Raw genomic sequence first — 72,089 nt, 5'->3', positions numbered from 1 at the left:
GAAGGGTGGCAGGGCGCTCCCTTAGAGATAGGGTGAGGAGCTCAGTCACCAGGGAGGAGCTTGGAGTAGAGCCGCTACTCTTCCACATTGAGAGGAGCTAGCTGAGGTTGCTCGGGCACCATTTTAGGATGCCTCATGGACGCCTCCCTGGGGAGGTGTTCTGGGCATGTCCCACCGGGAGGAGACCCCGGGGAAGACCTCGGACACACTGGAGAGACTATGTTGCTTGGCTGGCCTGGGAACGCCTTCGGATCCTCCCGGAAGAGCTGGAGGAAGTGTCTGGGGACAGGGAAGTCTGGGCATCTCTGCTGAGACTGCTGCCCGGTCCCGGACAAGCGGTGGAAAACAGATGGATGCTTCATTCTCATCTGTCATGGGCCTCATCTGTTCACCGCCTATTCCTCCTCACCTTTTCTTTCTCAGTAGGAATTGCAGTTTTATTTTTTTTTTTAGGTAGTAGGTGAGGAGACGTACGATCTTCACCATGTTCTTGTAAAAGTCAGCTTCACTTGAGTGAACTGTTCAAGAGTAAAAATATTAATTGAGAGTGGTTTAGATGGAGTTATTTTCATCACTTTGATTTTGAGAAAGTGAAAAAAAATGTGTTTTGGATCTAACGTTGAGTCTCAATGTTTGGTTCAAGATGAGCATCTGTTAAATTCACCTTGCAATGTAATGAAACTATTTTTGTTTGTGACGATCTGTAAGAGAATCAGCATTTCACTGGGTGTCTCTCCTGCAGCTCAACAGTTTTCCCCTCTTGTGAAGGAAAAGCAGAGGTAACACCAGACTGCTGAACAGACCCAACAAGACCTGAAGTGCTGCCACCTTACAATCAACACGTCCGTCAGACAGAAATATTCCAATCCAGAGCAGATTCCCTGCAAGCCTCAGCACCAGCACTCCCAGTATGCTCACGATGGTGTAGAAAGCCCTCTTCTTTGATTGGTCAACAAGCTCCCTGTTCCCTCCCTGCTCCCCTGGACCTGGACGAACCAGAACACAGAGAACCGAAATGCTGCAGAAGAAGATGATCATTAAAACTGAAGTCAGTATGACTGAATCCAAAATAACAATGATTTGGTCCAGCATCAGCAGACAAGTCCCTAAAACACACAACAGCCACACACAGCCGATGCTGACGTTCCTGATCCTGATCCCAGTCTCGTTCCTCAGCCTCAGGTAGGTGACGGGGTGAACCACCGCCAGGTAGCGCTCCACGCAGGTCAGCGCGTGGAACGACAGTTGTCCGAACCAGGTGAATACAAACATTAACATTCCAGACAACAATGCACTTAAATCACGTGTGAAGACGCTAAGAATGGAGCTGGCACAGCCGACCACACCCATCAGCTCCATGACGGCCATGTGGTAGGTGAAGCAGTCCGAGTGGCTCATGGCAGCTGAGGGGGAGGAGAAGCGCTTCTTCCAGTGCCGGACGCCATCGTGGAGGACGGTGGTGCAGAGTGGGAGGAGCACGATGATGTTGACTATCCCGAAGGCTATTGTCATGGTGTTCTGCGGCGAGGACATGAAGCAGCTGAAGATTGAATTGAAGGCGACATCAAAGGGGGTGGAGAAGTTTGACGCCATATCTGAAAGATTGATAAAGGCATTATACTGCAGATTAAAATTTTACTATGTTTAATGGCTAGCGTCCGTTCAAATCTGGGCAAAAGAGTCTTTATCCATGGGGTTTGCATGTAGCCTATTCTCTCTGCGTTTTCTCCCAAACAGCTACACAAAAAAAAAAAAAAAAAAATCTGCAATCTGCCCCGCCCTTCCCCAGTGATCCTACCTTTAAAAATTTGGGTATATTAGATTGATGGATGGATGGGATAGTCAATGTATCTGAGTCTCATTGTCATGAAAATTTGGGTTATGATAAACATCTAAAGATTTTTCCTGGATCCATCCATCCATCCATCTTCCACCGGTTATCTGAGACCGGGTCGCGGGGGCAGCAGTCTCAGCAGAGATGCCCAGGCTTCCCTGTCCCCAGGCACTTCCTTGTTCAGTTTCATGCCATTTTATTTTCATGACAAAATCTTGTCAGTTCCTGAATAATTTTATTGTAGAATATCATTGTTAGCAAAGATTCTATTTTTGTATTAAACGGTTTCAAATTCAAGACAGTTTTTTTGTAATGTCTTCCAGTCAAATTATTTTGGTTCCTATCTATGATTTTATGAATCATAGTTGTGCTCCTGAGCCCACATGAGTGTCATGCATAAGGACATTGTCACAAATATTTGAGTACATCAGCCTCCATTTGAGGGTATAAATGCATATATATAAGAACAATTAAACAGTCTTTTCTGGACAGTTTTATCTTTATAAAGAGATACTCTTCATAAAAACTGACTGACTCAACAAATCAGTCAAAACAAAAGATTCAATTCACACAAATGTATAGGTCTTAACTGAAATGTGGCTGTGATGTAGATTTGGCCGTACCACAAACTGATTTGCCTGGTTTTAGGTTTCAAGTTAACCATTTGTTCCATCACACAGGTGTAACTTTCAGATAAACCAGTTGACATCAACGTTTATTAGGCTACATGTCTGACATCTTGGTTGCTTTGATGTGTAAATCAAAATATCTACAAAAATGACAAACATTCAAGCATTTTTTTGAGACTGTCCTATAAAAATAAATTATTTAACATGACCTGATGATGGTTTGACCTTTCAAAATAAACAAGCGCACATGGATCTCGAGTGTTACTTCAGTATTAAAGAATGCTACAGCTGAGCACAGCAGTGTAAGTTAAGCATATACAATGGATTTTTTCTTTAACTGTGGATATTTGTGAAGCACAGTTGGACTTAGAGGACATGCTAACATCCCAAATTAAAATTGAACACATTTATTTGTTTTAGTGCATCCATGATATGTTTCATACAAACTAACACTGTAACAAAAGAAAAAATCAGAAAACAGGTGTGTATAAAACACTGGAAATGGAAGTGCTCAAAGCGGTAGGCTAAAGTTTTTAACATTGGCTGTTGTGGCAACAGTTTTGGTAGGTGGGGGTTAATCTGACTGACAGCTGTGTTCTCATTAAGACTTCGGCTGTCTGTACAGTCTGGCTGCCTCAGCAGCCTTATGACCTGCCTCTAGATTTAGTTTGTTCATGACCACAAGGCAGAGCTGGTGAAGATCTGGATCACAGACAAAGTCAGTTTTCCAAAGAACGAAGTCCTCTCTCAAGACAATGTTTCCTCTGTCCACTGGCTGGAGGTCGTCCTGTGCTCGGTAAAGTTCTGGTACATGATACAGAGGAAAGGTTTTCCATGGAAGGGATCGTATCTTTTATTGCCTGGCTGGATCCCGGTGTTCCACATTGTCGTCGCGACATCCAGCTCCTTCTGTGAAATAAAAAAGACACAAGACATCGGTCAGTAAAAGTGAATATGTGAGTAAATGAAAGTGAGTTAGTGAGCATGTGAGTGAGTTAATGAAAGGAGATGTTACAGCAGAACTGGACATGAGATTCAAACTACTACTATTTTCTTTCTTGCCATTATCAGTGTTCTGTGCATGCCACTTGGTTTTGTGTGTGTGTGTACATGTATGTGCATATATGAGTCATTTGGTACAGGTCTACCAGGTGTGAATGGGTGTGTTTGTGTTTTGAACTGTTCATATGCTATCTTTTGTTTATCTTTCACTATAAAACTTGAAAATCAATAAAAGTATTGGGGGGAAAAAATGAAACAAAGCAGAACTGAATGAGACCCTTGTCAACCACATCCCCACTTAAGTTTTACACTGATTAGAACTCCTGCAACAGGTTTCTCCAGCAGTCTGCTTGCTGTCTTTGATTTTGTCGCCATCCGCTTTTAATTCACTGCTCGACTATTTTTCTCACAAGTCACATGTCTGTCTGCATGAAGCAGCATGGAAAAGCTGACCTGGTGAATTTGTTGAGGTTGCTGCAGTTCTTTGAGCTGCTCCAGAACACAGACACAGTCTGGGTCAGACACTAGAAAACACACAGGTCCCTGCATTAGGAGGCTAAATATCGCAGTTCCACTGTGCAAATGCTGGACAGACAGTTTTTGATTTGCGTGCATCATATAAGTTATTCAGAAATGGGTAACAGTACAAAAAACTCTTGACCAGGCTGAACTCACCTTTGTCTGTGGTCCGTGGCAGCAGAGCGTCGCTGTCTGGTGAAAGACTGTGATTTCCGGTTCACCGTATTGTCGTTTTGTCGAGACAACGAGGAAAAATAAGTCGACTTCTCGATAAACTACTGAAATTAACTCGTCATCACGGCAAAGCGGAGGAAATTTAAAAAAAAGTATTTGATCATGTCCTTGTAGGGCTTCCGTACTTTTTTCTTCTTCTTCTTCTTGGAGCGACCTGGCGCACTTCCGTTGCGGATTGAATTTGCAGCATTTTTCTCTTGCAAGTGTTTTCTGTGTTTGCAGCGTTTTTTTCTCTTGCAGCGTTTTTTTTTTTTTCTTGCAAGTGGGGTGACAGTATCTCAGTTGGTAGAGCGGGTCATCTTATAACCGGAATGTTGGCATTTCGATCCCCGTTCCCGCAGGTGTAAAACTGTCGTTGTGTCCTTGGGCAAGACACTTCATCCACCTTGCCAAAGTATGAAAGTTGTGAGAGTGAATGGTTGGTGGTGGTCGGAGGGGCCGATGGTGCAGATTGGCAGCCTCGCTTCTGTCAGTCTGCCCCAGGGCAGTGTCCAGAAAAGTGCTATATAAAACCAATGCATTATTATTAAGTGTTTTTTTTCTTGCATGTGTTTTTTTTTTCTTGCATTTGTTTTATGTGATTGCAGCATTTGTCTCTTGCAGGTGTTTTCTGTGTTTTGCAGTGTTTTTTTCTCTTGCAGCATTTTTTTCTTGAAGCATTTCTTTCTTGCATGTGTTTCCTGTGTTTGCAGCGCGTTTGCACCTGTCGACCACCGTAGGTAAATAAAAGTAAGTGTAACCAAACTTGTTTGATCACAGTAAATAAATTGTACATAAGATTGGCTTTTTTTAAAGTGCATTAGTAGGATATTTTTATCAGTGCAGGCAGCTCCAGAGCTGCAGGATTTTTGCTTTTTATAACTATTCGACTGACTTCAAATTAAAGCAAATCAGCTGTCTGAGCACCAGAGAAATGAAGATGAAATTGCTTTTGGACTTCCAGAGCTCCATGCTGGCCCCTACCTGATGGTGAATGCTTTTGTATCTTGAAGAAACAAACCATCATTCAATAAAATAAATGTAGATATGAATCTCGCCACAAGTTTTAAATACTTTAAAAAGCCTGGTCCAGGTTGTTGTTCCAGCATACACACATCTTCATGACTTCTGACAATCATTTAAAGTCTGATTTGCCCCGAAATATCAATAAAAACCAACAATAGGTAAAAATATGAATACAGACCGTAAATTTTGTTGATGTTTGTTTCTAATCTTGTGTCTTTTTCCTCGGTGAAGACCTCTAACAACTGCTGCTCCAGTTAAACTGCAGTGTCTCCACCTTGGCCTGTCCAACGTCAATTCAAATCGTCCTCATTTGCATCAGACGGCACATCAATCACTGACTGACCAATGATTGATGGAACACTGACTCCGGCTACACAAACAAAGCCACTCTGACCACGGATGTTAATTTCTAATCATTCGGTCATTCAGAATACATCAAGTAGGATTACCTAAATTATCTGTCTTATTACTGATGGCAAATATGAAGTATTTACAAAATTTGAAATATATAAGAATAAAGTTCTACTTCGTGTGGTGCTTAGCCCACCTACGGGCTTCGCGATTGGTACCCTTCCTTGGCGTCAGCCAGACACTGAGAAGATCAAACGAGCTACTGTGCCAATCATGCCTACACCCTCCTCCAAGGGGATATAATCCGGCTGCTCTGTCCGCTCTCCCTTCTTTCTTCTCAGCCTGAGTTGAAGCAAAGACAAAGATAAGGACAAAGAAAAGAAAATACAAAAATGGACAAGCCGACCCGATCTCTGTTGCCTTCCGGCTCTCCTGCCGCGGCTGCGGCACTCCGCTGCTACAAGAAGACCGGCACAAGCGCTGCTTCACCTGCCTCGGCTGGCAGCATCAGAGTCAGCGCACTTCCTGCCCAGCCTGCCTCGCTCTCCTGCTCAAAGAAACCTAGCGCCGAGCTACCTTCATGGGCTACCGCAACTGACAAGACCGGCAATTACTTCGCCGCTACTCCTGCCGCCTTCACCGACTGGGTCGATACGGGCGGCGACCCGCAGAGCTGCCGTGATTCCTCCAGCTCCGAGAGGTCTAAGTGGCATGATGACTCTCTGTCGACTGTCTCCAGAGCCAGTCGTCACAGCACACGCTGTGAACCTGTGGAAAATCTCACAGCGTTATTCACAGCCGCTGCAGACCGCACCGAGCTGGCACTCCCACCGCAGCCTCTTGAGCGGGCGCCGCGTGACTTCACACTCGGGCTGTCGTCCCAGGCCAGGTCCCGGACTGTGGTGCTGTGTCCCACAGTGCCATCGTTCCAAAACAACATCCAGTGAGACTGGGGTATGCCCGTCACCGCCAAGGGGCCGGTGAAAGGCTACCGTGAGTACTGCTGTGTGGATGGCTGGCCCTGTGTCACCGGAGTCCGGGTCATCGAGGACCCCGTGAGGCTCTGCCTGTTACCCACTTCCACCCCCTGGCCCGGAGGTAGTAAGCCCATGCTGCCCTCTGAGAGAGACAGGCGCATGGCTTCCTTTCTGGATCGTAGTTATGCTAATGGAAATTAAGTGTTTGCGTTAGCTAACAATATGACATTTCTCCTGGGCTCCATTGATAAACTCTGTCACGAGCGGTCAGAGTTGTCACCAGAGGACATCGTGGAGGTCCAGAACACAGCTGAAGTCCTGATGAGGATGTGCCGGGCCATTCCGATGGAGGGCCATGGCCAGTGCCCAGCTCAGTATGAGACACCTGTGGCTTGGCCTCTCCTCCCTCGCAGAACGGGACCAGAAGGGTATTTTGGGCCTGCCCCTCTCTACTGCTTCCCTCTTCGGTCCTGATATCCAGGTCATCATCAACTGCCTGGAGGCGGCTTCCAGAGGCTAGCAGCAGCTCGCCCCTCATCTCCAGCCCCGCCGCAGTCAGACTCAAGGCCACCTGCCTGCTAGCACAGCTGGACCGCTTCTCTGTTCTCCTGGGCTGATCCCGGGCATGATTGGCATGGTAGCTCGTTTGATCTTCTCAGTGTCTGGCTGGCATCAAGGAAGGGTACCAATAGCGAAGGCCGTAGGCGGGCACACACACAGTCGTAGAACTGTAGTTACGTCTAGTAACTATAACCTCATCCAGAGGTGTTAAATTCTGAAAACAGTGATGTGATTAATATAGAGTCATATTATTGATGACAGGTACAGAAAATAAGTTGATTTAAAGGTACATTAATGAGTTTGCACATTTTATGTGAAACAACGGCCCCTGCAGGCCTTGCACGTAACTGCAGTTTAGTGAAACACTTGTGCCTGTGCTCGTGCACGGAACAGGGGAACTCCTTCCTCGCTCTTTTAGTAACCCTCGAGTAAAATTTAAGTTTCTTTTCCCTGGTGGAGTCTGTGCTGGAGTTGTGGCAGTGCCAGAAGCCAGTCTTTTCTTACTTTCTGGAAGATCCATCCTCAATACTGCTTAGTTGTTGCTTGCTAAGCATCTGACGGAGTAATGATGGACAAAACGAAACCTAGGGAAATCAGGTCAGCGGGAACACGCATTACATCACATCATCTCAAATTCTCCCCAAAAAAATTCTGGTGCCAGACCGGCACTGTAACTTTCAAGTGACAATTCAGTGCTGTTAGCGATACTTACAATAAATATGTCAGGGCACATTGTACACATCATTGAATATTTGTAACATATTTATGGTGGAAAATAAGTATTTCTAAAGTTGAAAAACTCCTTAATGCACCTTTTGTCATGGGTGTGAGGTGGAAGGACCCAGGCGCAGGCAGCCGGCAGAGTTGAAAAGGGTCTTTTATTTCCAAAAACTTAGGAGGTCAGGAAACCAGGAACTCAAAAACACAGCAGGTGCAGGCCAGGACAAGCGAACACACGGACAGACCCACAAGGAGCCGACAAGACACACCAGGACAGCAGGGCTTATAAAAGGGGCAGGACAGGTGCAGCACATTAGGGAGTTAACGAGACAGAGACCAGACAAGAGAACAAGAGGAGCAGGCAGGTGACCAGGCAGGAGAACATGAGGGCAGACAAACACAAAACAGGACCCGAGCACCCCCACATGGGTGCAGGAGCACAGGGTGTGACACCTTTAAGCTTCACTACATGATTTTTCACTGTTAAAAACACTGAAACAATTTGTGTCGGACAGAAATTACATCAATATTTACTTCTTTATGTTCTTCATACATTTTTTGATGATGGCCTCAAAGCAACCAACATTTTCTCTTGAAATCACTTCTGATAATTTCTTTGTACATCTGTTGTGAAAACAAGCAGCTTTACTTTGGTGATGATTCCCCTGGAGTTGGTTTGCATGTTAAGTGACATCTGCTTGAGATTTGTATGACATTGAAATGATAAACATGCAAATGAAAAACATCTTAATATGGTACCGGTATCAGAGGCCATAAAAGAAGAACAGCAACTGCTGATTGAAAGTAGACTGATATGCTCCATTCTTATATTTGACTAAATTCCAGAATTTTTAGAAAAAGAAACTGAGAATGATTCTCGAGTCATTTGAGACATCAGCTGCAAATACGAGACTATTTAATGTGGAAAAAAGTCATCCAAATTCTTTCGTTTTGTTGAAAAGGGTTAGGGTTAACCAGCTCCATGACTTTCAAGAGGAAAAACCTCTGCAGGCCTTTTAAGATCTTTTGGTAACTGAAGCCGTTCACAGTGTGACATGGCTCAGTGAGATGAGCTCTGGTGTCACAAAACACGGCAGACATGAGCAGAAGTTCAGTAAGACACTCCACTGTTCAAGCAGCCATAATGTTAACTGGTAACTGGGTTGAATGTGATGTTGAACTTAAGCAGATTTACCTATTTTTTTATTGTTGTTTTCATTACATCAGTACTGATTTTATTTTAGAAAATCTGTCACTGAAAATCTTTCTTACCTGCAGCACACAAATTTTCCTTCCTTCTGCAGAAAAAGCAGCAGCAGCACGAGGCTGCTGGGCATATTGAACCAGATTTCATATGTCACTGAATCACAGGAGGTATTGCTTCCCGACATATGCTGTACACTCCAAACCACATTCCAGGAAAACCTCACGACCAGAATGCCGAGTATGGCTACAATGTGGCAGAAAGCCCCAGAGAGAACCGAGAGGCTGCACAAGGAGATGACGGAAAGACTCGAAACTGACAGGAACAAATCCAATATGTAGAAATTTTTCATCAACACCAAGGCCACCCCCACCAGGCTGAGAAGCCATGCACAACCAAAGGTGGCGTTCCTCATCAGGCCCATCTTGCCCCTCAGGCCCAAGTAGGTGATTGGGATGAGCCACGGCAAGGTGGTGCTCCACACAGGTTAGGAGGTAAGGTAAGGTACTTTATTTGTCATTATACAGTGAATGTACAATGAAACTCTTCCTCTGCATTTAACCCATCCTTCGATGCCGCTGAAGCATTCCGTAAGGAGCAGTGGGCAGCTGCGGGGATCACCCAGGGACCTATCTCCAGATGTAGAGTCAGGCTAATGGTCAGAATCACCTGACTGGAGGATTGACCTATCATACATGTTATCGGTTGATGGGGAAAACCGGAGATCCCGGAGGAAACTCATCCAGAAAAGTGGAAGAACATGTAAACTCCACACAGTAAGGCCCGCACGGTCCGGGGATCAAACCTGTGACATTCTTGCTGTGAGGCAAGAGCGCTAACCACTCACCCACCGTGCTGATGGAAGTACATCTCTCCAAACCAGGGGACACAAACTAGATGGAATCCTACTAAGAACACGGCTTCATCGTTGGTATAAACTGCAAACAGGAAGACGACGAACCCCGAGATCCCCAACAGCTCCATCGAGGCCATGGGGCAGAGGAAACATTCCGAGTGGCTCATGCTCGCCGCTGCCGACGACGAGGGAGACCACTTCATCCATTGACACACACCTCAATGGAGGATGTAGATGCAGAGTGGGAGGAGGAAGACGTCAGCGATGACGCAACTGGTAAAGATGTGAGAGTATGGCTCAGTCAAGTTGCAAAGGAACTGTGAGTGAACGGATGGGTTGGAAGAAAGGGAGCCATTGGAGGAGGAGCAGTTCGCCCACATCTGTGGAAGAAAGAATGGCTTCCAGTGAGACAAAATGACACTTAAAAGTGTTAATTATGCTGTCCAAAGTGGGACTTTCTGTCAATTCTAATACATTTTGGTGCTATTTTCAGTGTTACTCAGTGGATTGAATCTAAAACGAGTAGTTTGAAGAACACCCGTCCCGGGTTCCTCGAGTGTTGCCGTTGGCCTCTCTACACAAAGTTCCAGTCATACCCAGTGGACAAATCTCACACACCTTTTTATTGACCTATGTCTGTCTTGGTGGCTTGATTTATTTGATTCTGTATCATAGGTGGTGCTCAAGCTGGTGTGGTGTGAGGGAGGTTTGATATTTCAGCAACAGGGTTGGTGTCTGTCCCAAGAGAATCCCAATCTCTTTCTGCAGCAAGAGAGAAAAATACTGTTCTAACCATAAAAGGTTCTCAATTGTATCATATTGGACACCTTATCAGTCAAACAGGACGAGAGGTGGAGCAGAAACAACAGTTTTTGGCTTAACATTAGCTCCTCCTAGTATACGGACATGGAAATGGAAGCATTACTGACTCGACCATGATCATGAGCTCCAGACACAGCACATAAATTTTAGACATCATGGTTTTCTGATAAAATAGTTTTATTTTTCCTCAAAAACTAAATTTGATTGTGCGAATTCCGAAAGAACCGAATCCTTTCATGTTGATGTTTAATGTCAACAGTTGCTTTCCTCGGTCAGATATTGAAAGAGAATCAGATTTCTTATTCCGACATGATGCTGTTGCACGCCGTAATGGAAACACTGACCTCCCGATGAGTGTGCATCTCCGATCTCCCTCCGTCTGTGCATCCCGTGTCGACTCCTTGCTTCCAGTGCTGTGTTCAGCCTGTATATTTCACACCGCTCCACCTCTCCGTGTGTCTCAAAGTTCAATTCAAATGCCGTTGTTGATTTGCATCGAATAAAACAATTTGACAATGACAAACTACCAAAAAAAAAACAAAAAAAAAAAAAACGTCAGAATGAATCAAATCTGTCGAATTAATCCTGCGAGGTTATTTGTGAATCACAAGGACAAAGTAGAAAGAGAGAAACAGCCTTACAGAACAATCCATTCTGATTTCAGCCGATTTGATTCAATTCAGTAACCACAAAGATATTTGAAAAAATTCCAAAGAAATCAAACCGAAAAAAAGTAAATCTAATTTTTTTTTTCAATGATATATGTAAAATTGCTTGTTTGTGTGATTTATTTCACCAGAGTTGTGGGTGCAAATTTTTTCGTCACAAGCTGGAAACTGGTTTGAATCAGTTATGATTGAAGTTGCACTTATTGGGACGAGCTCAAATAGTCCAGTTATCTGGTTTTGTTTTGTCTTCGCTGCTTGATTAAGGAATAGACGAACAACAAGAGTATACTAGTCTGGATCATTTATAACTTTAATACAGATTAGTTGTACAAGTGTATCTGGATTTCTTTTAACCAGGGCTGAGAGAGTTAATCACATTAATCATGATGAATGAATGCAAGTCTTTTTTTTTTTTTTTTTTTTACATCACTGTTGGAGCCCAGGACTTCCGTCTGGCCGACTCCACCCGGTTCATTGATTCTATGCTTGGTATAAAGAATGCCAAAATGAATGACTTCATATTATTACCATTTATTTAAGTCTAGCCAAATGTAATGCTCAGCGCTGGACCTTTACAGAGAAAGATACGCAGTATTTCGCCCTGAAAGGATCCTGATTGTTGATGAAACAGAGCTTTCATTCCATGTTCTTCTGGACTGGGCCCCGACAGATAGGTTGGATTTTGTTCACAATCGGACAATTTGGTATTGATGTCAGCTGCCAACCAAGAGCTGACATCCTTATCGAGTATGTTTGAAAAACTAGTGTGTGTGTGTGTGTGTGTGTGTGTGTGTGTTAGTGTCTCCGGAACATGTGGGTATGTTTACACTTTAGCAGAACATCTTATAACCTTGGTGTACTTGTCTCAGGAATGGCCTAATATGCAGTTAATACAATTGTTCCAGGGTAGTAGTGCTAATTAAAGTATATACCTAACATCACAATTAATTACATAATTACAGTTTGGGCTTTTTTTTTCAGTATGAAAACCTTATTTTTTTCATGGACCTTGTGTTAAGTTGTCTATATGGCACTTTTGTTTTGAAAGAAAATCCAATACGGTCAAACAGGAAATTCTTTCTCTGCATTCGATCCCCAAACAAGACACTTTAGAAATTATTGTCGCTCCAAGCTGCAATGCTGAGGTTTCAACAATTAATTCAAATTCAACTGATGAATGCTTAACACTATGGGCTGAAAACTGCCTTGAAAAGCAAAACAATAGCCTGAACTGCAGGCTGCCATATTGAAAAAACAGCAACTGTGAAGAGCTCTACTCTTCTAAATCTCCTCACTGGATACTGCTCCTGTGACACTCTAATTTCCCAGCCCTTTGCAGAAACAGCAGTGGGAGCACCAGGTTGCTTGGCAGATAAAACCAGGCTGTACAAGATGTCATCACACAGTTGGTGATTTCTGTGGGCAGAGAAAAGACATTCCAGATCACTTCTCCTGTAAACCTCAACAAAAGCACTCCCAGTATGGCCACGATGGTGTAGAACGCCCTCCGCTTTGATTGGTTCTGCCTCTCCTTGTTCCCACCCCTTTCCCCTGGACCCGTACGAATCAGAACACAGAGAACTGACAGGCTGCAGAAGGCCACGATGGTTGCTGAGAAAAGTGCAAAACACAAGTCCACCATTTTGGGGTAATCTACGTTATCTAGAGCCACCTCAATGCAGCAACACAGCCACACACAAGCAATGGTGGCGTTCCTGATCAGGATCCCCTTCTCGTTTTTCAGGCTCAGGTAGGTGACGGGATGAACCACAGCCAGGTATCGCTCCACACAGGTGAGGATGTGGAAAAACACCTGTCCCAGCCAGGAAATAGAGAGAACATCGGCCGCTGTCAAGATCTGCAGATCCTCACTGAAAATAGCCCAAAAGGTGAGGATGCTCCCCAACATGTTGATGATCTCCATGGCGACCATGTGGTAGGTGAAGCAGTCGGTGTGGCTCATCTTTGCTGGTGAGGAGGTGGAGTGCTTTCGCTTCCACTGCTGGAGGCCATGATGGAGGATGACGATGCAGAGAGGGAGGAGGAGGAGGATGTTGATGATGATGTACGCTGCAAAGATGAAGGCACTCGGTCTGGTGAAGAAGCAATTGATGAGTGATATGTGGTTGGAAAGTTGAGGATGGGGGTTGGTAATTGAAGAGGAGTTGTTGGTGGCCATTTCTGAAAGGTGCAAAAACATGGGATCTTTAAATGTATGAATACATGTAGATGCGTCACTTTGTCCTAAATAAAAATGAATTGCTGAAGCATTCCTGAGCTGTGGAAAACTGCTTATGTCCTCCCTTTGTTAGAAGGAGGTGGTCCCTCAGTATTGAGTAATTACAGACCTATCTCAAAGGTCTTTATCTTGGCCAAAGTCCTCGAAAAACTCCTGAATGAGTAGGTCAAGGCTTACCTGAACCAAAATATTTTATTCCCCCTGCAATCTGGTTTCAGGAAACACTATAGTACCATAACTGCGACAGCTAAGGTGTTTAACAACATTATGGAAGCCTCAGATGCAAAAAAATACTGTGCTGCACTTTTTATCGACCTTTCTAAGGCTTTCGACACAGTGAAACACAGCAATTTTTGTCAGCGACTGTCTAACATTAGGATGTCAGACCATGCTGTTGGAGACACCTTCTCTTATACATAGAAATAAAGATGGTTATCCCGAGGGAAATCAATAACCAGAGTGTTTGAATTCTGAGAGCCGCTGCAAACATATGTCTCAGAAAAGAAATCACCACTGGCAGCACATTTCAGTGACGAAGAATGGGTCACAAAACTGGCTTACCTGTGCGACAAATTAAACCTGCTCAATGAACTCAATCTGTCACTTCATGGAAAAATGACAACTGTCTTCAAGTTAGATAAAGTAGCTGCATTTAAAGCCAAACTGGATTTGTGGGGACGGCAAGTGAACAGTGCATTTTGGGCAGGTTTAAAACATTAGCGGGGATTGTGGGTGAGACTGAGCCTTCATTCTCCCAACTGGTGCACAACTGGTTCATCTGTGTTTGCTTTTAAAGGGGTTCGAGTGCTAATTTGCAACCACAAAGGACCCACGAACTAGCAAGGAATGGATCCACAACCCATTTGTCAACAAACCAGGTGAATCTAGCATGTCTGTGCAAGAAGATCAACTGCTGGAGATCACAAATGACGGCAGCCTTTGAAGTATGTTCCAGACAATGTTGCAGACAAACAAGCTCAGGGCTCCCATTGATTTGGTGTTATGGTGAGTTCAAATTTTTGCACTTTAAATTCATTTTGTGTTGTATCTGCATCTCATTTTGAAGGCATGTTTAAACATTACCTTAGCGACTAGAGTCAAAGGGCATTAGGGCAGTGGTCAAAGGGAAATAAGAGGAGGAGAGCTTGTGAGCCTTAGCGGGCACACGAACATCCAGAAGCCTTATCGGATGGTTCAAACTGGCAACTTTTTACCCTTTTCCAGATTGTCCAGATCCTCAAGGCTCCTCTATACACTCCTGTTGGTCTTAGACAAGCTTCTTCTGACTCAAAATTAGTAAGCAGGAGAAATCACTGTGACACACAAAGTTATATCAGTCTTTAACTGGCGGGACTCTGACTGTACTTTGATTAAAACTGTTTAAGTGTAATTTATATCAAGCATATGTGGAACTGATTGCTAATATCCACAAAATAGAAAGTTTCTAAATGTTTAAGCATTGTTTGTTCATTAAGAAAATGCATTCTAATGTCTGAGAACATTTTAAGGATTGAACAATAACTCAATGACCAAACATTTTCAATGTTAATGTTCAGAGCAGGTGAATTCAAACTTCTCTCGTATTTACGTTCATATTCACATGACATATTTGCATACAGCTTTTGAACAGGCGTCTTTCGCCATCTAAAATGAGGAATTCATCAATGGCATGGTAATCATTATTCAGGAAGATCCCAAACTTCATTCAAACTTCATTCACTTTATACATCATTATGTGTGTAAAATATAACTTTGTCCTACAAATAAGGGTCATTTTTCCTCACACCGGTCAATACTCACATGAAAAATCAGGAAAATCACTGACCGTATCTCTTTTGTTTTCTTCCCTTTGAGCCTCTTTTGTTCAGTGCTTCCTTCAATCACAGTCCGCCTCCATCTCTCTGTCACTCGATAAATCATATTTGCATTTAATAAAAACAAACTCTGACACACAAACAGCTGAGGTGAAAATCACTGAAGGCAGCATCAGAAACATGAGATGACCTCCAGCCTCATGAAATTCAAACCCATGACCTGAAACACAGGTTCATGTTGAGTCTGAGCCATTCTGGTTGTTTGATCTGCTCCAGACAGTATTTTTTGATAACACTTGTTTTTTTTTTGTTTTTTTTTTGTTTTTCAAAAAACAGGAGCATATTCATAAACAATTATCAAATATAAAGTGTCCACTTCCCTCCAGAATAACCTCCAAATGGATGCCCCCACGGTGAGGAAGGGGACAGGGATGGCAGGTGGGGTCCAATGGGAGCCATCCTTGTCTGTCATCCTTCTTTGCTTAAGTCTGATTTGGGGGATAAAATTAATTAATAGCATGCAACATATGGAGGATAAAGACAAATACTAACATATAGACCATATTGTAAAAGATGTAGGAGGGAGGGAGCTGGCAGGAGAAATGATTAAGACAAGCTATGTGTGTTCTACAGGGCAAAAGGTCAACATGAGGCCAATGTAAGAACTCGGGCTTGCAAGGGAAAGTGAACATAGCAGACTGAGGCAGAGATTAGCGTTGGAAAATCATGTAACCTCATCAGGTTACGTTAAAACTTGATTGTATGCAAGAGATATAATTAAACCATTATATCAATGGTCGGCAACTGGGGGCCCGCGGGCCACGAACAATATCTGGCCCGCCAGATGATTTCGAAAAGCTGAGACACCTGCTTCACAGAGGCAGTAACAATGTCCACAAACTTGTCAGTATCCATCTCCTCCTAAACCGCCTTCATTAACTGTGGAAAACCTTGGAACCCTCTGCATCAGCGAACAACCTGTACCATGCAGCTCCTGCTGCTTTCAGGGACACTTCGTAAAAAGCCTGTTGTTAAACGCCCCCTGTGTCCCAGTCAGATGATAGCTTAGCTGTTAGCCACGGACGAACTAGCTAGCTTTGAACAATTCCTTCATACTCCAACATCAGTCGGCGGGCCGTGATCTCAACTTCTGAGAAGTTGGAAAGAAGATTTACACGCTGAGCATCTTGGACCAAACGGGAAAGGATGTTATTGACAGATGGTTCCGTTTTGAGAGGAAGTATCTATAAGAGGTGTAGCGGCGGCTTGGAGAGAACGAGGGAATCTTTGTTCTGGTAGGTCTAATTTCTGGGTTTAGCGTAGCTGGTTACTGTTCTGTTTGTTGTTTTATCTTCATCGTGTTGCTCTCAGGAGTGAAGGATGCTGCAGCTGATGGTCGCTCAGCTGTGAGGCGTTCAGGTTCCAAAGTCACAATCAGGCCCTTTTCAGATCAGAGGTCTTGTCAAACATTTGTAAATATTCACAGTCAGCACTTCTATATGTTCGTTTCTAAGGGAAAGCGATCATTCACAAAATTGAGATGGTCTTAAATTGTTGGCAATACAAAATTATAATAATTTATTATATTGTACTTTCCACATTTCACACACATTCCTGTCTTAAAAGACAGATTGTGTAACAAGTTGGTGATTGGAGACAGCGCCACAGTAAGTCCAGGCTGCTGTTGTCAGGTATTTCATAATTCAGCTTTTTAATTTTTTTTTTTTGACTCTACAGAGTGAAGCAGTAGACCATGAAGTCATTAACAACAGTCCGTGATAAATACAAGTTACTTTTTCAAACCAAAAACCTTCTGACATCATTGTTTTTTCTTCTAGATGATTTTAATTGTGTCACAATAGGCTAAAATGTTGGTAATTAGGAACAGAAAAAACAACCTTTAGAAATGGAGACACTACCTGAAGAGACCACAGGGAAAACCCCCATCAGATATTTAAAACAATGAAACAAGGAATAATTGTGGGAGGGGATTCGACGATATGTCACTTGGTAGTTTTAGAGTTGACAGTCACCATAATAACAACCTAAATCGGTGGTCTGTCCATAAGAATATCTGGTTCTTCCATTTTTAATGTAGATTTCTCTGCAGGAATCAACAAGGAAATAGTCGCTGGTTCTTCTTTTGTTTTAGGAACTCTGCTTCCCTGAGTCATTAGTCTATCACCCATTGCCTTCTCCCTCACCTCATCTTCCCACCTTGTCCCGTCTCATTCCTCTGCCTCAGTGTGTTCAGGTCCATCTCTGCATTTTATCTGTGTCGGTTTGTCTGTGATGTTTAGTGTGTGTTTCAGGTGCCTGTTCCTGATGGTTTGGAGATAAAGCCCCTCCTATATCTGTCTGTCTGTTTTGTTCTGATGGTTTTTGGACTCTGCTTTGAACTCTGACTTTCCTTTGGGATACCCTTTTAGGATTTATTGTCTTGAATAAACCTGTTTGCCACTCAGTCTGCTCCAGTCTTTTTTTTGGTTTTGGGTTTGCCCTGTTTGGTAACGGAACGATCCAAACATGAACCCTAGCGGACTTGGAGCTGATTCGAGCTGAGCGAGAGCAGCAGGAGCTGCAGCTCGATGGGATCAATGCAACTCTGGGAGCCTGATGCTCCTCCTTCAAGGACAAGTCCCCAGACCCTCACCCCAGGCCACAGCACCAGCTGGTGGCCTCGCACACTAGTATCGGTTTCAGTGTTTCTGCTGTTGTGATTTTCACAATGCTGCAAATGTTAAAGTTTTTTGAAACCTGAAACGTCACATAAACGGGGCATCAGTCAACACTGACATGAGGCGTTCATACCCCTGCAGTGCAGCAGACTCTGAAGACCGGAGAGACAGAGATTTGCCTAGTGGAATTAACAGTATAGAGTGTCATGGACTTTTCCTGCGCTTGCCTGTGTTTTGCATGCACAAACAAATACAGCAGCTTGTTCCTTTCCAGAGCAGTCTGGAGGGTTTGAGCAGGAAGGTGGAGGAACATCAGGCTGAAAAAAAAACTTGTTTTAAGGTGAGTGCCTGTTGTCTCAAATTTAAGATGCGTAGCTCTAGAAACCTTTTCTTTTGGGCCAGGAGCCAAAGTGACTTTCACCCAATGAAGATAGACAAGATTTATCCTCTTTGCAATTGGAAAACCAGGACAATTTTAGAGGTTAACGTAAGATCTAGTGTCAGTTTTACTTGGATCGTTAAAATATCTTATGTATCATCATTACTCTATCAAGAAGTGTTTAGAGGGTGAGATACTTTGAGACGATTCTCCCGATGAGGCTAAAATATGCACAAAACAGCAAATCACAGACAGAATTTGATAAGAGTGGAGCAAACTGAGTGTTTGTCTGGATTCTATGTAATAATGACAAACTTTACAACTCTATCATTTCAGTTACAATGATGGAAACAGTGTCTGAAATTGCAGTGAGAAAAGAGACACTTCATCTCTTGCATGGGTTCTGGAGCACAGAGACACAGAGTCGGCTTCCCTTTAAACCATTTATTAATCCACAATTAGTGATTAGCCCCCGATGAGACTCAGGTGTGCTGCTTTACCTCCATCCCTCATTCACACTGCTGACAGCTTTGACAGATTTATTCAGTTAAAAACAGGAAATACATTCAATTTTCTTCTATCTTGATACTTTCGCTTGAAATTCTCAGGTTGAAACTGCAAACACAAATTCAACAGATGTTTAAATTATCTGATTGAACTCTAGAATTTACATTTACGTGGTGTGATTTGACACTTCTATCCCTCTTCAGGTTGTGTATTCTTGCTGTAGTTATGTCAGCGAACTCCTCCAGCGACCTTCCCCCTCCTTTCGTCACCCTGTTTGACTTTGTGTACCTGTGCATGATGCTACCCACCGGTTTCGTCACCTTCACCGTGTCCATCGGGACGTGCCTCGTCCTCATGGTCCCCCCCTGCCTCCTGGTGCTCCACCGGGGTCGTCAGCAGTGGCAGCGGCAGCGCTCCATGACCCACTCCGACTTCTTCACCTACAACATGGCCGTCACCGAACTGCTGAAGGCTGTGGCGGGCGTTGTCATCATCTGCGGGTTGCTGGCTCGGGTTCCAGACATGGTGTGGGCCGGTAACTTCGGCCTGACCACCATGTTTCACGCTCAGATCCTGATTCACCTCCTGACCTGTTTCGAGCGCTACCTGGCCGTGGTCCATCCCGTCCCCTACCTGCATCTGAGGAATGAGCGGGGCGTCCGGGTCAGGAACCTGGTCATGGTCTGCTCCTGGCTGATCTGCCTCATGCTGACAGGTTTTCAGTACACATTTCACCCCATTAAGCTCGTCATTTTCTATTTCTTTTTCATCGGTTTCTCCATCAGCCTCATCGCTTTCTGCAACTTTTCCGTCCTTTGTGTCCTGCTTCGTCCAGGGCCGGGGGATGGGGGCGGGGCCAGATCCCATGTAGACCAATCAAAGCTCAGGGCTTTCTACACCATCACTGCTATCCTGGGTGTACTTATGTTGAAATTTGTGGCGAATGTCATCTGTAGCATTGTCACTGAATCTATACGCATGTCCGTGTCTCAAACTTGCGCTGTGTGGTTGTCGGACATGTTCTTCTCTCTGCCGTGCAGTCTGGTCTTACCTGTACTGTTCCTGCAAAGAGCGAGGAAACTACCCGGCAGGATAAACAATCCCACAACACAGCAAGACTCCAAACAGCACCAAGGGTAGCCTTTCATTTCAGAACTGTTGGTTTGCCAGTGTGTGAAGCCTCGTACACAGTGAGTTGGAAAAAGCACTGAATCATTGAAATTAAGTGAAAATAACTTTGCTGGAATTTTACTTGGAAAAAAAGTTAAAGTGCAGATTTAGAAATCTACAAGAGTAAAAGTAAATAAGTTGTTCATGAAAAATTTGCTTTGTGTAAAAGTGAAAATCATAAATATAGTTCAACGTCATTGCTTTTCAAATCAACTTTAACTCCACAAAATAATTTAGGCCTTCCAGCAGACAGAATGTGCAAACTTCAAGATCATCCCATGAACAGTGTTGCCAACTCCCCAGTAAGAAAACTCGCTATTGGCTGTCCTAAAAGTCGCTAGAAGTCGCTGGATGATGACATCACCTAATTTGCATAATTGGCAATTTGCAGGTAATTGTAATGGACACTGTAGGAGAGAGGAATAACGTCGTGGGAGAAGCAAAAAGTGAGCTAAAAACACCCTAAATATGTTTAGAATTGCAAATGAACTGACAAAAGTGTGACAGTGAAGAAACATTTAACATGCCCATCCTGCTCTGTGACCCAAGACGCGAGCAGCGGTGGATTTGCGCACACTTGATTCATTTGAAGTGTGGAGGCGGAGTGGCGTGGGTCTCCTCTCTGCTCTGACTGCTGCAGGGAGCGCTGCGCTGACCGCTTGTGAGTGCTTTGGGATGGGGGAGGGGCTCACGGCAGCACACACTGCTCATTGAGGACAGCAACAAGACGTCCTGTCACGTCTCCAGAGCACCAGAAAAAGTCGCTAAATTTGTCGCTAGTCGCTTTTTTAAAAAAACGTCGCTAGAGGGGTCTGAAAACTCGCTAAATATAGCGACAAAGTCACTAAATTGGCAACACTGCCCATGAAACATTTTCTAGCACAAACAAATTCAGAATTCTATGCTTGCTTGTGCAGTCATCAGTGGCTGCATGATAAAACGATGCCTTCACGTTCAGCAAAAGCATACATGGCCGATCAATGCACACATGATCAGACAATGCTTGGGTGATTGATCAGTATGTTTGCTAATTACAGGTGTGTGTGTGTGTGTGTGTGTGTGTGTGTGTGTGTGTGTGTGTGTGTTTGTGTGTTCTTGTATTTCTATCCTTGTCGGGGCCAAATGTCCCCACAAGGATAGCAAAACGTGGAACGACGTGCCTTGTGGGGACCTTTTTCCGGTCCTAAGTAGGAGAAACAGTGTTTTCTTGACCATGTTGTTGTTACTGAAAAAAGTAAAAGTGCAAAAACATTTCTTTAGGGTTAGGCTTTGTTGTGGTGTGGGTTAGGGTTAGGGTAAGGGTCAGGGTTAGGGGCTAGACATGAATGGGAGTCAATGGACGGTCCCCACAAGGATAGAAATACAAGACTGAGCGTGTGTGTGTGTGTGTGTGTGTGTGTGTGTGTGTGTGTGTGTGTGTGTGTAACACCAGGATCACACCTGATGTAAAATAACATATACATTGACCCCATTTTCACAAGCGTTTAATTCATAATTCCACTTTAAAATTACCTTATAAACACCGGATTCCAAATAAAATTGATTATTTAGAATTAAGCTTACATCTGAATAAAGTGGCTGATTTATTCTGATTTCACAGCAGAATTGAATAATTCCTGCATCATGTAAACCTTTATTCTGCTTAAAATTCATCTTTCTTTTCATTGTCGCTCCCTTGTCCTGTCGTCTTGAACCACATTTTCCAAGATGGCCGCCCAAAGCAAGTGCTGGACTCGACAATTTATTTAATAGAGCCTCAAAAGAAATGGACGTAACGAAAAGAGTGGATGGACAAAGCATAAGAATGCAGACCTTTTTAAAGCCATTAAAGTTAATCAAGAAAGAAAAGAAGCAGTTTGTTTGTTTACTTAATCACTTCCTCCTTCTGTCCAGTCAGAAGCCCTCAAAACCCCTAGTTACATAACAGCAAAAAGAAAACATGTGAACCTTAATTCACGATTGTTATTCTCATATAAATGTGAAGTAAAATACTGTTATTTGTGAATCATTTCATTCTGAATAATTAATTGCTATTAAAAAAAACCCTTCAACTGTGTTTGCCTTCGTAGGTATAGAATATTGCAAAATCTTATGCCAACAGATGAATGAACAATCACGGTCTGGATTGTTTGCGGTGTTGGATTGAATTTTGTTTTTAATCAAGCAAGAATGCTTGATTAAATGTTTTTTTCACTGCAGATTTTGTGTAAATGGGCTTCGAGTTGCTGAAAGCTTAGACTTGCTCATTACATAAAGGACAACCAAAAAATAAATTATCATATTTACTGGGTAAAGCTTTTTAATTTCAATCTGTTCTTTAAAAGTTTGGTAAATAAGTAGCAGCTCAGGACAAACCAACATACAAAATGTGTTTGTTCTGTCTCACTGTTGTTAACCTGTTTTTGTATATGATTTATGGAGTTTTCTGCGTTGTTGTTGCTGTGCTTTGTCTCTTTGCAGCCTTTTAAATAGCAACAGAGATCCAGATATTTCTGTTAACCTCATCCAACGCATTAACCCAATGCAGTGTGAAATATTTTCTGTTAGCGATGGTGTGATTAAAAGATTCTGCTCAGTGAATACATGACTGGTGTGTTTTTTGTCGTCGAAAATAAATTTTGGGGGTGGGGGGGGATTTTAAAGAATAATTCACTTTGTTTAATAAATGCACAGTGACAGATAGGTGTTCAGGGACACTTCAGGACATAATTCATTTGGATAAACCGCAGTAATTGCTGACATGAACATTTAAAGGTGCATTATAGTGATGGCAAGATGAAGCCTCATGAACCACTGTCTTTATTTTCTGAAGCCACTAGATGGCACTCTTGGTTGTAAGATTGAGGCTGAAGTACTGGCAATAAAGTGTGCTTTCAAACATTTCTTGAACGGATAACACCATCTAGTGGCTACACAAAATTAAGACAGTGGTTCATGAAGCTTCATCTCGCCACCACTAGTGCATTAAGGAGTTTGCACGTTTTATGCGAAACAGCAACCCTTGCAGGCCTTGGGCGTAATGCAGCTTAGTGAAACACTCGTGCCTGTGGCTTGCGTACATTCTTAGCGTTTTACAATGCTGTATAGGCGTGCATAATAAATATTAAATTTCAACATTTCTGTCAAAGAAGAATTACGTCACAGCCTGCTACGGCGCTGCAGCGCGGTGCGGTGCCAGACAGGTGGCTGCTGTAAACAAACCGGCGGGTCTGTCAGGGCCATGGATCCCAAAGGTAAAAACAGAACGATAGATATTCAAGTAAGAATGGACTGAATCATTTGCTTTTATTGCCAATGCGGAAGGATTGCCTGCATGTTTGCTTTGTAACCAGAAGTTATAAAGACATTTTGAGGGAAGGCATGCTAAATTAACCTAGTTCACAGTGAGAGAAAAAGTGCTTCTGAAGAAATTAGAGGAGCGCAAAGATCGATTTAAGAAGTGGATTGCATCTCCAAACTCCACTACTGCTGCAAGTTTTGTTGCAACCCGAGAGATAACGCGAGGAAAACCACCTCTCTCCGCAAAGACGGTGAAAGAAAGTGCAGGTGCAAATACCATCCTGACTCAGAGGAGAGCTGCAGTCCTGTGTGAAGATTGAAGTTTTTTAAATGCCCGATGTTGAGAAGCTGTCCAGTGATGTCCGAAAACAGAAGTCACATTAAACAGGTGAGAATACAATCCTGTCATAGACACATATTTATTATCAAAGTGCCTGTTTTTAAAAAGAGATTTCCGATTTTTGTCAGTGAATGACACGCAGGGATAATGTTGTGTTTTATTGCTCAGGTCCGAGGATTTCTGCGCTGGTGTTGTGCTGTCTGCTGCTGAGAGAGGAGGAGGAAAAGAGAAGAGGATGCTGCCTTATCTGAACTTTATGCTTTACATTTTCAGAAAGCTATTCTACTGTGTTTTACTTTTTTAAGTAAGCTGCCTTTTAATTGCAGGCTGTTTTATTACTCGTTTGCAGTTGTGTCCTTTTCATTGTGTCTGTTGCTGCCATCAGTGGGAAAATAGAAAAGGATTGTTTTGCATTTTATTCTTCTGCACTGACTTAGGCTGCCTAACTTTGCATTTGCAGAATGCACAGAAATGCACTGAAATCAAAATTAAACTGCTTATTTTCATTTTAATATAACCTATTTACCTTTTCAAAAGGCTGCTGTTCTTTTTGTATAGTTGCAGGCTGTGTTTTAACTGCAGGTGTTTTATTGCACTGTTACCCACATAATGGAAAAAGAGAAGAGGACTGTATTATTGAAGTTTGAAGAGGATTGCACTTTATTTCTATGGGAAGGTCTGACAGGAGGCCTATTAATAATGGGCACATTCCATTTTGGGTTTTTTTTTTTTCTCATTCTCAAAATAAAAATGACACCAACATTTTGATTTCTGGACTGTATTTTTTATGATTTCAGCAATGTGACAAAACATAATACATTAATATTGTAATGGAAGTTAAACTTAAAGCACCAAGTATCGTACAGCAGGGTAGTCATGTGGTGTTTCATTCTCTCCAGGGGGGTATTGCACAAAAGTCGGATAAATACATCCAGGATAAATGAAAATGCGCTTCTTGAGTAAGCCTAGTCGGTGTTTTCTCGGATTAATCGGTTGTACGTTTGCCAAGCCAGGATGAAAAGACGCGGCTTACTCAAGCCAGGTGTGGAGCATCAGGATAAGTGCGCATTCACGGCGTTCTTCAGAAGACCACGACATCGATCACAGAATCACAGATTGAAAATGGAACAAGGAAGGAGTCACATTATGCTATTTTTCAGTCACATCATATAGGTCACGGACACCCAAAAACATAGTATATAAGTTTGTTTGCCCCAAATTCGTCCTATGTTCGGAGTTTGAGCGTTCTAAAAAGTGGCTCTGAGGAGCCTTCTTCAGAACAGCCTGTTTTTGACAGCCTATTTTCCGTGATGAACTTGAACGCATCTGGCCACGCCCACCTCGTAATTTCACTGTCGTTAAGAAAGCACCTTACAGGAAGTTACACTGGAAGTTTCAAAATAAAACACAATGCACGACCTCACGGATGTAAACGTTTTCCTATATGTTGTTATTCCGCCGCCTCGGGAGGAGAGAATCAGCTCAACAGGGTCCCAGACAGTAGCAAACGCGGAAATTATCGTTTTTATATAGAATGAACCATACAAGGAACTATTGGATAAAGAAAAGCTCTCATTTGAGATCATAACATAAACCATGTACTCATCTTTGCTGGAAGTCTATAAATTACAGATCAGTGTGGCTGGACGAGCAGAGCGGCCTTGCAAAAGCGAAATAGGTGTGTTTTTTTATTTTCTGTTTATATCATGTGTTGTTCGTGTGACATCGAGAGCAGAGAGCCTCTCAGAGGAGCAGCCCTCTTCATCCGGATGGCGCTGCTGGTGTGTGTTGACTTTGCGCCCCGCGCAGTGCGCCTCTACTGGGCACCGGAGCTCAACAGCCTCCCGGCGAGGAGAGGAGCGGCCCAGCGGCGGCGCGCGAGCCGTCCGTCTCCGCTGACTTCGGGACCAGCTTCCGTGGAGCAGCTCCGGGCCGTTTACCCAATCGGCCCCAACTCGGCCCCTGGAAGTCAGATGCCCGGGTGCCGTCACAGCCGCGGCCGACTCAAAGTGCCTCTCTGCTGGGGAGAGGAGCTCCGCTACGTTCCCATCCGAGCTAATTGTGGCTAAGTTAGCAAAAATTGTCAGCTCGTCAGCTGACCCACCTGAAGACGGTGGAGGAGCTGACTTCATGAAAACACTGGCGATGAAGGAAAAAATACAGCTGAAATGAGCGACCTGCCCAGGGGCCGGCCAAAGGCTGGATTCTCCTTCGGGGGGGAGTGGCGTTCCTCTTCATGACGTTGAGAAGAGGGAGATTTCAGAACCGCGTGTTTGAGTGTATATTTTCTTAAAAGTGGAGTCACAATTGAGGGAAGAGACTGAATTTTTCACATCTGGGGGATCATACAGAGGCTCTGGGAGGCAATATGACTGTAAAGACACCTTTTTAAAGTGAATTTTGCATAATATGACTCCTTTAAGTGACGTTTAAGGCATAGCGCCCCCACGCTTCAATGGTGAGGATAAGTACTGCATGCAGGCCGGCAGCTTTATTAAAGTGAAATAATGATGCTCAAATCATCCACTAAAACTGGCCTATTTCTGCATATGATCCATGATTATGATCATACAAAAGTGATAATAATAAAATACAGGAAATACACGGGGGAAACAGCATTTTGCCAATATTTAGGATATTTCTGTAAGAATATTTCAACTCTGTGTCCGTGTTATCTAATTGAATCAATTGTCCTCATGCTGTGTTCTGTTTCATCCCTCATCTGTCATGAAGAACAAACCTGTCCGGCCAGAACAGAACCTGCAGCAGGTGAAAACCTAACATAAAAATATTCTGCTGTCTGGTAAGTTACTTAACTGTAGCCCAAAGAGCAATTATCAAATGAAGTGATACATTTGTTGTCTTCTGAGAATGAATTTCTGTATGATTTTAGCCGTTTAAAGAGTGGCATCAGAATGATGTGGGACCGTTCACTCCTAAAGGTGGAGTCCTGAAATAGGACGATTTTCCTATTTTCAGGAGACAGTTAAGACAAAATGATATACTGTCTGTTATATTGTAGTCCATTTCAGTGGTGTGATACATTTATTTTTCCTGTGTTTCTCGTTTTACTCATTGTGTAGCTTCAGGGTTGTTTTATTTTATTTCTTCTTTATTTTTTACATCAGTGTGGTTTAGTACCAATTTCATTAAAGTTTTTTTTCCATTGTCTTATAATAATTGTGAACCTTTTATTGTAGGACTTGTATTAATAAAGAAAGGATTCTGAAATGTCTGTGTTGAAAGTTATGTTGGTCTTCATATAATCTGTGCAACAAAATTGTAGGTGAGGACCCACAGTGACTAATGCTGGTGGATTGGTGACACTCGCCTCTGGGTGTCGGTCAGGACACACAAACCATGACAGGGCTTCTGGAGTAACTTCTTCTTTATTGTCATTAGAGGCGAAGTATTGCAGGCAGATATTTCTTCTTAGTTAACAGAGCCAGTGGGAGTGGGGATATTTACCCATGTACAGTGCTGTGTTGTGTTGCTTAATCATCATTAAGCTGATGAACAGAAGGACATATACACTGAGATTAATAGCTAACTACAAACATAAATCAGTCTTTAACAGGAGTGAAACTACACACTGATTAGATTGAACAGCATACACATATTGAATTACTCTAGCCAACAGTGACACCTACTGGACATTAATCAGAAACCCACAAACTCTCCAATTAAGTATCAAATAAGAAGTATTTACAGAAACCCATCTTGATTCAGACATATGAAAGCAATAAGACATTCCTCAGGTGAACTGAAAACACATGCACTGAACATAAACCCCACTACATGATGAAATGAAATACAATCGATCTTAAAAAGCTAGCGATTAGCATGGCTATTAGCATATGAACAGAGGCTGAAATCACACCACAAAACTCCAACATGCAATGAACATTCCACAATCACAGGGTCATGATCTCAAAGTGAACATGCTGGGGTGCTACTTACATTTACTCAGGAACGCACTTCTGTATTAGGTTTCATTTTCCTCCCATACTCAACCAGCATTCAAAGCTTCTCAACCAGCATTCCTCATTTCTCGATGCTGGAAGTCATTTGTCACCAACAGCCAGGTGTACAGAGGAGCACAGCTTGGCAACACAGACCATTGTCTGCTGGTGGCCCAGCTTAAGCTAAAGCTCCGAGCCAACCAGCGCAAGACTCTGCCTCGCCCCGACTCCTCCCGACTCAACAACCCCAACATCGCGGCTGACTTCAGTCGCTCCATCTGCTGCACTCTTGATGCCCTGACCACCGACAAAGTGACAGATTGGGCAATGTTCAAGGAAAGTGTCCTCCAGTCTGCTCACAATGTCCTCGGACACTCACGACTGTCCCCGAGAAAGCCCTGGATATCAGAGAGGACACTGAACATCAACGACCAGCGGCATGAGGCCCAGCTCTGAGGCGACCTCACGGAGTATTGGCGACTGAACCGCCTGCACAATGTGGCCATTGCTGAGGATAGGGAGAGGTTCTGGGAAGCAGAAGCCCGACAGCTTGAGTCCGCGGCCAACAACAGTAATTTGAGCCGCGTATTCAGTCTACTGTGCCAAGCTCGTAGCAGTCCACACATGAAGACAGATCTGGTAAAAGATTCTGACGGTAATCTCATTACAACTGAAGCCAACTGCCTCGACTGCTGGAAAGAACACTTTACCCTCCTCCTGCAGCACAGCACCATCCCGGCTGATCCCACCTTCCTAGAGGCTGCAAACATTGCCCCACCTAGCGACGCCTGCTGCAAAGACCCAATAACACCCGGGGAAGTGAGAGCTGCCCTGAAGAAACTTAACATCAGGAAAGCCCCCAGCATCTGTGCCATCACCGGTGAGATGCTCAAAGCCGGCGGTGATGGCATGGTGGAGTGGCTAACCCACCTACTCAATCAGGTGTGGGAAACAGAGCAGCTGCCCACTGACTGGACCAGAGGGGTCATCCTGCCCTTCTGGAAACGCAATGGTGATCGGCTTGTCTGTGGAAACCATAGAGGCATTACCCTGCAATCCATCCCTGGCAAGGTCTTCACCAGGATCTTGCTAAACCGTGCCCTTCCAGCGATCAGAAGATGCCGCCGTCCCCAGCAGGCTGGCTCTATGCCAAATTGCTCCATAGTGAACCACATCTCTGCCGTACGTCTGCTAAGAGAGAAGACTCGTGAATTCCGTAAAGATTGCCATCTGTAAATCGGATTCATTGATCTGAAGGCCGCCTTTGACACCGCCTGCCACTCCTCACTGTGGAACATCCTCCAAACCCTTGGAGCACCACCCAAGGTCATCGCTCTGTTCAAGCTGCTCTACAGCAATGCAGAGAGTTGTGCCTATATTAACGGTACTGACTCCAGCTGGTTTACCATCTCTAGTGACGACTGTTCGAACCAAAGAAGAAGACGATTGGACGACCGTTCTGATTGACACACAACACACTCACCACAGACCAATGCCACGGTGTGACGCAGGTTACGTGCGCTGCTGCTGAGAAGCAGTAGACATCGTTCCTGACAAAAAGGCTTGAAGTGATGTTCTCTGCTCCTCTTTCAAAGAAGAAATTGAGTCGATTTCTTATAAAACTACAGATATTGTCGTGTCCATGGAGATCGCTTCACGTGCCGCCATTGTTTTCCAACTTTTGGCGTGTTTCCACCTCCCCTACTCTACTCGGCTCGACTCAGCTCTACTTCGCTTGCGGGCGTTTCCACCAGCCCGCTTTCACGCAACCCAGGTAGGTTTTCGGCCCTGCTCGACAGCAGGGTCTATTCGGGCTGAGTCGGGCTGGAAATGTGACGTCAACACATACTGGTCGCTGATTGGTCAATCACTGACCAATCAGCGACTAGCTGTGGCTGAAGCGAAACCTGAGCTCCGCCATGTTGCTTTGCTCTGATGCGAAGGAGAAACAGAAGAGCAATAAACGGTAAATGAACAAAATAACAGTAATTAAAACAATTTCAGCGCAGCGGACAGTAACTCCATGGCCTGTTGGGAGGATTCAGATGCTCGTTTGTTTAGTGGGGGATGAAAAGGTCCAGCGGGAGCTTGGTACCGCCCGACGTTTTTTCAAGACCACCTGGAGTTGGTAGCGGACCACGGAGCCCACCGAACCGCAACCCAGTGCCAAGAAAAACTGAAACAAGGACCAGAACTCAAAGAGTGGGCCTGGAAAGATCCGGGGATGGTTCCAACAGATGGACAATCTACGGCCACCGACTTGTAAACACCGGGACGTGACCACGACTCTGCCATGGCGCTGCTGGAGTCGCTGATGGGCGATAATGGTGAGATTCTGGTGATCAGAGTTTGTTATAAGGTAGAAAAATGAGTTATCTGGATTCACAGTTTGTGTAAGAATGTGTTCAGACGCTGCTACCCTCAGGAGTTTACAGTCATTGTCCTCGAAGTCACGTAATCGCACTCAGAAAGCCAGCAGTAAAGCTGCTGATAGCACGCTTGATATTTAACATAACCACTGGACAAAGTTATATTTTCTGAGGCACTTTCAATTTCAGCATATGCATAAAGATTCTGTATCTTATTCTTTTCCTTCATGTAGTGAAATGAAACGTGTTTTTCCCTTCATTATAATGTAAAAAACGACTTGAGACAGTCAATATTAAAGCCCTCATGTCGACTGAAAGCTCACACAATTTTTTACAGTTTTTTGACAGCATTGCTCTACTAAAGTTATCACACACATTTTAAAGCCCCTCCTGAGGAAGGTGGATTTTCGAAATGAGTAGAACATGTTAGGGCTGAGTTTGAACCACACTGACTTGACTTTATTGTTCTTTGTGTGTGCGATTCTATTTAATTCAGTGAGGACAGTTTGGTCTTCCCATCTTAACTCCCAGACTCCCTGCCATGACAGCAGCTCCATCTCCTCCTCCTGCACAGGGACCGTCTCCTCCACCAGCTGTAGGTTTCCTTCCAACTGTTTCTACATACATCTTTATAAATACACGGACATATATTTTCTAAATTGCACAGGGGGGAAATCCAGTTGCTGTTCAGGAACAAACACTGATATCAAGACAAAAGCCTCAATCAAAATGTGAAGGCTCATCTGAATCTCTCTTTATATTTATATATTTTTTAAGTCACACACCCGTATAAATGCAGTCATGGGAAGTGTAGAAGAGTGTGCAATTTTAAGTAGTTACACAAAACCATCACAACTACAAGATGATGAGGGATTGAACAACATTTAATATCAGTTCCCATCACTCTGTTTGTTTAGGCCAGAGAACCAGGACCCTGTTCCAGCCAGACATCTCTGCTGTCCTGCCAGAAGTCCTTTCTGAGGATCTGGAGCATCAGAGGCAGAACCGGATCCAGCGAGACGAACATCTGAACTGGTCCTCAGCGAGGCTGGAGAATCCAGGGAGCAGGAGGGAAGAGAGTGACGCCAGGCTGCTTTCAATCCAGCTGTTCTGGGTTCTGACAGGACCTGCTCAACACGGAGGAGGCCGGGAACCATGAGAACCATTAATAACACAACTGGATTTGTTTTTGTTGTGGAGTTGTAATTGATATTAACTATCAATAAAGTTTTTATTTAAGCTCGGTTTACTCTCTGCTGTTGTAAACAATATGACAAAATTGTTACGTGAAATATTTTGAATCATGTATGGAAATAACAGATCTACAGAAGCACAACAAATTTATTGAATGACAGGTTGAAAAAACACAAAGGGCAATATTGAATGAACTTAGATCAGCAATCATTATTTTCAACATACTTTTATGCTGCAGTAAAAAACAGTTTTTACATCTTTGCAATCGATCAGCACTGGTTTAACTGATTACAGTAACAATCTGTTCAAAACTCAGTTGTCCTTAATAGTGATTGATCAGATGGAGCATCAGAACATCCTGGACCCATTTCCTGCTTCCACATCTTGTACCACTCCACCTGTGGGCTCCGGCGCTGCTGAACCAGGAACATCCCTCCACCGCTCAGCTGAGAAGCTGGAACCATTTCATCCACCACTGCAGCTCAGATGTGGGTCCAGAGACAGGCCTGGTCCAGCCGGTCCTGATAGGACAGAACCTCTGAAAGAAACACAGTATATGCAATGAAATTGCATAAAAATAAAGATGGCATTTTGACTTTTCAATAGATATTAATATGAGTTATCATAGTTTCATGACAACTTGATGTAGGGAACGGTGTTGAGAACCCGGATCCTCTAATGTCACAGCAATGCTAATCATTGAAGAGGGGCTATTAATTTAATTGTTGAATTCTTATTACTTTTCCTGGGTTTGTTCAGTGCACTAAATGCATGTTCAACCGTGCATCTGAAATTTCATCTTAACGCTAGCATTTAAAAGACTCCTCTGAGCTGCTGACAACAGACAGAACAGAAATGCTCTTTAATTGCTGAAGCTACTGCTAATTGCTAATAAGCTAATGCTAATCACTAACTGTATGGCTTGAAGGACTCTTCGCACATCGCGACCTGATGTTAGAATATTGCAAATAATTTAAAGCACAAACTTCTCTTAATAAGTGCAGTTACATTAGTAACTCACCTGGAGCTGTCGTGTCCTCACGGCTCTTCACGTCTCATCTTGGGCTTGATTCGGCTGCAGGGCCTCCAGACTCTTCTCTACTTATCTTACACATTATTTCTTGCTGTTTGTAACATTTTATGACTCTCTCCTTACAACGAAAAAACGGAAGAAAAAAAATACAGCAAAAAGAAACATGACGGCCTCTGTGTCCTGCGTTCAGCGTGTTTACATCCACTGAGGGGTGGAGTGTTGACGGTCTGATTTCCCCGCCCACTGACGGGTTTCCAGGGAGACAAACAGGGCTGGTGGAGACACAACCAGACTGAGTAGAGTCGACTCGAGTAAAGTGGGGCGTAGTCGAGCCGAGTAGAGTAGGGGAGGTGGAAACGTGCCATTTGAGGCGCTTCCCACTGTCGCCATGTTTTCTCGTCACTCCCGCTCTTCCAACAGCTCCCGCCTCTTACCTGATTGGGCCGGTAAAATTTTAACAGAGTGAAACCATTGGTCAACGGAGCACTACAAGATGGGATCTGCAGGATTTCAGGAACTGAATCAGGCAGGCCCATCTGCTATGCAAGGTTACTAAGGGGTAGGGCCGACAGTAAACCCCTCCGAATTGGGACACTCCTTCGACAATCGTGTACATGATCAGTAGTCGCCGCTGCCGATGACGTAGCAGATGCGACAATTGTTTGTCAAAGAAGAATGTTTTTCTTACATTTTAAAACTTTATTAATTGAAAAAAATACTTCTCTTTCGTTGCGGACGCCACCAGCTTGCCGATCTTGCAAGGCCTTCTGGGAAATCTGTCATACCCCTCTGTTTGGAGTGTGCATCAGGAGAATCTCCATTTGGAGGGGTGTATAGCCCTACCACTTCCCCCTACCCCTCCGTCATAATGACAATCGGGACACCCCTACCCCTTCACATGAACGCGCAAAATGGAGGGGTAGGGCCAAGAGGGAAGGCTAAGGGGTGAAATGGGATTCAGAATTTGTGTTCATTTGATTCCAAAAAAGACACTGCGGTAATGCTTTACATTATGGGCTTAAAACTGTCTTTAAATACAAAACAACAGAATTTTAAACGTGATTTAAAATGTGATTAATCGTGATCAACTGTGGAAATTCTGTGATTATTCATGATTAAGAAAATGTATCTTTTTACAGCCCTAATACAGATTGATGAATATAAATACATTAACTGTTCCATCCAATATATGTATATTTCACAAGCAAACAGCACAAAACCTGCAAAATAAATCCTTTATATCTGAGAAATCCAGCATTTATTTATTTATTATTACATTATTGAATGCAAATATATTTTCTTTTTAAGGATTTTGTTTGTTTTTTTTTCTTATGAAGGGTAGTTCTGTCTTGTAATAATATATCAGATTATTGGTAAAATGTTGAATATCTTACCACACTATTGGCATGCTAAAATGATTTAGGCTTTGTCACCTTGAAAATTAGTAAATGATTGGCTGGTATAATGTTAACTTCAGAGTCACCTTAGGGGGGCCAAAAAGTCCTGGATTCCACACCTCTGCTATAAATATTTATGTATGTTGTTTTGATGTGCCATAGAAAATGATAAACACATGAACGATTCTGTATGCCTTTGTGTTTTATTTGATGAATTCAGTAAAACAAGGATGAGAAAGAAAACAGGAAATATGAGACGTGCCTCAAAATGTAATCTGTTGATAAAGGTAAGGAAGCATTAATTCCGAAAGTTTTACTGACAAAAAAAACCCAACAAATAGATAAAATATTCAACATGAATGTGAAGCACACAGGCCATGTTCAACTTTTGTTAAAATACACAGTTTGAAAAATAAATTCTCATTAATCAGAAAACAAGATATTTATGAGAAAGTTAAGACAAGAAGGTTTAAAAAATATGTTGAAGTTACCCTGAGATCTTGACAGTATGAAAGAATTCAAATGAAACAAAGAAAACAAATGATTCAAGTGAAATCACATCTGTTCATCTGAGACATTTTGAATGTTTTTACTCTGAAACCAATATCAGTGATGGAAAGATTGGGATTGGTTGGTTGGCTGGTTGGATGGACAAATGGACGGATGGGTGGGTGGATGATGGGTGGATTTATTGACAGGTAGATAGATAGATAGATAGATAGATAGATGGATAGATAGATGGATAGATAGATGATAAATGACCAGGTGGTTTGATAGATAAACAGTTGACTGTGACAAACAAATCATTATGTTTAGTTTAAATATTGTTTTGTAACCACGTCAATCATGCAAATTCAGCTGTGACGCTCACTGGGTGGTTTTCCTCCAGCAGGCCAGTTTTCCCTCCCTCTGCAGGAATAACAGAGGAGCCACCAGACTGTTGGACAAATTAATCCAAATCTCACAAACCACCATCAGGCAGTAGGCACTTCCTCCAAACACATGCAGCACGGCCCAAACTATATTCCAAGAAAACCTCAACACCAGCACACCCAGAATGGTTACAATCATGTAGAAAGCCCTCCGCTTGGACTGGTTGACCCTGTTACCACCCTGATCCCCGGGACCCGGACGAACGAGAACACAGAGGACCCAGAGGCTGGAGAAAAACACCATCATTATGGTGAAAATGAAGAGACACAAATCTGCAATGACGATGACCATGTCAAACTTCAGCAAAACTATCTTCGCTAAACAAATCAGCCACACACAGCCGATGGTGACGTTCCTGATCCGGACACCCCGCTCGTTCCTCAGCCTCAGGTAGGTGACGGGATGGACCACAGCTAGGTGGCGCTCCATGCAGGTAACGATGTGGAAAAAGAGTTGTCCGTACCAGGTGAAAAACAGAACAAGGGTTCCCACGAAAAGCGTGTCTGTGTTCTCACTGAGGACTCCAAATAAGCAGAGAACGCCTCCAAAGACTCGAAGCAGCTCCATCAAGACCATGTGGTAGGTGAAGACGTCAAAGTGGCTCATCGGTGCTGCCGCTGCTGATGAAGAGGAGGAAGAAGAGGAAGAGGGGGAGTGGGTTTTCTTCCATCGTTGGAGGCCGTGATGAAGGATGAAGGTGCAGAGGGGGAACAGGAGGAAGAAGTTGGCGACCGTGAAAACGAGGAATACAGTGGAGGTCGGCGAGGAAGACACGAAACAGTGCATGTTCAGAGGGAGTGTGGGGCGGTAGGGTTCTTCTGGAGGAGGCAGGGATTCATTGGAGTAGGTGGCGTTTACCGCCATGTCTGGAAGGGACAAAAGACAATCAGGAGGGGAAAACCTCTAACCTTCTACAATGCTTTATCCAAGTCAAGGCTGAAGACAGCTGGACTGACTGTGAGGACTGAGTATACTCTGGACAGATCAAACAAACCTTCAATTTATTATTTTCATCACAGTTTTGATAAATACAGTACATCCTAACCCTTATTATAAAATCACTATGGTTAAAAGCCCAGCACCTTTGAGAAAAAGTGCCACTATGACCCAAGACTAAGATATCAAAGAGTTCTTTCTCATCCATTCACACTCTCATGCACCATCAATTTCTCCCATATCCAGTTAAATAACAGCACATACCTCATCAGTGTTGGTCTGTGAGCGTCCTCTCTCTCTCTCTCTGTCTCTCAGTTGACTCCTGGGATGACTGTTTTACATCCTGAGCACTGGGCTGAGTCAAATAGATTTCATTTGCATGAAAAACACATCAACAGCTGGGGGAAGATTAAGGAAAATGTTTGTGTAACTAAAACCACAGAAATCACTGTGAGTTTAGGACAAAGTGATGAGTCCAGCAGAGGGGAAATGATCTTTTACAATATTTACCTTCAATTATTTGTCAAAGATGAACATATATAATTTGAAATGAAAGACAAATGGTTAAAATTAGGGTCAACTATATTTTTTGAAGAACCCCATCACCAACATTACTGTCATAGTGTGGTAGGGTGGAGGGAACATCATAATTTAGGGCTACTTGATGCTTTTCTAAAATGAGGAAATTGAGATCAAGTGTTGATTTAAGCTCAGTGGAGTCAAAATCCAAAGAGATTTAGACTCACTTTAATCTGATGACCCCTCAGGAACCCTGAGGTCCTCTGTGTTGGAACAAAACCCTGCTCTGAGGCAGCTTCCCAACACTTCACACTATGTTTATGAAACAGGGAACAGAGAATTTTCACAATTTGTCATTTAGAAAAATGTTTTTACAAATATGTCTGTCCACACGAAAACACTTAAGAGGCTAAAGGCTGAAGTAGTCATACCAGGCTTGGACCAAAAATACTGAAAAGAACAGGTTTATTGTCAGGGTCAGGATGTATACAGGTTAAGAAAGACAGTGATGCTGAACAAACATGTTCCGATAGACAAGAGACATTTTGGGGAAAAAAAGTTGTTGTTTTTTTTTTTCCAAAAACAGTTACTTCATACCGACAGAACACCTTTTTGAAGTTCTAGAAACAAATAACCCGCCAGTGAGGTGAACCGTAAAATCAGGTGGTAGGTCAATGTATCTGTGGGGGATGGGACGGGCTGTAAAAATTAGATTTTCATCAACTCTGTTTTCTTTAGTCTAACATGATTTTATATTCAATTCAATTCAGCCAGGTGAAATCCCTGGTTCGGGTGGGCGTGCAGGGACCCGGACCCTCGATCGGTAAAGGGCTCGGATTCTCCAACCACCATGTGACCTGTGCTTCGTCACTGGAGGTTTGTTTTACATTGCCGTTGTGCTCTGAGCACAAACAGTGACGGCAGCGTCAGACTGCAGGGCAGGTTAAACCACGCCTGACAAGCTTGGAATAAACAACGACTGTCTGCTCTAAAGTTAAACAGCATAATCCACAAAATGTTCCCAATAAACATCCACAGCAGCACTGCCAGGATGACCAGAATGGTGTAGAAGGCCCTTCTTTTCGACTGGGCCACCCTGTCAGCGGCTCTGGAATGTTCCCCCGGTCCAGGGCGAATCAGAACGTACAGAACCCAGACGCTGCAGGAGGACGTCACCACCAAAGATAAGACCATGAGACAAGTACTGATGGTGACAATGAGCTCCGGCACGACTACCAGCAACACCTCTCCAGCAGAAAGCAGCCACACACAGCCGACGGTGGCGTTCCTCATCCTGACGCCCCGCTCGCTCCTCAGCCTCAGGTAGGTGACGGGATGGACCACGGCCAGGTAACGCTCCACACACGTCAGGACGTGGAATAACAGCTCTCCGAGCCAGTTGACGGTGAAGATGAGGACGCTGGCCAGCAGCAGGCTGCGGTTCTTCAGATGGATGCCGCAGGTGCCGAGGACCCTCCCCAAAACGCCGATCAGCTCCAAGGCGACCACGTGGTAGGTGAAGCAGTCGGAGTGACTCGTGGCTGGCGAGGAGGAGGAGCAGCGGCTTTTCCACCAGTGGCAGAGGACGAAGACGCAGAGAGGGAGGAGGACGAGGTTACAGCTGGCGTTGTAGGCGGTGTAGATGATGGAGCTCGGACTGGAGAGGAAGCACTGTATGTAAAACTCCAGGGAGGAATCAGAGGGAAGAGGAGAAGGTGCATGAGGAGGAGGAGGAGAGGTGGAGGAGAAGTTGTGCCACATGTCTGCAAGAGATAAAGACAAGCAACAGGACTGAGTGGCAAATATTACATCCATCACAAGTTGAAGAGCAGAGCAATTTCTATTCTATTGTGTGTTGTATTTCTGCTCTGTTCTGTTTACCAATGCACGTCATGTTTGTTCCCATGTTTATGTGTAAACCTTTCCAAGACCAAAGAAAGAAGGCTGATATCAGAACAGATATTAAGTGAAGTTTATCGATAAAGTGCTTTTCACAGATAAAACCACAAACATGCTGTACAGAACAAGGTAAAAGACAGACATGTAGTTACACATTTCACAGATTTCACTGTAAAACTAAAAGCTTCCCCAAGTAAAAGTGTTTTCAAGTCCTTTTAAAAAGAGTCCACAGACTTGGCCATGCAGAGAGACAAGGGCAATAATCGGACTAGTGGAGGATGTAAATGCAGTGGGGAACATTTCATCTCTGCCGCTTCACTGATAGGGTTCTCATCTACCTGTTCTAATTCTAATTTTCAAAAATAGTGAAAATATGCATTATTGAAAATGCTAGAAATTTAATAAAAGGTCAAAGTTTATGCTTGAAGCGGTGGATTTATCTGAGTATCTAAAGTAGTAGCTAAAAGGAAAGTTTTTGCTACGAAAACAGGTTTGCAGATAAACGATGACTGGACTGGACATCATGTCACACATCTGGACTGGAAATCACCTGACACGTGATCCACGTGCTTGGACACAAAAAATGGTAATAAAGTAAAATATGTTGGACAAAGAAATTAATATTTTTCTGGAGTTAATAAAATAAACACACATTAATGTGTGAGTGTGTTCGTTGTGTTATGAAGAGACGCTCTGTGATAAACGCATTCTCCTATCAATAATTAGCCATTTTCTTTTTACACATTTTCACTAAATTTGCTCAAAAGACATTCGGACGGAAACGTGACTACTGTCACGACCGGAGACGGACCCAAATCCAGATGAACACATGAGTGGAGCTCAGAGGCATGAAGTCTATGAAGCATGGAGACAGAGGAGGCTTCAAGGCGACTGGAGAACCGAGAGGAAGGTTACTGCAGGGAATGAAGCACGACCAAACCAGACAGACGACACACACGGCACGAAACACATGGGCATGACATGGCAAGACCTGGACAGCAGGACATCACACCCAGAGGAAGATGATGAGGACTGTAATCTGTGTTTAAACAAAACACATTTGTTTTTGTCTTATAAACAGATAAATAAATAAATGAATAAATAAATAGAAATTTAAGTGAAAACAAAAAGTATGTCAATAGCTCTCCAGCCTAATGCGAATTTCTGTCATTTGTACAGTGAAAAAAAATGCAAAACAGTTATTTGCTTTGAAAAGGTTAGTTCATTTGCTTGATGTGAAACAAAAAAGACTTAAATGTCTTCATAAGAACATTTCAGGATTCAATAATGTGTCTTAATCAGTCACCAATCAATAATAAGGAATAATTTTAAATCAAACACACCTGCTCAGACATGTATGGTCCCGACCGTCCTCAACTCCTGCTTCAGCAAACTGATGTCTGATATACAGAGCGGGGAAATGTGTGTGTGTGTGTGTGTGTGTGTGTGTGTGTGTGTGTGTGTGTGTGTGTGTGTGTGTGTGTGTGTGGTGGGTTTTGCATGTTTCAGCTAAACATTTCTTCACTTTATAAATCTTCTTATGTGGGTTATTGCTTCATGCAAATCGTAGGTGGCCAAACGTCAGTGAGCTCTCTTTCCATAAGTTTAGGGTCGATTAACCAGCTGCGACCAGTCACATATGTTCAGACTGAAGCTACTAACAGCCCAGATCAGACCAGGCTGAACGGCTCTGTCACTCATCATTTGCTGCAGTTCGCTGACTTTTAAATGAGCAAGGCATTAGCGCTTGCAAACTGATGGATTTTCTCATATTTGAATGTAGAGTGACATTGTTTTTTTGTGAGTCTATCCGTGAGGTATCTGGAATCAGTCGTACAATTTTCTGATTATTTCACATTTGACCAAAAAAAACTGTGAATATTTATTTTCAACAGTCCAACCAGAGTCAGAGATAAGAGGTTCTCATCCTGAAGGAGGTGGAGCGGCTGTGATCAGTTGATCCAGGTACAAGTGTCCAACCAGGAAACCAACAAGTCCAGAATCCAACTAACAGTTTACTGTCAGTGACAAAGCAGGTGAGTGTTGGTCAGACTGTTGTCTTCTAATGTCAGAGTGTAAAAGTGGAGAAGAGGTTCATCCTGATCCTCGTTGCTGTTTTCTCTCTCAGCCTGACTGAACATGACTGATGTAGATGAAGTGGAGGACAGATCAGAGTCTGAGTACAGATGATAGATGTCTGCAGGCTTCTCTGCACCCTCAAAAATGAATGGTAAAAAACAACCCAAATTGGTTTATTTTTTAACCCAACAGTTAATCAATATTGGACCAGCCCAACAGTAGTTGCTTTTACCCCAAAAAATGGGTTGGTCTTTTTAACCCAACAGATGGGTTCACAGATTTAATCCAATCATTGGGTTAAATCAATTTTAGTCCGGGGTCGATTGTACCATATCGAATATTGAATATCGGTTTGAATATTGTGCTCATTTTTAACCCAAATGTTGCATCAAATTAATTTCAGCCCTGGGTCAATTTTACCATATATACTGGTTGAATGTGCCCAAACTCTGGGTCAAATTAACTACAACTACAACTACAACAAATTCAACTACACACATTCGTTTAATCTTTCAAAAAATGTTGAGTCATCCATTTTCTATTCTGCTTTTCCTCTTCAGGGCTGACACACAGACAGACAACCATGCACACTCACACCTAGAGGCAATTCAGGGTGACCAATTAACCTGACATGCATACTTTTGATTTGTGGGAGGAAGCTGGAGTACCGAGAGGGAACCCACACACACACGGGTAGAACATGCAAACTCCTGACAGAAAGGCCACGAGCCCTGGTTGGTACTCGAACTCAGGACCATCTTGCTGTAAGGCAAGAGCGCTAACCACTGTGTCACTGTGTGGCCATGTTGATACATGGATAAATTAGTACAATATGCATATCTTGTAAACAGCTAATTTTCAAACCCTTTTAAAATTCAATCTATACTTGGTCATGCAAACAATACAGTATGCAATGACACACTTGTAAACAATGTTTAAAGTATTTATTTTGAATTTCTTTGGACCCGTTGACAACCCAACAGTGGTCAAAACAACCCATGTGCTGAGTTCAAAAATCTATGTTGGGTCTGATGGGCTTTAACCCAACACATGAGTTGCAATAAATAACTCCAAATGTATCATAATAGCCCAAATTGGGTTACCGATTTCATTTCCCAGCGACTGGGTTAATAAAATGACCCAACATTTTTTAGTGTGTGCTCAAGTGATCTTCAGTCACTGTAAACGTCTCTTCTCTGGCTGCGTTTGCTGATCTTCAGACTGACTTTGGCAGTTTCATGGCTCACTCTTCAGTTTGCAGTTCTCATTCAAGATCATTAGTTTCACTCACCATGATTTAACCCCAACTCATAATCAAGTTTACTGGAAAAATGTATGTTTGACTGTGGGTCCACTTTTCTGACTTTGTCTTATGTGATTACAATTCAAAGTTTATATTTAAAAAAAAAATACCATTACTAATTTTCTCATTCTTTAAAAGCACATACAATTCAATAAACTCCTTTTACAGTGTTGATCTTCTGTGCAAGCCTGGTCTGGGCATAAGTGAGGAGGGGTGCCGAATTGCAGTTTTTTTTTTTTGTTTGTTTTTTTTTTGTTGTTTTTGTTTTGTTTGTTTTTTTTTTATTTACAGGTGGACAGTTGCATTCAAATCTTGTGTGCTACCGACAGTGCCACCTGGAGACAGTTTCCAGGAAGAAGACCCTCCGTCACACTGCCATCAGGTGTCAGGACATCTTCAAAGTCTCAACCCAGCAGCACAGACACATCCGAGTGGTTCTGACCAGCAGCGTGGAAAAACCTTCTTCGTCTTATACGTCTTCTCACGTTGCTTGGTGTTTTCTGTGCCACGGATGTTGAGTTGATGCTGGCACAGGCTGGATTTTGAAAAGGTTGAAGCTGCAAAGATTTAAGTTTTATCTCTGGAACATCATTGAGCAGTGCATTGAGTGGAATGTTCCCTTGTCTATCAACTCTGAAAAGGCATTCGACGGTGTTCATGGTGAGAGTTTCTTGGACACTGTGAGGACATACGGAAGACGGCCCAAAAGTGATACCAACGTGAGGATATTTGTCAAAGCTAACAGCATTTCCCTGTAGAGTCTGGGGTAAAACCAGGGCTGCAGGGTCCTCCGGTTGCTTCCAGTTTTTTTTCTGACTGGGTGATGTGTGAAACATCAGAATGTCCTCTTGGAATCCAGTGGACATTGTTCACATATTTGGAAGTTCTTGACATGCCACCCATCCCTATCTCTAGGAAAAATTTGACCAGCTAAGCAATTTTGCAAAGCGAACTGGCCTGAACATCAATCAGAAAAGCACCCAAGTGACTTTGGTCACCCCAACAGTACCCGATCACCATCAATGGAGAGGAACTGAAGTACATAGATGATTTAGGCAGCCAGTGACAGTGGTGTCCATGAAGACGTCAGGGCCCAAATGAACAAAGTCTGAGGCGTCTTCAGGTGGCTCCTTAACTTCTGGAAGTACAAAGCCGACAGCCTCAAAACTAGGGATGTGCGAGTACCGATACCAGGTATCGGTATCGGGCCGATACTGGCCTTATTTCAAAGTATCGGGTACTCGTGAAGGCTACCGATGCCAGCCGCCGATACTCACGGCAAGAAAACCCCACACGTAGTAAGCCCTCCTCACCAGCAGTTGGCGGTAGTGCAGCCAAATGGGATGCAAGCTGCCGTTAAACATGAAGGAGGAAGAAGCTCCTCTCTGGAGCGCTGACAGGCACAGCGCTACACTGCAGCGGGCTGACTTCTCCATGAGTCTCATCCAGAGCAGAGACGACAGGAATGAATCCAGAACGGCTGTTCGTCTCACCAAAACTCCGCCGGTGTGGAAATTCTGTTATATAAGTGAAAACGAGCCGAGCTTTGCAGAATGCTAACTCTGCAATGCTAAAATTGCTAAAGGAGGTGCGCGATGTTGTTCATTTACCACTAGTAATTTGTTTAAACACCTCAGGGCGAAGCTTGTTGACGAGAGTCTGACGCTGTTGTGCTGGAAAAAAGAAAACTCCTGCAGCAACTTGACGGCAAACTCTGCAGAAGACCGAGAAACTGAAGAGCAGAGATCCGAGAGCAGCACAGAGAACACGAGCAACTCTTTAAACCCGGGGGTTGTTCTATCTTTGACTTTGGGTTCATAAAAAAATCATTCAAATTAGTACATTTAAAAACCTTAGTTTATGTAAAGTGTAAAACTCAGAGAAATTGTTTTATCTTGCACTTAATTTCATTTAAATAAGTGCAAACTCAGAGTTGCTTGTTTTATTTTTCAGACTATTATTTTGGACTTAAACGTAGTGGCTGGCCTGCCTTTTTATTGGAAATAAAATTCATTTTCAAAAATAATCTCATTGCATTATTTTAAATTTTATGTATATAAAGTATCGGTATGCAAGTATCGGTATCGGCGACGGTGAGTACTGAAGATGAAGTACTCGTACTTGGTATCGGTCTGAAAAAAAGTGGTATCGCACATCCCTACTCAAAACTAAGATCAAGCGTTGCAACAGAGATGCTGCAGCTGTTATTTTGTTCATTTGTGAGTGGTGGAGAGATTCTATCCAAACAGATCTGCTTCAAGCATGATCACAATATATCTTTACTTTTTAATTGTTTTAGATAGGTCAAGAAAAAAATCAACAGATGATGGCGCATTTGCATATTAGACCATTAACTTTTGATTTCTTTCTTCACGTTCAGTTTCTGCATTCAAATTTTTCTCGACATTTGAACCTAATTTGCTCTCTGTGCTTAAACATGCAAAACAATCACAGCGCTGCCATTTCAGAATGAATCTCATGCAAATCGGCACTCAGAGAAAAGCTTACTTGTTTACATGATGCATTCAGTTTCAATTAAATTGGCAGTGTTTGGTTTGGTTTCTCATCATTGTATTTATTGCAGGTAAATGCACTGATTCAGAACTGTGTGTAGCTTTACATTGAGTTTTTTCTTGGTAAAATATTACCACAAAGTTATTTAAAATACTTAAAATAGCTAAATTTGATGAAACTTCTCAAATGGCTAAACATTACAAAACTGCCTAAAACAGGTTTAATCAGGGAAACTACTCAAACAATGAAGCTGAACTTCAGCACCTGCAATGGCTAAAATAAATAAACAAATTAATAAATATTATATAATGGCTGAAACAGCTTAAACAGCTAAAGCTTTAAGGGAGGAAGGTGGTGGGAGGAGGTCCCAATAAGCCAGGCACACCTGAAGAACTGAGTAAAACCGTTTATTGTCCATGAAGAAACCAAAAAACACTCCAAAAATCCCAAATCAATCGAAGAGGAGTCCACTGTGGAGTTAAATCCAAAAACACAATTCACAGGGCTGCCACAGCAGAGGAGCACAGCATGAACATGGAACGCAACACATACATGGACACGTGACAGAAGACAAGACAATCCAATTGTCAAGTTTGAGCCCAGCTGCAACCCTGAAATAGGCAGACAAGAGAACACACCAGCAAAGGGAACCAGACAGAGACAGATATCAGTGGTGATGGAGAGATGAAGCTTCATGAACCACTGTCTTTATTTTCTGAAGCCTCTAGATGGCACTCTTGGCTGTAAGATTGAGGCTGAAGTACTGGCAATGAAGTGTGCTTTCAAACATTTCTTGAACAGATAGCAACATCTAGTTGCTTCAGAAAATTAAGACAGTGGTTCATGAAGCTTCATCTCTCCATCACTAGATATCAGTTTTACTCGCGCGTCGAGACACAGCTGACTCCACAGGGCAGCTTCCTTCAACTGCGAAGACCTGCTCATCCCCAAGCTTCTTTATTAGAATATCGGTGGGTGGATACAATGGGTGGATTATTCCTGGACCCTCAAGGGTTAAATATTCCAGACAGGATAAATCAGTAAGTGTCAGCATGAAGCAATGACAATAAGTGGATTTTTCCAACACCAACAACCAGAATATTTGTCAGGCTTCCATCTGACTGTCTCAAAATTTTTGAGCAAATTTTGTGAAAATGCAACTTTATGCCTAATTTCATTCATTATTATTGTACAGTTACTGAGAGGAAAATACACCGAGAGACAACGTCATCACAGAGCGTCTCTTTCTGCCATAAAACAAACAAAACACTCATGCATTAATGTTTGCTTATTTAATTAACTCCAGGGAAATATTGTGTTTCTCCTTCCATTCAAACATATCTTACTTTATCATGGTCACCAGACAAATCCACCCCCTCCAAGCATAAAAACTTTTCTGTATATTTCTAGCATTTCCATTAATGTTTATTTTCACTTACTTTTGAAAATTCGAATTAGATGGATGGAACCGCTATCGCAGACTGAGAGCGTCTTATAAGCCCAGAACACCAGGTGACTAAAACCACACAATCAGGCACAGGTGAACAACACCAGGAACAGCAATCAGACATGAGGAGAGGGAGGAGCAGAGCCTGAAACAAGAAATGATGTCAGAAACAATAAAAACACGGACAGGACGAAACATGAACCATGACACAAAACAGTTCAAAATTATTTAGTTAGAAATTCCTTCTTTCTGCACTGATCCTTCATATTTCGAGGATGCAGTTGGTAGACATACTAGGGTACCCTCGGTGTTGAGCTGGGAAATGTATATGTAGGATCCGATTAGAGCAAGGTGTTGAATCATTGCCCGGCAAGGAAGGAAAAACAGTTTTGAAAACTGCTGCCGCAGTTTTCACGGAAGTCGGGCTGTTACGTGTGCTTGGTTTGGAGTTTGTTTGATTGAAAATAAATGGATATATCTCATATCAGCAAACGATCACCTCAGTAACATCATTCAGGCCGTAAAGGGTGTCAGCGTGTTAGCCAAAAATCAGGCAGAAGCACTTCAGTGGCTTCAAGCTAGGCTTAGCTTCTACATTCTATATTTCCCAATCATTTCCTTTTGTTTTAGTATACCTGCCCATTCATGAAGTTGTGTGCATCTATAGAGGTTTGTATGGACCTGTTTGTTGTATTATTCTATTGTATGAATGTCTTGGTTTGTCTGTGCCAATAGTTGGAGGGTGGATGGGTGAAGACGTGAAGATAAATCCAACAATCTGTGAACGAACCAAAGGTACCTCAAGGCTGTGATACAGGGTGTAACTTTCAGTCAAATCACAGCAGCTTTGCCTCCCTGTGCAGGAAGAGCAGCGGTAACACCAGACTGCTGGGCATATTGAACCAGGATTCACAGACCTTCAGCACGCACTCCCCTTGACCGTATAAAAACAGAAGAGACCAAACCAGATTACTCAGAAATCTCAGCACCAGCACTCCCAGTATGGCTACAATAGTGTGAAAGGCCTTCTGCTTCAATTGGTCAACCCTCTCCTGATTCCGAGCCCCTTCTCCTGGACCTGGACGGATCAGGAGACGGAGAACCGAGAGGCTGCAGAAGGAGATGACAAGCAGAAATAGGGCTAAAAGACCAAAATTGAGAATGAACCACCAGGGTCCTGTTCCTGCTAACCCTGTCACCAGAAAACAGAGCAACCACACGCCAGCTATAGGGACCGTCCTGATCCGGAGCCCCCGCTCGCCCCGCAGACTCAGATAGGTGACGGGATGGACCACGGCCAGGTAGCGCTCCACACAGGTGAGAACATGGAAGAACATCTCTCCATACCAGGTGTACACCAGGAGGAAATCTCCAACATCCAACAGGTGACGATCCCCGGAGAAGACGGCGTAGCAGTTGAGGATACAGCGCACGACGCCGACCATCTCCATGACGACCACGTGGTAGGTGAAGCAGTCCGAGTAGGACATAGCTGCTGCGGAGGACGTCGAGAGGCTCCGGCTCCACTGCTGGAGGCCGCGGTGAAGGATGTAGATGCAGAGAGGGAGGAGGAGAAGAGCGTAGCTGATCATGGAGGAGATGAAGATGATGGAGGTCGGCGGTGACAGGAGGCAGTACGAGGAGCCGGTGGAGGACAGCTGAAGATGGGGGAGGGAGTCATTGGGGGAGGAGTTTCCAGACATATCTGAAAGACAGAAAAAGCACTGGATTAAGTTCATACATCAGCCATAACAATACAACCAACCCTCCAATGTTGTGGTGGTTCAGAATTTTCTGTTAGTCTGCATTGAATTTTATTTTGAAAAACGCTTCACTTCCATCAGTGGCATTAAACTCAATAACCCCCCCATTTTTTCCTGCAAGTGCTCACTATCAGTAAAGTGTGCACTAACCTTTGTCCAGAGAGAAAACCTGCTACACTTGGAACCAGCTGCCAATGTTGATACTTCTCAGCATGAAATTAACGCGGTTAGCTTTACACTGCTGCACCAGGCAACAAAGATCTGTGTCCATGCTAAAATCCCCAGGTCTCATATTAGGAATGACTGGAACTTTGACTTTCACTGAGCCAAACTCTCATGTTGTCACGTCACCCTTGAACCTGCATACCGGCATGTTCATGACAACCATAGATTTACAATACATAGACCTGCTCTGATGGCACCTAAAAACCGCCATCGTGTGGCTCTAGTGCATAATGGTCTATGCTACCATGCTGCCCACATGTATTTAACGCTTCATAATTGGTGCCACTTATCTATGCAGATCAGTGGTCAGTCAGTCATTTGATGTGAGCTCGAGCTTGGACTGAACATTTATGTAGATTGCTCAAATACACATGAATGGAGAGAACGAGCAACTGAACTCAAGTTTTTATGAAGTAATCACACACTAACAATGTTAAAAGATGATAAAAGTCAATTTTTCATGATAGGGCTCCTTTAAAATTTTCATCAACAGTCGAGCTGAACATCGTCAACTAGAGCATTCAAATCAAAGTAAAGAGAGTGAAACACAGCATACAGATGGAGAAATATATTCAGGAGGAATGCTCAAGCCATTTCTCAGGATCTGCATCAGCTTTACAATTCAAGATGTATGGAAAGGAGCCCATATTGTCCTTTTCCGCTGCCAAGGAAGTTATTTTATTTACTGAAATGTGTAATTTTAATCAATTTTTTCCATCAATAATTTGCACATATTGGTCTTAATCCAACACCAAGTGGTGGAAACTTCTTCTAAACACACTCTGAAAGGTTTCACACTTTACTTGAGCTTTTTCAGTGTTTCGAGTCCAGTATAGATAAATATAATCTGTTGCAATCAGGCTGACACTTTCAAGTGTATAAGGAGTGGATTTAAGCTTCTTGAATTTTTATATTGAGGAATGAAAATTTGCTAAGCTAAGTGTAGCTATTTGTTAATGGATTGTGTAGCTATTTTGGAAAAAATATCTAGAAAAAGTCTGTTTATGGAGTTTGACTCATTGAAATTATGAAATAAGCATTGAAAAAAACTCACCTCTTCAGCTCTGAGTCTGTCTGAAATACTGAACAGGAAGTGGAGTTTTAAAGGCATCGTCTGTGTGTGTGTGTGTGTGTGTGTGTGTGTGTGTGTGTGTGTGTGTGTGTGTGTGTGTGTGTGTGTGTGTGTGTGCGTGCGTGCGTGTGTGTGCGTTTTGCATGTTGTTACAATCAAGTCAGTTTTCCCGGTCTTTTTACATGCTTTCTTTCACCTAGTCAAATTTCCACCTCGTTGCCGTGGAGACGGAGGTTAAAACCCGATACCCGATCAACCCGACTTGATAAAGTTAAGTCTGACACACACAAAAACACAATAAAAGGGACATTAGCCTTATTTATTTGAACTGCAAACTTTAAAATGTTTTATTAAGTTATTCAGTAAGAATCCAACAGTTTCAGTCCATAAACTGAAATCAGGCACATTTATCCATCTCAAGACAAACATTTACTCAGATACGATTACATTTTTATAGAAACAGCGACAGATGTGTATTCAGTCTTAATAGGAAACAGGCTTATTAATAAGATTTTCCCATGTTTTAGTGAGGCTGCTGTAGGTTTTGACTGCTGGCAGGCATTAACAACACTGGGCTTCTCTGAATTCTCATTCTTCGAGTTTCCACTGTTGCGTATCAGAATCACTTTCTTCAGGTGTGGTTAATGAGGTGTCGTGTTCACAATGAGGAGACATTACATACAACAAAGTTCCTATGAAATTCACAAATACAATGCTTGAAATATTTTCATGAACTGATTCTCATTACTTCTCAAAAAAAGTACAGAAGGTACATCAAGATCAAAAGTCATACTTTTTTGTTGTTATTTGTCTGTGTATGTGATTAATATTAACAAACTACGCATCTATCAAACATGTATATATGGGACAAGTGGGACCACCGCTGATATCTAGAGCTGTGATGATCAATTTTATTTTTGTTGTCAAACCCATCCATCCATCTATCATCCCTCCATCCATCCATCCATCCATCCATCTATCATCCCTCCATCCATCCATCCATCTATCATCCCTCCATCCATCCATCCATCTATCATCCCTCCATCCATCTCTCCATCATCCATCTATTATCCATCCATCCCTCCATCCATCCATCTATCATCCATCCATCCCTCCATCCATCCCTCCATCTACCCATCCATACATCCAACAATACATACCTCCATCCATCCATCTATGCATACATCCCTTCATCCATACCACCATTCATCCATCCATCTGTCCGTCCATCCATCCATCCATCCATCCATCCATCTCTCTATCCTTCCATCCATCCCTCCATCCATCCATCTATGCATCCATCCCTTCATCCATACCACCATTCATCCATCCATCTGTCCCTCCATCCATCCCTTCATCCATCCATCTCTTTATCCTTCCATCCATCCCTCCATCCATCCCTCCATCCATGGATCCATCAATACATCCCTCCATCCATCCATCTATGCATCCATCCCTTCATCCACACCACCAATCATCATCCATCCTTCCATCCATCCCTCCATCCATCCATCCTTCCATCCATCCATCCACCCATCCATCCTTCCATCCATCCATCCATCCATCCATCCATCCATCCATCCACCCATTCATCCATCAATCCATCCCTCCATCCATCCATCGAACCATCCATCACTCAATCTATCCATCCATCCATGAAAATGTTTGTGGATTTGAAAAACTATTCTTCCCAGGTCTACTTCAGATTAGGTTTTTCTTGGATTAATTACATAAGTAAGTAAGTATTAAGTAATGCATAGTTTCAATCCTTCATCCGCTGCCTGTCTTACTGCGCTGCAACCTTCTCTCCTTGTGCAGGAACAGCAGAGGTAAGACCAGACTGCTCGGGATATTCAGCCACATTTCACACGTCATCATGAAACACAAGTTGAGATCCTCGTAGATACTCCACACGATCCAGACTATAGCCCAAACCACCCTCAGCAGCAGCGCCCCCAGTATGGTGACCACAGTGTAGAACGCCCTCCTCTTGGATTGGTCCACGCCGGCCTTGGTCCCGCCCCGCTGTCCCGGTCCTGGACGAATCAGGACACAGAGAACCGAGACGCAGCAGAAGGAGATGGCGATCAACGCTGGGATCAGGAGGGAGATGGCTTCAACGCGAACCGATTCATCTAAGGTGAAAGCCATCCCTGCTGCACTGAGGAGCCACACACAGCTGATGGTGGCGATCCCGATCCGGACCATCCGCTCACCCCTCAGCCTCAGGTAGGCGACGGGATGGACCACGGCCAGGTGGCGCTCCACACAGGTGAGGACGTGGAAGAACGTCTCTCCGTGCCAAGTGAAAATAAGAAGAAACTCCCCCACAAGGAAAAACTTCAAATCTCCACTGTAGATGGCAGCGCAGTAGAACAAATACCCAAAGCCACCAATCAGCTCCATGATGGCCATGTGGTAGGTGAAGACGTCCAAGAGGCTGGTCGACGAAGCAGAGGAGGAGGAGGAGGAGGAGGAAGGCGGGGGCTTTTTCCTGCACTCTCTGGCAGCGTGGTAGAGGATGTAGATACAGAGAGGGGAGCGGAGGAGCATGGTGACCAGCGCAGACATGGTGAAGTAGCTCGAACTTTGTTCGGAGAAGAAGCACAGAAGGCACTCCTCCAGAGAGGAGCAGTGGGCAGGTTGAACGGAGTCATTGGAGGAGTTCGTCGACATGTCTGGATAGAAACAAACACGGAGAAAACTTTCAACTTTTGCAAGGATGGACTTGGAGTCAACGAGAGGAACCCATGTTGATGGAGAAGAAAAACATGATGTCCAATAGACCGTCATGAAGGGAGGTGGGTGGGAGGGTGGAGGAGGCTTTGGTGGAAAACTGCAGCATGGCAGTGAAATTGGAAATAGTTTTTCATGGAAATATTGCAGAGAGGGACTGAGATGGACAATAAAGAAGGTGGGATCTAAGACAGTGGCAAAGGGAGATGGCTTGGCTGTGATTGTCTCATTGTTTGAATTATTTTAACCTTAAACATGAGGCTTTCAGCAGAGAGCTGGGATAGGGTTCCCTCCTCCTTACATCAGTGAGATCTTTCGAAAATGTCACTGGATTCCAAAGAGATTTCACACTCTGACATTGAAATTGCCAACTTACAACAAATATAAGTCTGTATACGTGTCCCTCTCCCAGCAACATTTTCAAAAAGTTCTGTTTCCATCCATTTATATGGATAAGTCATTTTTGATAAGTGGCATTTTCCCGATTCCTTCCCGATTCCATAGAGATGGAGTCAGATCGTTTTCAACAAGTTGTGTTTTTCAGTGTCTGGATGAAGAGAGAATACATAATCTGGAATTTGTTGGGGCTAAAATAATAATGTTACACATTTCAAAGAAACAAAATAAAACCTTATTCTAGGCTCAATATTAAATTTGAAATATATAATCATTTACAAGCACACCAACCTTTAATCCAGTCTGTTTCTTCTTCTTTCTGCAGCTTCACAGCCTCAAACTCAAGATATACTCTCTCTCTCTCTCTCTCTCTCTCTCTCTCTCTCTCTCTCTCTCTCTCTCTCTCTCTCTCTCTCTCTCTCTCTCTCTCTCTCTCTCTCTCTGTGTGAGTGTGTGTGTGTGTGTGTGTGACATGGTTGACTTCTGCATTCAAATTGTTGAAAGTATCTCTGAGAGGTAATGTTTTAACTAATCAAATACTTTGACTCGATATCATGACGATCCATGTAAATGTGCTTCACTGACTGATGGAACTCTTCACCTCTGTTACAAATATTATTATTATTATTATTATTATTATTATTATTATTATTATTATTATTATTATTATTATTATTATCATTATTATTATTATTATATTATTGTTTTATACTATCAATAAAACAATAACCCAATAAACTTTATTTGTATAGCAGTTACACAAACAGCTTCAATTCAAATCAAGGGATGAGAAAATAAAGTTATTAAATGAGAGGATCAATACGATTGGTACAGAATGGCACGTTTAAAGACCGTGACAGATCAGAAATATCTCAAAGTGAAGAGTGAGGACTTGGGATGGCCTTCGTTAACAGCTGGGTGGAGATTATATCTAACAGGCAGGAGGAGGAGATCCCAGCTGCAGCACTGTCTGCTTCCACAGCGGTGGACAGACGGAGGTCCGAGAAGGAAGAATCACCGTCAGGAGGGATTGACATGACCCACAGGTCGATCTGGACAGACTTATGGTGATGAGCAATGAAAGAAGAAAACCTGTAGTGTACAAACATAGCCACTAGATGGCAGTGTTTCTGTGTCACTGGAGAAATGAGTAACTGAAAGAAAGACCGAGAGAGAGCGAGAGAGCGCGAGAGAGAGAGAGGGAGAGAGAGAGAGAGTAGGAAATTAGAATAGACAAGCAAAGAAAGGTGAATGTAAATAAAAAGGACCAAAGAGTCAAAAGGGTAAAGAGAGAGAGAGAAAGATGGAAAGAAAGACTTATAATTTTAGCATTTACCAACATCCACCTCACAGAGCATCGTCCTCCCTTCAGCATCCAGACTATAGAGCATCTTCCTCCCTATAACATCCAGATTATAGAGCATCTTCCTCCCTATAACATCCAGATTATAGAGCATCTTCCTCCCTATAACATCCAGACTATAGAGCATCTTCCTCCCTATAACATCCAGACTATAGAGCATCTTCCTCCCTTCAGCATCCAGACTATAGAGCATCTTCCTCCCTATAACATCCAGATTATAGAGCATCTTCCTCCCTATAACATCCAGATTATAGAGCATCTTCCTCCCTATAACATCCAGATTATAGAGCATCTTCCTCCCTATAACATCCAGACTATAGAGCATCTTCCTCCCTATAACATCCAGACTATAGAGCATCTTCCTCCCTATAACATCCAGACTATAGAGCATCTTCCTCCCTATAACATCCAGACTATAGAGCATCTTCCTCCCTATAACATCCAGACTATAGAGCATCTTCCTCCCTATAACATCCAGATTATAGAGCATCTTCCTCCTTGATGATTCATCTGAAGTGAACAAAGTGAATATTTCATTCATTTTCAAACTGTTGACAGTTCAGCTAAAGCTAATGCTAACATTACCTTTATAAAAACATCTTAATGGAGCTTATTTGAAACAGTTATGGACTTTATTGATGATAACTGGAACAAAGTAAAGTAAAAAATAAATAACTGCTTGGAAAACCAACAGAGTCACATTGGCTTTGTGTGGTCTCTCTCTCTCTCTCTCTCTCTCTCTCTCTCTCTCTCTCTCTCTCTCTCTCTCTCTCTCTCTCTCTCTCACACACACACACACACACACACACACACACACACACACACACACACACACACACACACACACACACACACAGTCCACACTCACAGGGGGAGTTTCCTGTTGTATGGAGCAAAGGCAGCAGAGTGGGAGGAGTGAGGAGGAAAAGGCAGGAGGGAAGGAATGTCCGAGAGAGAGAGAGGGAGAGCAGGAGGGAGAGGGAGCCTCTCAGACGGAGGTGTGACTCCACAGAGTCAGCAGCTCCTCTCCTCTCTCCTCCAGCTGGAGGTTCAAAAGTAACGGATCCCTGTGAGGCCTGCTCCTCCAGGTGAGCTCTCTGATTGGCTCATCTGGCTCCGTATTGGCTGCCCGCTGCGGTCGGACTGGACCTGTACCTGCCTGGAGGCCCACCTAGTCGAACTCCCATCACTCCCTCCATCCCCCCTGCTGCCGCCAGCCTCAGGATGAGCGGAGCCGGGGAGGTGGTGTGTGAAGGCTGGCTGAGGAAATCTCCTCCGGAGAAGAAGCTGCGGCGTTATGTGAGTAACACACACACACACACAAACACACACAAAACATACACACATGCACACACACTGTTAACAGTCAACACTCACCGTGAAAGTAAGAAACTCTGCTGCACCAAACAACAAATAAGACTTCCATGTACAAAATGAATGAAACTGGCGGAGAACGTATTTATTGAAAAACTGACAAAATGATCAACTTTAAAAAAAGGACTTTCAATGTAATTCCAAACACAAATTGAAAACTGATTTTTTTTTTCAGTTGTATAGAAGACTAGATTTCAAAACACACTAAACTGATGTACTATAATAAAACATCTTCTTTCAAACATCTACAGAAGTTTTGTAAAATCTAATGAGAGAATTGGTCATGTAGTCCAAATCGTTCTTTAGTTGTTTTAATGTTTACTCCACTTTACACACCGAGTCACCCGCTCAAGTTTCATTGTCACAAAAACTGCGTTTACACAACAACGTTTTCAAAACAGAAAACTTTCTTTTTCACTTCCCGTTTGCACGGAGACGATGCTCGCAGTCACTGAAAACTCAACTTTTAAAAACATCTCCCAAGGTGGAACTTTTTTGAATAAATTCTGACGCTGTGGAAACATGGAAAATGCAGCTTTTGGGAAACTCTCCAACTGTTTCCATTTAAATGGTGCAACTTTTCGAACATGCTGCTAGTAGTCACGCTCATCGCAGTGTTGATGCTTATGGCATATTGTTCTCTGCTCTGTGTGTGTGTGTGTGTTTTCCTTACAAAAACAACCAACAGCGCCAACTAGTGGCCCAACAGGCTAACTACATCCTTTTCAGGCATTCTGATGTTTCCATGGAAACGCACACTGTTGTCAAAACGTTTCTGTGTGAACACAAAACTTTTCCGAAAAGATAACAGAGAATAGAGAAGACAAACAGAAGACAGAAGAGGGAGACAGAAAGTGAGATGGTCCCTCACACGGTGTGTGTGTGTGTGTGTGTGTTCTGTCTTTGGTGCGAGACGAGCGTCGGTTAGTCCCTGTAAACAAATCTAAACAGGGGCTGCGAGGCTCACTTTCCAGTAAAGAATCAGCTTAACACACACACACACACACACACACACACACACACACACACACACACACAGACTGCATATCTGGCATACCTTACCAGTGAGTTGAGCTAATCTCATCTCTCCTCCATATTTTCCACCAAACCTCTCTCTCTGTTTCATTTCCTTTTCTTCCCTCAACAAGTGTGGCCTCTGCTCCACTGGAGGGGAAACTGCTGGAAGAAACTCTTCCTTTTGATCTGTAACATGAGCTCCGAAAATACAAAAATCTCCATTTAAGCAGAGTGAAGCGAGTCCAGGTCATGAGGAGGACTGCATTACCCAGAATTCCTCAGTGGCCTGAATGTCCTCTCTCCTGAGAGGCAAGGTTTGGGCCCAGGCTCTGCTCATGATGGTATACACAGCCCGGTGTGTGTACACACACACAGTTGGCCGGCGCAGCTGTGTGTCTACTGTCAACACACACAAACACACACACACACTCCAGAAAGGCACACGAAGAGGCCCGTGTGTGTGTTGGTGTGTTGTCCGCTAAGGATTGGGAGAAAGTTCGTGGAGCGTACTCCGTCACGCACTCTGTGTGTGTGTGTGCGTGTTTGTGTGTTTGTGCGTGCGTGCGTGCGTGCGTGCGTGCGTGTGTGTGTGTGTGGTGTGTGTGTATGTGTGTGTGTGTGTTACGTAATAAACTAATCGCTCTCAGCTGGGTCGGGTTGAGCGAAGACGGGAAGAAGGGGCGGCGGGGGAGGGGCGGGGCTCCCTGCAGATTTAAAAGATTTGGAAAAGTGGGTTGGAGCAAACCCAAGGAGGAGTGATGAGGTAAAGCTCGAGGACAATGAGAACACACACACACACTCACACACCCAAAAGGTCAAAAACAAGCAGAGAAGAGCTGCATGAGAGCCTTTGTTTTCCTTCTCTATCTGTGTCACAGTCCAGATCGGTTTTAGGGCCTAATTACGCGGCGATGATTTCAAGTTAAAATGCAAAAGTTTCGTAGCTTTTTAGGAGTTTTTTTCACACAACAGCGGAGCTCGGACACACGAGTCTCGTTTACACGTGTCCGAAAATCCACCGATAATCAGATTATGAGGTCAAACTGATCAGAAATGTCTTATATGATCAGATCCAATCAGATTGGATCGGAAGCGGTCGTCTACCCCGATCAATAATCCGCTTGGTTCCTCATATAAACAGCCGATCACGTTCACGTCATGACGTGAGCAGAAAACAGGAAGCAGGAATCAGGAGAGTCCAAACCAAGACACGCAGAGAAACAGGACGGTGGTGGAGAAAAACCTTTTAAAGTGGTGTTAAAAACAACTGTTTTCAGTTCAAACACTTGTGAAGAACAGGACCATTAAAAACACAACTTTATGAAAATGGAACAATCCCAGGTCCGCTCAGATCGGAGGGATGGATTCACAGAAGAGGTGAGACGTTTGTCAATCTGCTGCCGATCAGGCGAAGAACAGAGGAGACGAGGAGCCGAAAGGCGGAGAGCTGCTGCTCAGGTCGGCTCGTAGTTTTGATTTGAGGCAGGATGGAGGAGGAAGAGTTATTTTCAATCCATTGTGACTGCTTCCTGCTGGGGTCAGAGGTCAACGGAGGAAACAGGACCGATGGAAACCCGAGTTTCACCTGATGTCAGGAAACTACGTGGGAATGATAAGGGAGTGGATCCACCGAAATTTCACAGAACTGACAGCTAGTTAATAAACTACATTCAATAAGATTGTTCAATTTATATTTTTTTTTTTTAAAGAAATGGGTGAAATAAATAAAAATATTCACAAATAATTTAATTGGCAATTAAAAATGAATACATTGATTATATCAGGAGTTAAAATGAGTAATTTAAAAATTAAAAATAAGGTATGCCAATATACTTTGTATTCTACATTCACTAAAAGTAAAAAAATAAATAAATAAATAAAATGGCCAAAAATATTTGAGAAATGAATAACATAAAAACATTGAAGAATAATGAGGTCTTTTAATGATGATAGAATTAACAGGATGGAAAATTGTTAAAAGATAAATATCACAGAAAAAAACTTAATTCAACAATTTAAAATTTTGCAAATATTCATTGTTTGATTCCTAAAAGACAAAGTATGGACACAGAATGTAATTAAAAAAATTGTAAGCATGTCCATGGAAATACCCAGAGATCATTTCAGGAAGAAAAAGTACAGATTAGTAATTAGAAATAAATAAAATTAAGTATATTAGCTATTTTGAAGTGAAACAATGAATTACTTAACTAATGTAAAAATAAGATGAAAAAGTTTTGAAATAAGATCAGAATTAAACAGTTGAGAAGAAAACTGAAACATGTGTCTCGATAAGAAGCTTCTCCATGAGGTTAGAAGAGACGTCACCAGTTCGGTCAATAATCCAACCCTCTATTCAGGGGGTGTTCAACATAAGGCACCTGGACCAAAACTGTCCTGTAAGTGGTTCCAATCCAGCCCAACAAACCACCAAGCAAACGGTAAATCTTTCACAGAAAACATAGATTTTTTTTTTACCCATTTTTAGTGGATATAGTACAACAGTGAGCTGAGCTAGCTAGCTCGCATTAGCCTCAAAGCCATGCTGTCAGATTGACTTTGTCCTGTGTGATCTTGTCTTTTCTTGTCTCGTCTCCTCAGGCTGCTAAAACTTTGATTTCACCCACCAGCCTCCTTGTCTTGGTCTTAAACGTTGTAGCTCTTGTCTGTTTTCATGTAATTCACGTCTTATTTGGTGGGTAAACACGTCTTCTGCCACCTCTTACCGGCATTTCCTGTTCAGATACTTCCTCTTCCTGTCTGTGTTTGAGGGGACGGGCGAGAGGAAACACACTCGGTGGTATTTTAACTGCCGTGCACTTTGATGGCGTCCAGAGCCAGCGAGGCTCCGGCCAGCGGGGTTTTGGAGGAAGAACTCTCCAGAAGAGAGTCCACTGCTCAAAGTCAGATTCTTCTTTGGTTATGTAAGAAACAACAAAAATACGAAGCCTCACAGAGACACATTTTATTATGGAACAGGTGAACTTCCCTTTCCAAGCGCTGTGTCTGTCTGTCTCCGTCTTGGTACTTCATTTCAGCTTTTTGCTGCATCTTGTCGTGAGTCTTTCGCTGCACTAACATCCAGATTATTGAACCCTTTCCCCCCTCTCGCTGATGTAACCTCAGCTAACATCCAGATTACACAGCTCCTCCCTGTCGGGGTTCATGTTTCAGATTATGTCTGAAAACGCCGTCTGAGTAGATTTTTGGGAAAACGCCATCTTTGCTCTTGCGTGTAGACAAGAGGAGATGGAGATTAACCTCACAGTGTGAGACAGAAGCGTCATCAGCATCATCTGCATTCAACCTGTTTTTTAAGGTAGAGGAGGAAACATCCCTTTCTGTAAGCACCCAGCTCTGTGTGAACGTGGCCTGAATGTGTCTCTTGCTTCAGGCTCCTTGGCTCCACCTCCTTATGTGTGATTGTCGTTCCACCCTGATGACTCTCCCCTGTACCTGAGTGCGTGATCGTCCTCGCCTGGTGGCTGTGGGTTGATAATGGACTGGTTTTGTCTGCTCAGGTTGTCGTTTTCTGTGTTTCTCTGTGTTTCTCGGTCTCTGTGTGGCTGTGTTCCTGGACTTTAGTCCTTGTGTTTCATCGTTTGTTTGGATTGTTTTGGATTACACTCCATTACTTCATTAATCACGAAGACTTGTTGGTTTTTTTTGTTGTTGTTTTTTTTGAATACTTTTTGGGGATTTTTGTTTCACCTTGTTGGTGTTAAATGAGTTTCCATCTATAAAAATGTCTGACTTTCTTCATCTCTGGGCCCAAACAATTTACTTCCTCCACTAACTGATGTAACTTCAGCTGGCTCCATCCAGTCACCATCATCTAATTTCAGATAACATGTTGTTACCAAACCTACAATTTAAGCCCCTTTTCATCATAAACCTGTCTGTCTGTGAAAAATGGTTCTGAATGCAGATGGAAGAAAACATCAAATCTTTTTTTATGGCTTATTGAGTTTCAGTGAAAGTCCTTATGAGGTTAAAACATCTAGCTTCAAGAAGTCAGAATGTCATCCTTCTATGAATCATAGAGCCAAAGACAAAAATTCAGATTTGACATTTTCTTATTGAATATCTGAAGAAGAAAAGACATTCGCTCATCAAACCTCTGCTGATTTCCAGTCAGATAACTTCTGCTTCCTGTCAACTGTGACTCCTGCATGCACAGGCTCATATTGGATTCTTCTCACCTTTAGATGGTCGTCACGTGCGCGCGCTCACTCACACTACGTACACACTGACAGCATACACTTAACACGAGTGGTGAGTTAAGTCTGAAACATGACTCGTCGTCGTGGGTTTGCTCGGGGGAGATGGACTCTTCCCGCCGTGCCGAGGCCTGGTGACGGTGGCCGGGGAGTCGCGTCAGATTTTCAGCAGCTCACTGTGAGCGAGGGAGTGACGGCTGGTTAGCGTTCATGTTCACTGGAGTGGAAAACAGAGAGAAGCCAGGTCGAAAGTCTAAACTCCTGATGTGCTGTCTGTGAACGCTTACATGCTGGTGGACGAAGAATTCCCTTAGTTTGTATTTTCTGAGAACATGAACAGCTGATTGAGACGTTCAAGGAGTTAAATCAATCTGAATTGATAAGGGTCATATTAGAGTTTGAACTCCCCTGGTAGCAGAAAATCATGTGGTATTTAAGTATATATTTTGAAAAGTGGTCAAAATTCAGGTTAAAGAATTATATTTAACAAGAACACAGAGTAGAGTTAGAACGATGTTGCTCAGTAGTTTAAAGGTGCTGTAGGTAGGATTTTGCTAGTCAATGCTAAGTTTTCTGTGTTTTCTTTGGATTAAATGTTAGAGTATCCATTGATAATCCTTTAGGAGTGTAGCACTACCGCGAGGGCGCAGCGTTTCCATCTGTCTCTGTTCTGAGCTGAAAAGGAATCTCGACAGCTCCAGGTATCTTTGACCAATCAGCAGAGCCCCTGAGGCTCTAACCGTGTTTGGTCGAAGGGTGTTCGTCACACGTTCTTGTGGGAGGGGCCTAACTTGTGTAAGGGCGTGATGTCAGAGAAAACAGGACAGGATTGGCTGTGCTGGGTTTCAAATCGATGAATCGGAGATGCTGAATCTTGCCTACAGCACCTTTAACTGCTAAGCATGTAACGCTGAGTCATGCTGCTTGCTACACGCTAAGGGGTTTCAGAGCTCACACACCAGTGATGCTACATGCGACATGCGACATGCTAAAATGTTTCAGAGCTCACACACCAGGATTGCTTTATGCTAAACTTGATTAAACTGAAACTGAAAAGCCTTTATTAGCCCCACAAGGGGAAAATTTACAACATCGCAGCAGCAAAGTGACCGTTTGATCGAAAAATTGTGAAGTTTGTTGCTCCCAGACTGTAAAACCTTTTCTGTTTGAGGTGATTCACATTTTCTTGAAATTTGTCTTGATTTTCTGATAAAGTGAAACACTCCTCTTCTGTCCTCAGGCGTGGAAGCGGCGATGGTTCGTGTTGCGGAGCGGCCGGCTGAGCGGAGAACCCGACGTCCTGCAGTACTACAAGAACCAGCAGTCACGTCGGCCGATCAGGACCATCAACCTGAACCTGTGCGAGCAGGTAAAGAGACGGAGACGTGGTCGCCCAATGGCGGCACTGCTGAACTAGAAAAGAATGGCTATCTTTACAACTTCTTTATTTCCTTCTTTACTATCAAGGACCAATAGGGTTTGAAAGTCTGTCCTTGATTTGGCTTTAGTGTTTTATCTTTTGCACCCTTCCGTACTTGAGTCAAGTTCGTCTTATAAAACAATACATTCTTTTCTGAAAACCAGCTGAAATCCTCATTTTAAAACCACAACCTCACAGGGCACAGATGGCGCCCTCTGCTGGACTACAAATGTCTTTGTGTCCTCTCCCACAGGTCGACGCCGGCCTCACATTCACAAAGAAAGAGCTGGAGAGCAGCTTCGTCTTTGACCTGAGGACGGAGGAGAGGACCTGGTATCTGGTGGCCGAGTCCGAGGAGGACATGAACCGCTGGGTGGCGTCCATCTGCCTGCTGTGTGGCTTCAACCCCACCGACGAGGGTACGGCGGCCATCACTTCATGTTGAACCGTCAGAAATATTCTCTTGGGTTTTTGTTTTTTCTTTGTTGGGACCCATTTGATTCAACTTGAAGAAGTAACAAAAGAACAAGAAGTAAGAAAATCAACATATTAAGTCACAGGAGTCTGAGAAAAAAAAACAAAACAAAAACGAAACAGTCCTCGTTTTCTTCAGAAAGCTTTCCAGTAAATGGTGCAGATTATAGTTCCCCAGCAGGAAGTTACAGAAAGGTTTTCATCCTTCAATCTGCTGTTTAAATTCGCAGTTCCAGTCAGACCTCCCAACTCATCTGCCTCCATCCTTCCAAGCATTAACACCACCGTCGTCTCCACGGTAACGGGGTCAGTCCCGCCCCCTTACGACCCGGTGAGCGTGCGGCACCTGGAGCCGGACGGCGGCCTGGAGGATGATTACCTCTGGCTGTCGCACTGCCAGACTCAGCTCAGGTAAAGGAACAAATGCACACGGAGAGAAACAGAGCTTCGCCGTTGGGTCCATGTTCTCGTCCATGTTTGACACTATGCCGCTGGAGGAACATGTTTCCATGACAACACAGGGGGAATCGCGTTTCCATGACTACGGAGAAAATATTACCTATTTCCCTTATCTATGGGAATGTGAAACCGAGCAACATTTTTGGAAATAATGTCAAAAATGTTTTCTTAACAAGATACCCTGAGATGCCAAAGTATGTGTGTTTGGAATATACCCAAGAAATGTTTTGCAGAACGTTAAACGGTACAAAGATCTGTAATTTGGAGACGAATAGGTTAGTGTGTATTCAAACAGCAATTGTTTCCCTTTTTTTTGTTGAAAGGAAAAAAAAACAGCTGACGGTGAATCAACTAAACTAACCGAGCGGCAGGTTGAGAAGCGTCGGCTCTCAGGACAGAGGATTAGTTATTTGTTTTGGATCACACCCACAGGTTTCCAGCTTTAGTTCATCAGAGCAGCTGGTGAAGAAGCTTCTCTGCCTCCTCAGTCGGAGAGATTTTGACATTTTCCAGCAGCTTCAGTTGGTTTTCGTTCAGGTTTGGTTCTCGAGCTAAAAGACAGTGATCACTGGGTAGTAGGGAGTTATCTGTGACCAAGCCACTCCTCCATTCAGACAGAAGGAACTGTAAGTGCTTCACCTCTGTCGTCCTCCAGGCCTCCTCTGGGTTCCTCCGCCTCTCTTGAAGCCGACTACAACGACAACCTCTACCCTCCCCCCTCCGCCACTTCCTCCTCCTCCTCCTCTTCGTCTTCTTCTCTGCTTCCCAGCAGCCTCCCTCCCGGCCCCCCGGCCTCCTCTGGCTACAGGACGGCACCTTGGACGGTGGCGGGGATGTCGAGCCCCCTCAGCCAGTCTCTAGATGCCGGCGCCACCCCGGACGCCCAGAAACGAGGGGCCAGACCTCGCTGCCACCCGTCCCCTCACCCCAGGAAGCACTCCTTGGACTTCCACCTGCGCCCCGTTGCCATATCTCTCACCGGCGACAAGCACCCGACCACGTGCACGCCGACCGGGTACCAGGTCCCCCGCCCGGCGTCCACGCCCCAGCCGCCCCCGCCCCGCCGCGTGTCGTCCACCCCCAGCGTTGACCCGTCCACTCAGTCGGAGCTCCACGCCGCCACCGCCACTCCTCCCCCACGGCCGCCGAAGCCTTCGGCCGTCTCCTCCCAGGGAGAGAGCTCAGCTGCACGCCCCAGTCCCGCCACGCTTCCCCGAAGCATCTCCGAGCCGGACAGGAAGGATGACGACGATGGAGGATACCTCCCCAGAAGTCACACCATCGTAACGGCAGGGCGCTTGCAAACGAGTAAGAAACAAATCACTTATCTTTCCCTTTTTAAACAAGAGAAAACAGTTTCCCCATTTGGAAAGCATTTATTTAGTGCTTTAACACTGCAGTTCACGATCATCCAATCACACACTGGTGGAGGCATCCAATGCCAGGCACGCAGTTTTAGAGGTTCAGTGTCTTGCTCAATGACACTTTAGCATGTGGACATGGGGAGATGGAGAATCAAGCCAACTTCGTGAGACGACCACTCTGCCAACCGAGCCACAGCCGCCCCATTTTCGAGAAAATGGAAACAGTAGCTTGATAGTAGGGCATGCTACTATTAAAAAACTCTTGAACGTAATCAATCCACATTTATATTTAGGCCCCAGATCAATACAATCGAAGATATAAAATGCAACCTTCTGTTATGCCTTGGGGCTGTGGTGACATGGTGACACTGCTCCAAGATACTGAAAATGCAGCTTTTGAAAAATGCTCAGACCTCTCACCTCTGTCATCATGGAAACGGGGAAATGACACTTTCTGGAAACACTCAGGGGTCGTCTCCTTGTAGATGTAGATGTAGGTAATCCCGGTATTGCGCATTGACACTACAAATAACTGTTCCTCTGCACATGCTCAGTAAATGGACAATCAGAACAATGTTTTCTTCAAGAGTGTCATGACTCCCAGTCCAGAGTCTCCTGGTCCTCATCTATATATTAAATTATTTTCTTAAGTCTCTCAGAACCAGAAAAGCTGTGGACACTTTTATCACTGTGTTTTGTTATAACTCAACATTCTGCTCAGACAACTTGGTGTGGACCTGGCGCCACTTGATATTAGCGTTGTAGCATACTAGATCTTACAGAAACACTTTTGCCCACAAACTCTGCTCTTCTGAAGTACAAATACTTAAGGATTTCCCCACAACCCTAACCCTAACCCTAAAGTACATCTTTATGGATTTTTTTTATGAAAACTGTCTTGTCTTCAGTGCATTCAAGAACAACCAGAAACCTAAGCAAATCTCTCAAATGTTTCTCAAATCTGCTCCCAGAATAATAGTTTTATCTAAGAGCTGTGTGTTTGTTAAGTAGGTCAATGAAACAAACATTTTAATGTCTTTATCTTTTTCTTAATGTTTCAAAAGTGTTGGTAGGAAGCTGGCAGATTCCAGCGCTGCAGTTAAGAGGCTTTGGCCTGCAGAACTGGCAGTACTGAGGGATTGAACCCTTCAGTCTGAAAACAATCTGGACCTGTTTGTGGCACAATGACGTTTACATGAAATGTTTTCAGGTGAAAAACAGAAAACTTTCATTGTTTTGTTTTGTTTTGGTTTTTTTTGGTGTACGGTCCTCAGAGCCACTGAAAAGGCAAAGTTTTCAGCACTTCTGCCATTTCCATGTTAACAGGCATCCTTTTCAGGACGTTGCCATGATTTGCGTTTTATCAGCAAGGTGAGAACTTTGCCCTGAAATTGGCACAGAGAGGGGTTCAGTCTTCAGGAAGAACTCATTTCCTTTTAAGACTGAGCCGAAGTTCACTCAAAAACAAACAGAAAGCTTATATTTTGAGTAGGAGCCTGAATCCGACACACGCCGCTGCCCTCCTACACGCCCGGGCTTGATGCTTCGTGCACAGACGGCTGATTGGCCAACGTCTTAGCAAATACTGTCCCTGCCCATCGACGCTATGAAGCCATGTGTGTCGGGGAACCAGCAGTTGGGCAATGAGGGAGAACAGGCATGTGTTGGAAAAGGCTCCTTTTTTTGTTTTGCCACTCCGTGATGAGACCTCCCACCAGCAGGGTAACTCAAAAGAAAGCTTAATTAATACAAACAGAAAATGTGATGATGATGATAGTCTGTCAATGCAGAAATGTGTGCACGCCATTTAAACAGTGGAGGGCTGAGAAAGACGAATAATAAAGCAAATAACTTGTGTAGATCTGAAATGATTGATGTGGTTAAATTTTATAAGTGCAACAAGTATGATTTTTGGTAATTGGAACTTTATGCAACTGTAGACAAACTATTTGGTAAAAGCTGAGCAACCAGGCCTCTTCTTTATTTTAAAGGTAGCAGATCTCCACCTCTTCATGTGTCGACGTTTACCGAGCATTTGCAACATTTATTTGGTGCTGGTTGAATTATTCATTCCACATTTTGACCACTTCAGCAGTTATAAAGCACTTTACACTGTTAGCCGCGTTGACCCAGTCACACAAACACACACACACACTCAAAGAATGTTGTGTTTTCACCTGTTTCCATGGAGATGGAGACAGACTGTTTTCAAAAAAATCCACCTTGGAAGCTGTTCTCAAAAGATCCTCTTTGAGCACCATTGTTGAGTAAATGACAACCCAAAATGTTCCGTTTTCAGGAGGCCTCCGACGTGGTTCTGCGTCTGTTGCTGTGGATCAAAATGAATCCAGTTAAATGCCGACCTGATAAAATTAGCACCATGTAAACACTTCAGTCCGATCATGTCTGCACCATCAGATTGAAATTTAAATCACATCGGAGGGGATGGTTTAGTTCAGATTTTGATCACATCTTAATCCATGTCAAAGCTTTGAACACGTGTCTGTGGCGTCAGTTCAACGAATGCGAACCGAGCACACACACAAAAAACCGTCATGTGCTCATCTCTTTCTGATTTGCACCAAGAAGCTTTCTTTGATTGTTGCAGTTTAGAAAATATTTTTTCTAAAAAAGGACCACAACCATAGCTCATAACTGTTAATTCTATTTTTGATACTGACGGGCTTCCAGGTTGTGGGGATCTGTGCACATGCATGAAAAGCATTATGGGATTGATCCACTGAAATGAATCATGCCACATCTTGGTTGGAATTAAATTGGTGAAATATTCTGATAACTTTATTTGGTATTCATCACAAGCTGATGTGGTCGTCTAATCAGAAAGAATTCAGTCTAAATGACAAAAAAGAGATGATGTGAAGACCGCTAATGTTTTCCAAAACGTGAGCTCAGCCAGCTGGTGAGGTAAAATACATATATCGTTTGAAGTTGGTTTCCCATTGGACAGTGTGCAACTACACATTCTTGTGCGAGTGGGAGACAGACTTCGACATCAGCCAGCCTCCCCAGTCAAGAGTCAATCTGATTTTTAGGGACAGAAGAAAGTGTACACCGTTCGTCTCTTTGTAGAAGCTGATGTTCAGCAGCGTTCAGTTCCAGGTGGGTGACAGCAGGTCTTCATTCTGTCTTTCAGGCTCCGAGTCGCTCCACGTCCCTCGATCGCTCGCTGACAGAGCCAGCATGTTTGAGTTCAGCGAAAGTTTCAACAGCTACTTTGTAAGTAACTGAAAGAACGGCTCTTATGTCACATTTAATCCTGCAGGCAGTCGGACACAACGTTAAACCTCCTTATTGCAGCGTGTGGAAACACTGAACTCCGGATGGAAATGACAGATATTTACGTCAGTTTAAAAGCATCTGGCTCAAAGGAAAAGACACTCTGCAATAAGAATGAAGGTGAAAAAGTCCCATCAGTGGCACCAGGGGTCATATGTACATCGTTTACTTGTAGAAATGTAGTTACTCTTTATTTTTACCTTGTTTTAAATCAGCCCAGAAATTAAATTGAAAGGAAATGGCTGGAAAGAGGCCTCTGCTTCGTGAAAATCTGTCCTTAGTATTAGCTCATTGTTATATAATTTCAGAATAATCTGTAGCCAATCAGAAGCTGGGCAGGTCTTGGTTTCATCATCTTAGTGAAAGAAAAAAAAATCAGCAATCTTGGCTCGTAGATAGTGCTGAGTGGTGCATCATGGGGGATTGACGTCCGCAGTGCTGACTGAAGATAAGTGGCTCGATGCTGTGGAAACCCTGGACGACACCACCGGTCCTAAAACCCATTTAACACCTGGGAGGATTTTTCACACAGGAAGTCTCGGCATTAAATAAGACTGCCTGACAAAATATGAACTTTTCTCTGTTCATGGGTTCATTTTTTTTCCTGCTTGCTTGTGCTGAAACTAATAGGAAAATACCAGTTTTGCTTTTAAGACCAGGAAAATGAAACCTTTGATTTTCACATCTGAGTCTCATCTGCCTCTGCTATGCCCTGGTCCATCGTTACTAAAACTATTGTGAGACGTCAAGAGTGAATTCATAAAAAAAGACAAGTTTGAACATCATGATGGCCATATCTCTGATCTGTCCAGATCTACAAGTGAGGAAAATGTACTTTTCACCCCCCTCCCCCTCAGTTTAATAAAGGTATGGTACCCCTGGGCAGCGTCTGCTCTGAAGACGACGACGTGGATGAAAACTACGTTCCCATGAGCGCTGCCACCACCGAGCCGCCTGTCGCGTCACGGTGAGTGGAAAATGTTATCAGACACACTCTGCTCTCATTCGGAAACCGTTGATTTCTTTCATTATTATTTGGAGAACACTCATTTTTATACTTCGAAATCACACATGTCCATACTGACTTGACTTGTGCAGAAGATTTCAAGACATTCAGAAAGTCTTCTCCCGTTTTAGGGAAAGAACAATGAAACAGTTTCAGTGACTGAATGTGGTCGAGGGTTAGAATCCAACACCAGCTCCAGAAACAAATGGTTTTCAGTTATCCATGAAAGTACCGACTAGAAACTGAAAGGCAGATATAATAAAAGGGTTCTCCCGTGTGTGCAGAGGGCCTCCGCCTCCTCCCTCGGACCCCCCGGTTCAGCTCCAGGATGGGAACTACGTCCCCATGACCCCGCTCACCCCCTCCCTGCCCACCCACGCCGCCCACACGGCGGGTGACACGGCGTCCCTGGGGAGGCAGGTGCCCCCTCCCGCCCACATGGGCTTCCGCACCTCCCCGCTGACCCCCGTGACCCCCGGGACCCCGCCGCCCCGCAGGAACACCGGGAACGCCGTGCGGGGGGGCGACGTGGAGGCCACGCCCCCTCCGATTCACCGCAACCTGAAGCCGCAACGTAAAGGTCAGACGCTTCATCAGGAAGAGTCTTTTTCTGGACTGTTGTTCATTATTTTGATGGTAGTTTGATGTTTTGATGGTAGTTTTGTGTCCAGTTGTGGTCCTTTAATGTCTCTTCAGATTGTGCGTCTCTGTCTTTCTGTGCCAGTTTACTGTCTCTCAGTTGTGGTTTTGTGTTTGTCTGTGGTTGTTTTATGTCTGTTCCTGGTAGAATTTGTGATACTGTGTTGTAGTTTTATGCAGATTTGTGGTAGTTTTATGAAGATGCATTGTGGTTCTCTTCCATTTATCGTAGTCTTATGTTGTGTTGTTATTTTGGGTCTTTTTTAGTTTTCTAACAGTTCAGTTTTTTTTTTGGTTTTTTTTTTTACATTTTTGTAGTTTTTTTGTTTCTGTTTTGTGTCTTTCTGTTGTTGTGTTGTGTCTGTTTGTGGTATTTTATGTTAGTTTATATGTTTCTGGCAGTTTCTTTTTGTTTTGGAGCTTTGTGTATTTTGTTGTGGTTTTTTGTTTGTACTAATTTTATGCTCTGTGTTGTAGATTTGTGTCATTCCACTGTGATTTTGGATGTTTGTAGTAGTTTTATTTGTTGCTGTTTTAGGTTTATGTTAGTTTTATAATTTTGGTTTATAGATTTGTGTCTTTCAGTTGCAGTTTTTTGGTCTATTTGTCGTAAGTTCATGTCTTTGTGTGCAGGAGTGTGTGTGAATCAGCCTGCAGAGAGAAGCGACAGTCAGACAGCTGGAGAGGCGTCACACAAAACCAAAGGTACAAACACTTCTGTTAAGACCCTCCTCTTTTATTCAGTCACTTTTAACTCCTTTTCGGCCTTTTTTGTTTGACTTTAATCGAGCCTCATCTGACTTTTAGCCCATTCTGTATCAGCTTCATGAACTAACTCCTATTTATGCCAATATTCATGTGACGTTTGTCCCATTTTATGTTACTTTGTTCCGTATTATATTTGGATAATTGTACTTTGATTTCTGTCAAATTTACCAATTTTTAGAAACATAGAGCGAATAGTTTTCTATTTTTCTTATCTTATATGATTATTGACTAACCTTCTGGCAAACTATCTCTTTTATAGCACCATGTGTGACTCTCAGCTTATTTTAATAACATTTTGATCATTTTATACATCGCTGTCAACTCTTAGTTTTTTTGACTCACTTTCCGTTCATTTCTGTCATTGTCAGCTTTGTTTTCATCACATTTAGCTCATTTTGTGTTCATTTTAGTTCATTCTGCATCATTTTTAGTTATTATAAGCTTCTTTTAGAGATATTTACTTAACCCTTTCATCTTTGTCATTCTTTTTTCCTCATTTAGTTCATCTCTTTGTCACATTCTGTTAGTTTAACATCATTTTCAGCTCTTTTTAGCCACATTCAGCTTAAAGTTTTTGTCACATTCCTATATTCCTGTTTTTTAAGGCTCACGTGCCTCAACATTGACTGAGTAGATTTTCAAATGATTGCATTTCCTTTATTTGGCCTTTCAGCCGGTCACAGGTTGAATTATTTACCTGCTCCCACTTTGCATCGCTACAGGGTGACAGGAGCTGAGCTGCAGCTTAAAGAAACCTTCACATGAAATATTGATCCACCACTACAATGTTTCTGTCAAACAACTTCTTTACCCCGTTCTGCTCTTTAATCTCAATGCTTTTTCTTGTAAAGTAGTTGTTCTATCTTTTTGTTGTTCATGTGGAATTTTTTATGTTTGTTTACTTAATTCCATATTAAAAGTGACGTTTTTCCGTTTGTCCACCAGTGAAACCGGCTCCCCTGGACATCAGCACCGTGCCTCAGGACTGGCAGGAAGTCCCGCCCCCTGTGCGCTCCCCTGTGACCCGGACCTTCACCAGAGAGTAAGAGAGAGAGAGAGAGAGTGTGTGTGTGTGTGTGTGTGTGAGTGTGTGTGATGTGTGTGTGTGTGTGTGTGTGTTTGTCCAGAACCAGCTGAGCTGTGGCGCCCTCCTGTGGTGCAGAGCGATGCTGCAGCCTGTTGTTGGAACTCAGCAGACGCTCTGCCGGGTTTTTCAGTAACGTTGAGCCACATTGTGTGTACTGACGGCCTTCACCGTGTCTCAGCCCGTCCAGTCGCCGCACGGCGAGGCCGACCTCGGGCCAGAGCTCCTCCCCTTCCTCCGACTCCGACGACCCCGACGAGAACTACGTCGCCATGACGACCTCCAGCCTCAGCTTCAGCTCCGAGGAGCCGGTAAGACTCTCCGCCTTCACTCTGATACACGACATCAGCTGGTAGAGTGGCTCGTCCTTCACTCTGGGGGTTGATGGTTCGACTCCCGATCCTCTAAACCCCAAGTTTTGAAGCAGTGTGTGTGTTTGTAGTCTCTGAGGCTGATGCTGCACCGTGCCTCCGAGGGCGGAGTCAGCAGCCCGATGCTCAGACGAGCCAGAAGCGACAAGCAGGTGGAGTACCTGGACCTGGACCTCCACACCGGGCGCTCCACCCTGAGCAGACAGGTGCTTAACATCTCCCTCACTCACGATAATAACAGTAAAGTGAGTTGATTAAAGTTACACAGCAGCATGTTTTCTGTTGCCAGAAACGCGGCACAGCCGAAGGCGGAGCGGGCGACAGCGAGCAGACCGGGTCGGGCGAGGAACGTGCACGAGGCGAGCGCACGCGTGTGGACTACGTGGTGGTGGACCCCAAAAGGACCAAGGCCCTGAGGAACACCAGAGAAGCATGGCATGATGGGAGGATGTCCACGGAGAAGGAGAAATGCTAGGAACTCACACAGATGAAAAAAGACTAAAACAAGTTCTGTAGACTCCTCCAGCTCAATTTCCTCATGTTGAAAAGATGCTTTGGAGCAAAGAGCGAGAGGAAAAATGTCTGAAATGTGAAGTGGAGTGATTGTAGGTCAGTTCTCCTTGAAGTTCTTCTGAAGATCCTGTGGTTTCTGACAAATCCCTGTAAAAAGCAGAGCTGTGAGTGAACCTTGCCTATAAAGTAAACTCGGGATCCTCAGCTGCCCGTGTTTCAATCTCTAACTGAAGACCACCTCCAGCTGCTGTTGTGATCGCTCTTGAGTACAAATGAAAGCATCACACTGTATTCAATTTACAGAAACACACTAGCTTCACACACACAGCTGGACTCGCACTATGGATAAATGAAATGGACTAAAACACTTCGAAGCACGATGAAAATGACAAAAAAACACTTTTTTTGCCAGCATGTCACATGTGTGAACAGCCACATTGGAATCTTAGCTGACGGTACTTTAAATTGTTTTAGTTCCAGCTCGGAATGAAAGCGGCAGGGCTTTTGAAAGATATGCTCCCAAAATACTCAAACCATTTGGAATTCCAACCCTTTCTAGGGCTTTTAGACCTTTTGGACCTTTACAGTAGAAATTCATCTTGAGGACAGTTACCCTCTACACATCGTGTTTCCTGCTGAATTTGTGATAAAGATATTGAACTGTGGATTAAATCACTTCTTCTGATGATTAACTCCTAAATTTTCCAATGAAGTCGTCCTACAATGAGTCATTTTTTAATCAAATCTGTGATTGATGTAATCTGTTACTGCTGAATAATGTGATTAGATTCTAAATGAATAAACACTACATCACTGTCGGGTCTTCAGCGTCTTCCTGATGTGACACGGTGCCCTATGAGCCATAATCGGTTCAATTAATTGAGTGCAGCTGGTCGGGTAGTGATCGTCCCTCCCAACGCCCCTACAAGGCCGAGTGTGTCGGTTCAGCTCCGTTTGGCCACGTGATTGTCTGTCTCACTGCAGCGGGGAGACAACATGGCGTCTGGTGTGTGTTTGTCAGCTGTACTGCAGTGAAAATGAATGACAGTTGATGTGTTGAAGTAAAATCAAACAACAATAAAAGCAACACAAACTACTTCAAACTAATTTATTTAAATGTACACTTACTCACTGATATTTTAATCTGTCTGAACT

General features: G+C 43.5%; 1 protein-coding gene across 1 annotated transcript; it reads left to right on the top strand.

Moving 5' to 3' along the window:
• The first annotated feature begins 53,927 nt into the window (after window positions 1-53,927).
• LOC115381150 (GRB2-associated-binding protein 1-like) lies at window positions 53,928-71,750 on the top strand. The gene is made up of 13 exons (XM_030082385.1): window positions 53,928-54,227; window positions 60,780-60,908; window positions 61,213-61,378; window positions 61,664-61,844; window positions 62,548-63,200; window positions 66,411-66,493; window positions 67,411-67,520; window positions 67,844-68,139; window positions 68,832-68,903; window positions 69,912-70,008; window positions 70,232-70,361; window positions 70,493-70,627; window positions 70,711-71,750. Exons 1-13 carry the CDS (start codon window positions 54,153-54,155, stop codon window positions 70,894-70,896), a joined length of 2,313 nt encoding a protein of 770 aa, XP_029938245.1. The 5' UTR covers window positions 53,928-54,152; the 3' UTR covers window positions 70,897-71,750.
• Window positions 71,751-72,089: the final 339 nt, after the last annotated feature.

The sequence above is a fragment of the Salarias fasciatus genome, chromosome 3, assembly GCF_902148845.1.
Source record: "Salarias fasciatus chromosome 3, fSalaFa1.1, whole genome shotgun sequence".
Classification (NCBI taxonomy): Eukaryota; Metazoa; Chordata; class Actinopteri; order Blenniiformes; family Blenniidae; genus Salarias; species Salarias fasciatus.
This window is presented reverse-complemented; position numbering and strand designations above follow the sequence as displayed.

What these genes read in the sequence shown, in the direction of transcription:
- LOC115381150 (XM_030082385.1), top strand. Translation starts at nt 54,153, where the DNA reads ATGAGCGGAGCCGGGGAGGTGGTGTGTGAAGGCTGGCTGAGGAAATCT. An exon ending in ACCTGAACCTGTGCGAGCAG is followed by an intron (nt 60,909 to 61,212) that starts GTAAAGAGACGG and finishes CCTCTCCCACAG; the next exon opens with GTCGACGCCGGCCTCACATT. An exon ending in CTTCAACCCCACCGACGAGG is followed by an intron (nt 61,379 to 61,663) that starts GTACGGCGGCCA and finishes TTAAATTCGCAG; the next exon opens with TTCCAGTCAGACCTCCCAAC.